Consider the following 72089-nt stretch of genomic DNA (forward strand, 5'->3'; position numbering starts at 1 on the left):
CCCTGCCGACGGCGGCGAGGCGCTCCCTGCTTGCCGCGACCCCTGTAGGCCTCCAGAGACGAGGAGCGTGCCGCCTGGCGGTAGGACGACAAGCCACCGCTGGATCCCTTGGAGGCACCCTGTCTGCCTCCGGAGCTCCGAAAGGGCTGTCGTTGCTGAAGGGCTCCTAGGGCACGGGCCGTCTCCGTTTTTATGGCTTGGAGGGATTCGTCCACCGCCTTCCCGAACAAGTTGCTGCCATCGAACGGCATGTCCAACACCCTGGTCTGGACGTCCTGACGGAAGTCAGTCGCCCGGAGCCAACCCCGTCGTCGTAGGCAAACACTGTTGCCCGGCTGGCGGAACCCGGTATCGGCAATATCGGTTGCCACCGTTATGGCGTGGTCCGACGCCACCTCGTCCTCTTGCAGTATTTCCATAGCCTCGGACCTCTTGTCGTCCGGCAGGAAGTCCAATATGGGGGCCAGCTTAAACCAGAGCTCCCTGTCGTAACGGGCCACGACCGCCAGGGCGTTGGCCGCTTTGATCGTCGTTGCCGCTGACGAAATGACCCGCCGCCCCATGGCGTCCAACTTCTTTCCCTCGCCGTCCGGCGGGGAATTCAACGTCGAGGCTCCTGACCCGGCCGCTTTCTTCTTCGCCGCCGCCGAGACGACCGAGTCTGGCGTTGGCTGGGCCCTGAGGCACAGGGGGGCGGTTTTGGGGACCCGGTACTACTTCTCGTACCGGTCCCGTTTGGCTGGTGCCGTGGAGGGGTTCTTGAGAACCGACAGGCCCTCCTCCCAGATGTCATCGATTAGGGGCACCGCGATGACCGTCTTCCTCTTGGCCTCCCGGCGCTGATAGAGGAAACCTTCCTTTCTCTGCTCCTCCGGGCAGAGCTGGAACAATTTGGACGCCCTGGCGATCATGGCGTGGAATGAGCCAATCTCGTCGGGTGGGGATGCCCGTGCGACGGGAGACCCGTTCCGTCGTCGTCGCCCTCAGAACCCGTCGTCGAGCCCAACGCACCGTCATCTCCCGACTCGTGGGAGGATGAGGTTGGAACTGTAGGCCTTACGGGGGCGAGCGGAGGAGAGAGTTGGGTCCTCCGTCATTTGTTCCGAGGACTTCCCGACGGGCCAGGTTGCGGGTCCTCTGGCCTGGGCCGTAGGAATCTCGTCCTTATCTCAGAGCATAAGGACTGGATGGCAGACAAAATGGCCGCCGAGCCATCCTGAAGCCTAGGATCTGGCTGCGCCGGAAGGGAAGGCCGCTCTTCCTCACCATCGTCGTCTTCCTCGGTTATCGCCCGAGGATCTTCCTGACGGGATCGAACCTTCTCGAATTGGACTTCAAGTTTCTCACGGCCTCGGTCAGTTCCTCCTCCGAGGCTGACTCCGAGCTTGAGGAGGGCACCGTGCCCCCCCTCGCTTCTTCCATCATGGCGGCCACGACGACGGGCTGAAAAGAGGATTCCCTCCTTGGCGGCAGGGAAACTCTAGTCCCGGAGGCGGTCTCCGCTGGCGGTGTCTCTGCCGGCTTGGCCAGAGTCGCCGCGATAGCCTCGATAGAGGCCTTCACCTGCTGGGTAGGGGCCTTGACCACCTTAGGTGCGTCCCGGGCCCTCTCCTTTGGGGGAGGGGCGACGCCTCGCTCCCCCTCTTCCGAGATCGGACGGGGCTTCTCCCGAAGCTTACCCGGGATCTCAGACTTCCTCTTCCCCAAACCGGAGCGTTGGCTCGTGGTTGACGGTGCCGGGGAAGGTGCGCCCTGCCTGGCGACCAAAGAGCCCAACCTTTCGGCGCTCCCGGAGCCAGCGGACTCGCGGCGCTTGGCCTGGTGTTGGGCCCCCGTCGCCGGGGCGCCCACACAGGACTTAGAAGCCCGCTCGGACCCTTTCTTCTTCTTCTCACCCGTCGAGCCCTTCTCCAACCAGCTTGCGAGACGGGATCGACGGTCCCTCATGGTCCGCTCCGACAAGTTCTTGCAGAACTGGCAGTCCTTCTCTACATGAGTCTTGTCCCCATGAAGACAGTAGAGGCATCGCAAATGTTCGTCTTCCTTAAACACATTCTGCAGCCCGCATCCAGGGCAGCTGCGAAACAGCTTGGGACCGGGTGACGAACTCGCATCCTGGGCCATCTCGAAGTAGGCCGCGAATCTTCTGGAATTCTCCGAGAAGTTGATTCGACGAAATCTTCACCTTTGTGGGGCGCAGGAAAATCCCGCAACGGGTAGCCGTTAACGGGAGTAGAAACGGTAGAGCTTGAGGCTCGATTAACCGAAAAAATGTGAAAATTCACCTGAAAAAGCGCGAAACACGCAGTAAAAGCTCGAGAGCTAAGCACGAGGACTCCCAACACTTGAACGTGTGGTAAAAATCTGAAGATGGCTGCCAGAGGCGGGGCTTAGGTAGAAGGCAGTCATTGGCTGTGGTCAGTATGACGCAGAGATCAGTGATTGGGTACTACTACGAAAGACAGATCAGAAACGAAACTGATACTGATTTTTGCTTTACCGAGGATTCCCAGCCTGACGACAGGGAATATTCATGAGCATGTGACTCCATGCCAGACCCCATGCTGGAGAAAGATATGTGTTGATGTACATTCTTGCCATTTGGGTTGTATCATGTAATGGGCATTTCAATGTGGGGTGGATGGGATACTTGGTTGGGTCTTTGCACAGGGGTGGCATGGGGGGGATTTGGGCGGCCATGTGGCCCATGATTGTGGATCATGACGACATGTTGGGGGGGACATGAGTCGGGGCCTGCTGGCAGGTTCTGTCAATGCTGGGTGGGTGGGGGTGCTGGGGGACATGAGTCGGGGCCTGCAGCCAGGTGCCCGTCAATGCTGGGCATGTGGGGGTGCTGGGGGACATGAGTCAGGGCCTGAGGCTCACTGCTGGGTGGGTGGGGGCGCTGGGGGACATGAGTCGGGGCCTGCTGCCAGGTGCCCGTCAATGCTGGGCAGGTGGGGGTGCTGGGGGACATGAGTCAGGGCCTGAGGCTCACTGCTGGGCGGGTGGGGGTGCTGGGGGACATGAGTCGGGGCCTGCTGGAAGGTGCCCGTCAATGCTGGGCGGGTGGGGGTGCTGGGGGACATGAGTCGGGGCCTGCTGGCAGGTGCCTGTCAATGCTGGGTGGGTGTGGGTGCTGGGGGACATGAGTCAGGGCCGGAGGCTCACTGCTGGGTGGGGGTGCTGGGGGACATGAGTCAGGGCCTGAGGCTCACTGCTGGGTGGGGGTGCTGGGGGACATGAGTCGGGGCCTGAGCCTCACTGCTGGGTGGGTGGGGGTGCTGGGGGGGACATGAGTCAGGGCCTGAGGCTCCCTGCTGGGTGGGTGGGGGTGCTGGGGGACATGAGTCGGGCCTGCTGGCAGGTGTCCGTCAATGCTGGGCTGGTCGGGGTGCTGGGGACATGAGTTGGGGCCTGCTGGCAGGTGCCTTTCAATGCTGGGTGGGTGGGGGTGCTGGCGGGACATGAGTCAGGGCCTGAGGCTCACTGCTGGGTGGGTGGGGGTGCTGGGGGACATGAGTCGGGGCCTGAGCCTCACTGCTGGGTGGGTGGGGGTGCTGGGGGGGACATGAGTCAGGGCCTGAGGCTCCCTGCTGGGTGGGTGGGGGTGCTGGGGGACATGAGTCGGGCCTGCTGGCAGGTGTCCGTCAATGCTGGGCTGGTCGGGGTGCTGGGGACATGAGTTGGGGCCTGCTGGCAGGTGCCTTTCAATGCTGGGTGGGTGGGGGTGCTGGCGGGACATGAGTCAGGGCCTGAGGCTCACTGCTGGGTGGGTGGGGGTGCTGGGGGACATGAGTCAGGGCCTGAGGCTCACTGCTGGGTGGAGGTGCTGGGGGACATGAGTCGGGGCCTGAGGCTCACTGCTGGGTGGGTGGGGGTGCTGGGGGACATGAGTCGGGGCCTGCTGGCAGGTACCCATCAATGCTGGGTGGGTGGGGGTGCTGGGGGACATGAGTCAGGGCCTGAGGCTCACTGCTGGGTGGGTGGGGGTGCTGGGGGACATGTGTCGGGGCCTGAGCCTCACTGCTGGGTGGGTGGGGGTGCTGGGGGGCATGAGTCAGGGCCTGAGCCTCACTGCTGGGTGGGTGGGGGTGCTGGGGGCATGGGTCGGGGCCTGCTGGAAGGTGCCCGTCAATGCTGGGCGGGTGGGGGTGCTGGGGGACATGAGTCGGAGCCTGCTGGCAGGTGCCCGTCAATGCTGGGTGGTTGGGGGTACTGGGGGACAGGAGTCAGGGCCTGAGGCTCACTGCTGGGTGGGGGTGCTGAGGGGCATGAGTCAGGGCCTGAGCCTCACTGCTGGGGGGTGGGGTGCTGGGGGACATGAGTCAGGGCCTGAGGCTCACTGCTGGGTGGGTGGGGGTGCTGGGGGATATGAGTCGGGGCCTGAGCCTCACTGCTGGGTGGGTGGGCGTGCTGGGGGACATGAGTCAGGGCCTGAGGCTCACTGCTGGGTGGGTGGGGGTGCTGGGGGGACATGAGTCGGGGCCTGCTGGCAGGTGCCCGTCAAAGCTGGGCAGGTGGGGGTGCTGGGGGACATGAGTCGGGGCCTGCTGGCAGGTGCCCATCAATGATGGGTGGGTGGGGGTGCGGGGGGACATGAGTCGGGGCCTGAGGCTCACTGCTGGGTGGGTGGCGGTGCTGGGGGACATGAGTCAGGGCCTGAGGCTCACTGCTGGGTGGGTGGGGGTGCGGGGGGACATGAGTCGGGCCTGAGCCTCACTGCTGGGTGGGTGGGGGTGCTGGGGGACATGAGTCAGGGCCTGAGGCTCACTGCTGGGTGGGTGGGGGTGCTGGGGGACATGAGTCAGGGCCTGCTGGCAGGTGCCCGTCAATGCTGGGCGGGTGGGGGTGCTGGGGGACATGAGTCGGGGCCTGCTGGCAGGTGCCCGTCAATGCTGGGTGGGTGGGGTTGCTGGGGGACACGAGTCAGGGCCTGAGGCTCACTGCTGGGTAGGTGGGGGTGCTGGGGGACATGAGTCGGGCCTGAGCCTTACTGCTGGGGGGTGGGGGTGCTGGGGGACATGAGTTGGTGATCGCTAGTGCAAGGTGGCATGTGGGCTGGCTGGGGGGGCATGCCCATGGTGGATGGGCTGCGTGCGGGACATGACCAGGGGTGCTGGGTAGTGCCCTGTGGTGTGGGATGCCTGCAGGGGCCGTGGAGGGGGTAGAGGGCACACCTGGGAGGACCCACACTGCCAATTCACGTGTGGGACTCCCACGCACCCCACTGGATACACGTACCCCGCTCTGACAGCAAAATCGCGTATGAAACTCCCCACGAACCCCAGTAATACACATACCCCGCTCGCACAGGGCCATTCGGGGGTGAAACTTCCTGCGCACCCCCTGAAATACACGTACCCTGCTCACACTGGGCCAATCGCGTGTGAAACTTCCCACGCACCCCCCGAAATACACGTACCCCGCTCACACAGGGCCAATTGCGTGTGAAACTTCCAGCGAACCCCCGAAATACACGTACCCCGCTCGCACAGGGCCCCTCGCGTGTGAAACTTCCCGCGAACCCCCGAAATACACATACCCCGCTCGCACAGGGCCAATCGCGTGTGAAACTCCCCGCGAACCCCAGTAATACACGTACCCCGCTCGCACAGGGCCAATCGCGTGTGAAACTCCCTGCAAACCCCAGTAACACGTACCCCGCTCGCACAGGCCCAATCGCGAGTGAAACTCCCCGCAAACCCCAATGATACACGTACCCCGCTCGCACAGGCCCAATCGCGTGTGAAACTCCCCACGAACCCCAGTGATACACGTACCCTGCTCGCACAGGCCCAATCGCGTGTGAAACTCCCCGCAAACTCCAGTGATACACGTACCCCGCTCGCACAGGCCCAATTGCGTGTGATTCTCCCCACGCAGGGGTGTACATGTATTCGGAGGGGTGCACGGGGAGTTTTACAGGCGTTTTCGTGGTTGGGGGGGCTGTATGCGGGTCCACTGGCCTGTGCACCATGTACGGGATTTGTGCGCTGTGCATGACGCATGGGGAGGGGTTGGGGGTGTAACTGGCGCTGCTGCAGGGTCGCTGCGCCACAGCGTGTTTTGGATGTTAAAATCCATGAATACGCTGTGCGCGGAAATGGATTTTGGCGCACGCGGCTGGCACAGACTGTCGCAAGGGCACACTGTGCGCCAGCCGCGTGCACCACTTGTGCGCTGAATTCTACGAATTACCCCTCCCCCCCCCAGTCACATGATGAAGCATCCTGATAGAAATGGAAGCCTTAATTGAAACCTGTTCATAAAGCAAGTATGTTTCACTTTGCCAGAAAAAAAGAATGGTTTGTGCCAGTCTCACAATTGGGTGCAGTGGCATGCAGGCCTGGCACAGATCTCAGCAACAGTCACTCATTATGCTGATATACCTTTCCAGGTGTGTACCTCCATCTCATTTACCCTATTTTACTGACTCATCACCTTCTAGTGTCCTTCCATTACATTCTCAGTACCTGCTCACACGCTTACTTGCAATTAACTATGACTTCCATGCCTATTTTGCTCCATCCCTTAACTCAATCCCCTTCCCTTGCTGACATTGTTCAGTCACCAATGTGTCTGCCACTCCCTTCCATTGCCCTGGTTCACATATAGACAGTAGGTGACCTTGATAAGCTATGCAGTTTCTACCAGACACTACAGGAGGCTGTGATTGGGTCTTGCTGTTATTATGGGGTCTTCTCTCAGATGATGCAGAGTGAAAGACCCTGAGGGGACTTGGAGGCTTTTATTGGGCTCCCAAATGCACGGTCTTGGAATGTCTGCTGCATACTTCAGTTCATGGAAGAAGAGGGGAGCCTGGCTTGGATCTGGTGATAGAGAGGAAGAGCGACCTTCCATATTTGCATTTTTATGAAAGGTGGAGTGTGTGGGTCGCTCTGTGTGTATTTAGGTTCGGTTTGTTTCCCGGTGGTGCATTTGAGTGAATTTGTGAACAGGGAAGGATTTATCTGTTCATGTCACTATGCTGTTAATATAAATGTGTGTCTTTTCTTGATCACAAGTGTTCTGGGCCAAACGAAAACATGAAACATTTAGGGGATCATTTAGGCGTGGGTGATAACAGTATTTCTGTTAATGGAAGGTAAATTCATGGTGCCCACCCAATTTAGGTTTTGATCAAATACTATCAGCAGTATTCCATGCAAACAATATTTCTGTTAAAGGAAGGTAAATTCATGGTACCTGGCAAAAACCGTAATTTCACTGTCCACCCAATTTAGGTTTTGATCAAATAAAATCAGCAATATTTCATGGGAATACCGGTGTTAGTATTTCAGGCATCCATTCTGATGAAAATCTACCTATTTTCACTTCCACCTCAAAAGGGGATGTTTAAAAATAAAAATATGCACATCTGCCCCAATATAAACATTGTATAGAAGGGTAGTGCAGGCTCTTTCAATGCTGTAATAAAGCATTTACAATTGGCCGTGCTAAGGCGGTGAAAGGTTTGGTATCTGACGAACCACACACCCACTTACCCTTCCAAGGCATGAGTCACTACTGAACATTGTTTATTTCCACCGTCACATTGAAGGTGACAATGACTATAAGAAAGTGTTTTAAAAAAACCTTTTTATGTTACCATCGGCAAAAGATTAATAGTTACTCTCTGAAGTGACTAACATACTTTGTGGACGCTGAAGGTGCGCTCTGTGAAACGAACATTTGCAAAAGTGATTCTTACATTTCCGAGGCAAGCAGCATTGCGAGCAGGAGCTCTTGCTGCTCCCTGCTTCCTGGAGGAGGCGGGGCTTATCTCGCACACGTGACATCAGGAGAGTACTAATTGCCAGCCCAATCGCCCTCGCGGCGTAAGCCCTGGTGGCAGAAGAGCTGTTAGGCTGTTTGGCGAGTGGTGTCACCACAGACAACAAATGGCCTCTCCGGTAGCTAGGACACGAGCCCAGACGAAACGTGATATAGAGGTAACTGGACCTGGAGGCTGCAGCAATTTAAATCGGTCTGGTACAAGAAAAGTAAGTCGGTTTTATACATGTACATCAACTACGGAGGAACCTTGTGAAGGCCCCAACAATAGTACCAATGTTAATATCACCATTAACAGACCCAGTAGAATTGCTCATAGCACAGTCGTATTGCATGACCAATTAACATTACGCTGTGAAGACAACGCCGAAACAGATAAGACCTCAATGTCTAATCCCAAACTGTGCAACGTTAGTTGCGAACAACTTTTGAGTCACGCCTCTCGCAACACGACTTCTGGTTCTGGTGATGGAGAGGAGACGGGCGGGAAGGGTCCCCGGCAGAGCTCCACCATATCTGATGGGAACAAGCCCAATCTTAGACATCACTTACCTGGAGTTTCGCTGGTTCGCGATGGTGCGATAACCTTGTTGGGCGTGTGTGGGCCGGCGCTGGAGGAGAGGGAAGTATTACAGCGTCCGGTGCAGTAAGGATGCTATGCTGGAGATGGAGCCGCGAGAGGGGAAGGTGCCGAAACCGGCCGATTTCCGCAAATGGAGTTGCGCACGAGTGACAAAGTGAGCGTGTGCGGTGACCTTTCTGACAGTCACACAAGCTGCTCAATCTGCGAGGGAGGCGTGTCAGTTGGCCGGAGAGGGATGGCCCCTCCCTCCGGGTCAGTGAACGTCTTGGTTGAAGATGCCGACCTCACTGGAGTAATATTGAGTGTAGCTGAGAGAGGGGGTGTGCCCCGGTGTGAAGGACCTCTTACTGGTCTCTTAGTGAGTAGCTCACAGGCAAAACTTGAATTTCTCTCTACAGGGCTTGCCGCTGGGGAGTATAACGATGAGGTATTCTGCGCCTCAACGGGTCTTCCCAATGATCCCCGAACACCAGAAGGGCAGGTAAGAATGCTTGAAACAGAGAACCCGGCGGAGTTAAGAAGGGTTGAGCGCCAAGACTCCATAGACGTAGTAAACAACATACTGCATAATGTGATAGCACTGAATAAAATATGCAACAAATTGAAAAAGGGTAACCATATGCAGGATGATATACCCCAAAAGCAGAAAGTACCCCAAAAACGGATGAACACCCAATTAACAGAACCAAATGAGGACATTTGGCCAAACATCCAGTATAAACGAGTAAAACAGGCTTCATGCGCTCTTGACAAAAGGACAAGTGAGGCCGTGCAGCAGGATTCGTCATTTAATTGAATTCTCAGAAGAGAGCTCCTATTGCAAAACGATTAAAACCAGAAAGAATACCATTGAATAGGCAAAACTCACCATCTAGTAGTTGTTGTTTGAATTCATCAGTCAACTATGACTCGTCTGACACGTCTCTTATGGAACGTCCTTTCCCCAAAATAAGGAGGGGAAGACTCTTTAAGCAAAGGAAAGTAAAGAAGCAGATCTCCAATGCTAGGAACACTGAGGGCAGTGACACCGGTCTAAAAGTAGACTTGCAAGCAGTCATAATATCTTCACTTGCAATCTCTATAGCTCCTTTTATGAAGCTCTACGAAAATTTGAACGTTTCAGTTAAGGATTCTACAACCTTGATGGCCCTATTGAATACTAAAGTTGCTCACTTGGACCCAATATGTAACCAATCTACCTGTAACCTCAAAGAAGGGCTAAAAGATCTGGATACGTCACTTAAAGCCCTATGTGAGCAAAAGAGAAACGACTCCTTGGACAAAACACTTTTGGCTGAGGTTGCCCGAGAACCTCTATTTAAATACGAAGGTTTAATCCACAAAGGACCACATTGTGATAATAACCCAAGCAGCAATGACACACGACATAGTGGTCTAACCTCACCTTTAACTGCGTTGTCCTGAGACAAAGCAATCGAACGCTGGAGCTAGTAGCGATGCAACCACAATGGAGAACAGATCTCAAGAATTGAACGGCCGAGAGTTAGTGGCTCCAACACAGGTGATAGACCTCAACAACGGCAAAGATCTGTCTCAAGCAAGCCAAGTTCACGTGACCTCAGTTGACGTCACATCAAGTCCACAAGGTCAGGATCTAACCATTACACTTGAGGGTGAAAAAATCACTGACATCTCCTTCAATACTGCCTTCGAACAGGCGAGGGCCTGCAAGAGGCAGATGGGTTTTGTAAATCAAAGACCATCAACTTCAAACACAGCGGTACAATCTAATAAGGAAGAAGCTCAACAACTGCTACTAAGGGAGCAGAGAAGCTAAACTTTTTCTCAATTTTTGGAGGTACTCAAGTGAGCTGTAAGAACTCAGATGTATCCAAAACTAAACCCACAAAGATGATAAAAAAAATCAAAGAACCTAACAATCAAAAGAACAAACAAAAACACAGGAGCAAGAACATTTTTGAGGAACGTAAACTTCGTTCAAATAGTGACGAAAGAGTTAAACAAACCCAAATTGAAAGAAAACACCTATAGACCAGAGCAAACCAAGGAAGTGGATTCTCCTGGAGGAGAGAAGGAGACTGTCAAACCAACGGTTGAGATTCCTGAAGAACTCTTGAATATGTCTACATATGATGACATGGACGAAGTGGAGGTCACAAAAGGACGAGACAAAAGCCCTCACAAAACGCCTGTAGATATACAAAAGAACTCATCTAACGACGGGCCGGCGGAACCAGAGAAGGAAATTTCCATTGGCTTAGGCCCGAAGGTCCAGGCCACTACCCCGCAGATGGCGAGTGGAAAGCTTTTAAGAACATGTCACCTTGTGTATGAGCCCGTAAATCCAGAAGGTGACCTTAAAACCCAGAGAAGTCCGCCATTTGTGACTCTACATGAAAACAGGATTAATCTATGTAACAGACTGAAAGATACACAAATAAGTGAAAGAGAAAACTCCATAACCACCACGAAATGTGGAGAGAAAAACATCGAAGGCATTCGAAGAGAGGTGGTAGGTGTGGACATATCCTTTAACGAAAAAATAAAGAATCTTTCAATCGTCGCTTATTCGGCCTCTCAAGTGGACCCCCACGGGAATCATAGAGGTAGGGCCAAAAGAAAGAATGAAAAGGAGAAAGGTTTCAAGGTGATGATTGAGAGGATTGATTCAAAGGATAGGCTGATCCTAAATTGCACAAACATCACTAGGTTATTTGACTTGATTCCCAGTCTTCGTGCTATAACGTCTAAAGACCTAAAGATTGTTGAATTTCCAAACAAAAAACGAAACGACAAAGTAACTCTCCATGTTGGCTCTTCTCTGATAGCGAACACAATCATCGAGGCAAATGTCGCACTATTTTCACTGGGTTTTCAAGTCTACATAGTGGATTCTCTTAGTCTCAGACATGACGCATCGACCTCACGGGACAATGGAGAAGCGCTAAGCTGCTTGAATCAGAGTACTGTGTTGCGCTCCTTGAATTAAAAAAAAAAGTGTGTTCACAAACCAAAACGACTGAAGGAAGGTCGCAGGTTAGCGGACAATGGCTAAACTTAACACAGGAAGGCAACATAATCGAGGATTCACATCCTAATCCTAAGACGATGAATGACCCGAGAATATCTGATGCACCAAAAACAGAAACCAGAATCACTATAAGTGATAATAATGAGTCTCAAATGCCTGTGGCTAATACGTACAACTGTATCAGTACAGGCAAGGAAAAGGATGATTGGGGTTGGCTGGCCGCTACGCTCAACACAAAAGGTCGACAATAATGCCAGGAAGAGTCAACTTTAAATTAGTGTTTAGTGGCCTCTTGGAACACGCGAGGTTTTACACATCTCTTCACCACAAATTGGCTAGAGGGTCTAGCTGTCGCATGTCTGCAGGAGACATGGATAACTGAAATGCCTCTTGTGAGCAATTTCGAAGTGGCCATAAACCCAGCAATAAAATTGATGAAAGGGCGACCTATGGCAGGGCTGCTAACATTGGTAAACAGGGCGTCGGGTTTTAGGATCTCAAAGTCCATTAACCATTCTCCGTTCATCCAGGAAACAACTTACTAAAAGGAATTTGAGTTGTGAGACCGACGATGAAATAACACTCTTAAATGTTTACTGGAACCATCTGAAAGTAGGTAAACGTGATTTTATGGAGAAAATTGCAGAAATTCTGGATACAATCCTTGAAGGGAGGGCAAGGGCAAATATCCTGATATGCGTGGACTTGAACGTTGATCTCTTTAAACTGGCAACTGAAGACAAAAAGGCCATTGCCAATGACTGGCTTGATGAGATGGAAATAAGACAATTACAAATACTGAACGGAAATACGATTGGGGATATGCCACCTGCCCCGACGTGGCAGCAGTCCGATTCCGCATCAATAATTGATTATGTCTTTGTTTCACCTGATCTGCATGCCAGAATAAAATCTTTCGAGATCAAGGTCCAAACAAACAGTGATCACAACATGTTAATAACAAAATTCCTTTCTGCATTAAAGGATGGATCTCCGAAATGGCAACATACTATCTCAGCAGTAGCAAATAGGGTAAGACTGCGTATCGATGAACAAGAGGTCACTCAGCTGTCAACAGCCTATTGTCAGGACAGTACTGAACTGCAATATGATCATCTCTTGTTCCAATTCAAAACCAAGAACACCGGTCTGAAAAAAACAAATTCGGTTCGAAAACATTGGTTTGATCCTGAAATGCAGAAACAGAAACGGAAGATGCGACTGGCAATTCGACAGGCTCGATCATCAGATTTGAATGTAAGAAAGTCGCTAATTAAAACAGCCAAGCAGTCTTATAAGAACTGGACGAAGGCCCATGTTCACATGACCATACAAAATGATGCTGAGACAATGCTATCCATTCTAAAGAACAAAAATACAAGAGACTTTTGGAGGATCACAAACAATATGCAGGCCCCGCAAAAATCGCTGCAAACATGTCCAGTGACTGAAACAGCTTGGATGTCCCATTTTGAGGAACTTTACAAGAGGACTATATCCGCAGGTGATGAAGTAAAGCCAACATTTCCACCCAGAAGTCTTATATACCGTAAAGATGAGATCGTGGATATAATAACGCGGGCCAATAATTCAAGAGCCCCCGGTCCGGATGGCTTAGCGAATTATACCATAAAACAACATCCCGAGATCTGGGCTGCGATTTGTGTTGCCTTATTCGAAAGAATAAACATCTTAGGCATCTCTCCCAAATCATGGAAAACGGCAATAGTTGTGCCAATCTTTAAAAAAGGGGACAGGTGAGATCCGAAAAACTACCGACCGGTGGCCCTGTTAGACGTTCTAGGCAAAGTCTATGCCACAACCCTTCAACAAAAACTTGTCCAATGGGCTTCGGTCTCGGATCATGTTGACGCCCGACAGGCAGCTTTTGTCAAACAAGTTGGATGTTCTTTAAACCTACTACTTTTGAACCTGGTAAAGATGGAGGCTATAAGGACCAACACTGCGGTATATTTAGCATTCATAGATTTCTCGAGCGCTTTCGATACTGTAGACCGCATCCTCTTGTGGTCGAAACTCCGGCGGTGGGGATGCCTGGAAGACCTCGTTTCTGCGATCCAAGAACTACACACGGAAACATCGATTAAGATTCGTTTGGACCAAGCTGGAAGGTTGTCAACGGCAGTCACTACGGGCATGGGGTAAAGCAGGGTTGCCCATTGGCTGCTGCCATTTTCAGCTTGTTCATATCAGACATTGGCATCTCAATAGATGCAGTAAGTTCTTTCCCGCCGAAAATAAATGGATCGCACTTAAGTTGGTTGCTTTACGCCAATGATCTCGTTGTGTTGGACCTAACGCCTATCGGACTACAAAGAAAACTAGATGCCGTCCAAAATTACGTAAATAAGAACCGGCTGGTGATCAACTGAAACAAAAGTGAAATCCTAACATTTAAGAACTTGAAGGGAGGTTCCTTGAAAACAGCTAAAAAGTTTAGATGGACCTTGAGTGGAAGTCAACTTAAGATATCGCAAAGTGTGAAATATTTGGGAATGACACTAAGCTCCTGTATCGACGACGGTCCCTGGATAGCCGACATTAAGAGGAAATGTGTCCAGCTATCCAGTCAAGCTGTTATTATGAAAAAGAAATACGGGAAGTTCTCCCTCGATCCATTAAGGTTGTTTTACCAACAGAAGGTTGTTCCAGTATTGATTTATGGGGCCGAAAATGCGCTGGGTTGCACACAATAACTGTGGTCCTCACTTGAGAATCAATTCTGGATGAAAGTCTTGGGTCTCCCAAGAGGAACAAAGACCGCTTGTATCAGATACAAACTTTCCCTCATCTCACTTCAGGCTAGAATCACCTGGAATCTGTTATCCCTGTTCCGCAAGACCAGAGCACAAGAAAACATTCCGCAGTTTGAAATCCTCCTCAATGCATCGGTTAATGGGCAAAACTTAGTGGCTATGTGGATACGGAGATGCGAAAGCTTATTGATTGAATTTAACATCAAGAATCTCACGTTACACGAAAATCCGAACATTGCAAAAACAAAAATATGGCGCATAGATTGGGAGCGAACCTGCGCTCAAAGAGCTGCTGCGAAATTGATGATTAATGTTTTTTGGGTGTCCTGACCCACGTTTGGACTATTATGCTGCAACACTTGGTGCTGTGGGCTTAGGAAACCCAAGAGGGCGGAAAAGCCCACATTTGCGCCAGAATCCTGGAGAACCGTGCAGTTTTGCGCACAGCAAAATGGTCCCCTGACCTGCCACCCATCAGTGCTAAGGAATATGGTGCTGTTCAAAATCTGTTGTTATTAATGTCAAAAATGGATGCAATACTGGTGCTCACCACTACCAGAAAGCCGGCGTTTTAAAAACACCAGACACTTGTGTAAAACTGAACAAATGAACCAAACCAGGCCAAAGAAAGACTTACTAAGAGGTGGATACAATGTAAAACTATATTCTGAAATGACTTGAAGGAAGTAATTGTCTAATGTATGTATTGAAAATAGCTGGGGATGTCAGCAGCTTAAGTGAATTTGGGTTTAAAGCCACTAAAATCGAAATGTTTAGAATAAATGAGTGACCTACTTTTGAGGGTCACATAGGTTGCAATTGTTTAAATGTCATAGTTTTGAACTTAGAATCAGTGTTCTAGCTGCATGTGTAAAAATTGCAAGTTTGGTTTGAATGTAGAAAACTGGCAACCAAAGTGACATTTAGCTGAAGCCTGGCTTAAAGAGATTGAATTCTGCCTGACAACTACCCCCGACAGGAGTTGAAACTTGATCAGCAGCTGTGTTCCCAGGCCGGGTTGCATTCTACTGCCCCTGCCAAAAGGAGATGACACCTCTCTGATTGAATTTGGGGAGTGGCACCTGGGGACTGCAGGAAACTGAACAAAGCACTGTCTCGGGCTCAGGCAAATGTTATATTGGGGGGGTCGTAAAATAGCTTCCTCTTGGGAGGAGAAGTGCCTCTGTGAGCAAGCTGAGCTTGGGGGAAGTGGACAAACCAGAAATTCCACCATGTGCTTTTGAAAACCACACCCCTTTGGGGCCAGAGCATAATTTTAAAAAGATGGATAATTCATAGTGCGGACTTGTAAAAATTATATAAATAATATCATAATTCTTGTGATTTTTCTGTGCACATTTTAAGAGGTGTCAGGACTCTGTGGTATGTTCTGGGGAGTAGTAGCGGGAAATAAGGTTGTTACTCCAAATGTATGCAAGTTAAAAATCTGACACTTTATCATCTGAAACCCATATCCCTTGTGCACATTTGTGTAAAATCTGGAAAAGTTTAGAGGTCTTTATCTGGATGAAAAGGGCAGAATTCTGTCAAAAGTGGACACAACATCTTACAAAGACAGGGATCAGATGGTTTGGTGCTACAGAAAATATGTTAACTGGACATATAATATTAGAAAAATGTTACATAGATAAATGGGTATTTGGATCAGAAATAGATTTGTGTGCAATTTGACAAGGGGAGGATCCTCTGACCAAAAACCTACCTCATCACTCTGACTCACTGTTCCCTTCTCAAATCAGGTCAAAGAGAAATCCTTGACCTATCAAATCGTGAGTAGGTTGGGCAAAGAAAGTTAGCATCCACACCCATTTTCAAAAGAGCCACTGGAAGCCAGACAGGGACATTCACTTTCCACTTTCTTGCGGGACGCTTTGCCGGGAGACTCCAGACTTCAAATCCATCAATCTCCAGAGACCAGAACTTAACTCCAGAACTTAAAGCAGAGAGGCCTGGACCACCAGCTAAATCCTTTTTCAGCAGGCCTTCAGAATCCAGCAATCCAACCAAACTATTCTACAGCCGGGCGAGCTGTTGAATTCTTTGCCAAGAACTTTTGCCAGAACCGGTAGGAGACCCAGAAAGAAGTGCCGATAGCAGAACCGCAGACCAGACCCAGACCGCTGTGAGCAGAACCGGTGCCTGACTGACCCGCCGAGCAGAGAGAACCGCAGCTAAACCTATTGACCCGATCCGTGACGAAGTTGCATTCCTGTCCAAAATATAGTGTAGTACTCAGCCAGAACTGTGCAAAACCAATCTCTTAGTTTAAAATAATCTAAGTCAAACTATTTTAACCTATTGAGAACTGCATCATAGAAATCGTGTCCCTCCTGTTGATTCAAAGCTGCAAAATTGTCATCTATCATTCTGAGCTTTACTTTTATTTTGACAATCTACCTTCACAAAATCGTCCGTATCTCTTGGACCGTTTGTGATAGAAGCGAGATTTAACTTTTATTTTAAAGCTGAGATTCTAAGCTTTCCGACTTGCTACTCCTTATAGTTCCTTCGTAATGGCGCTCGACGCACGCAACTAAATTGCTGCAATTTGACATTTTGTTTCATTTCAGCCACGTCTAAAAATATTTGTCTTTTGCTTCCATTACGGAATTCCGTTTTCAACCTGTAACCATCTCTGAATCATTGATAGGGCTGGCCTGAACTGATTTAAAGTATCGCTCACTCACCCTGAACCTCTAGAGGGAATTAAAATCATTTTTAGCATATTTTTCCCTTCTTTGCATACCACCTTTAAAGTACTTTGCCTGTGTTTAAAATCTTCCCTGTATCTCTAAGCTTACTAATGGGGAACTGAATTCGTATTGTACTGTGATTGTATTCCTGAAGACTGTGTGTTACTTCCATCTCCTTACATTGCATAAAGGGGGGGGGGTGAATTGCCAAAAGGGGAAAAGTGATTACATTATGTTTTGCTGAAATCATATCAAGTTTATTCCTGTGTTGCTTCTTTTCCACCTTGCATTTCCTTGTACCATATAACGCATTCTCAGCTATCTTATCCTCTATACTACTCCTAAGTAATTAAACCAGTGTGCTAGTATAACATCATCCATTGTTGATCACTCACTGTCATATGTCTAAGTGTGATATCAAATATTAATTTATTATAAAAGTGTGATATATATCTATTGTTTAATTTTTCCAATAAACCTTTTTAATTTGCAAAACAAACCTACTTCTTGGTTCAGTGGGGTCAGGGGGATTCTAAGAGAGGGGCGTTAAATAAGGGTTTATTATCCAGAGTATAACTTGTCATAAAAATATATAAATAAGGGCTTCCCTTGGGCATCCCAGACGAGGCACTGACTTAGTGGGATTGCTGAATTGAAGTCGCTTAACATGTTCTAGCTGAAGCTCGTGCTTTCAATAAGGCACAACACTACATCAGTCTTTTTCCAGATCCCGAGGCGCGAAGACGCTTCATGTTATTTCGCATGAACTTATTTAAAACCAAAGAGCGTTTACAGAAGTGGAAATGCAACAATTACATAAATCCTATGTGTAGATTCTGCACAAGTAAACCAGAAACACTGAAGCACTCGGTTCTTTTTTGTACAAAACTCTGTAACGAAAGAACTTTACATCTGGGCCCATGGAGTGTCAACCATCCCTCCTTGGATGCGGACGATTGGTGGGGCCACATGTTCAATGGTATTGACTATAAACTATTAATCCCTCTAATACTCTCCTTAAAAACAATTGAAGAACGTCTAAGTCTGGTTGAGGCTGTTTAAGAAACAAACAGCGGCTGTGCAAATTGAACGATGGAGAAAGGAGGATGGGTGAGGAAAATGCAAAATGGTGTAAAATGACGCATGTTACATGTTGTCTTGTTAATGTGTTTGTAAAATATTAGGTTTGTATAAACCGTATAAAATAAAAAAAAAACGTAGTCCATAGTCCCCTCTCCTCCATACTGTATGGGTGCCCCTCGCGAGGGACGGGAGACGGAACCTTTTTCACCAGAAAGCCTTTAAATTTAGAGGCGCGGCCCTAGGAGCATGTGCTTGCCTAACTCCACCCACCGGCACCACTCCTCAGTCCTCATTGACGCATCGACAATATTCAGCACTGCCTAATGACACCAATATTATTCAGGGGGGGGGATGGTGGGACGTATGGAGGAAAGGGGACTATGGACAAAGAGTACGTTAGTCATTACGGAGAGTAACTACTAATTACTCTCACGTCACGTCCCCTTTCCTCCATACTGTATGGGTGATTACAACTGAATGTAACCCCAGGGTGGATAGGAGACCCTCCTTAAGTAAACCGGTTTCTTAGAACCGCCTGTCCGAATGCCACGTCTGACCTAGCAGCGGCGTCCAAACAGTAGTGCTTACAGAAAGCCGAAGGGGAGGCCAAGGTAGCCGCCCTGCTGATGACATGCCATGGCACCGGCCATTGAAACGCGATGGCAGTGGCTTTGGCTCTGACCGCATGGGCATGTAAGTTAGCTGGCACAGGTTTGAGCTGCCCTTCCATAGGCCTCATTGCTGGCCGTTACCATCCACCTTGCTATGGAGGCCTTGGATGCCTGGTAAACGTGCCTAGACCCACTGAGAGTGTCAACAAGGCGTCAGACTAGTCCAGGTAGTATTTCAGCGCGTGTCTGACATCCAGATGGTGCCAGACCTACTGAGGCTTGTCCTTGGGGTCGGCGGAGAAAGCAGGTAAAACTATTTCCTCGTTGACATGGAAGGAGGAGGTCACCTTGGGTAAGAACGCAGGGTGCATTCGCAGGACGTCTTTGTGAAAGGTAGTGTAGGGCTCTGAAGCCACCAGAGTCTGGATCTCGCTGACGCTGCGAGCTGAGGTGAGGCCCAAGAGCAGGGCTGTCTGCATGGTGACCAGCCATTGGCTCAAAAAGTTTGTGCGCCAAGGCGCCCAACACAATGTTAAGGTACCGCACTGGGTGTTTTTTTTTTTATAGGCGGGTAAAGCCTGTGGAGGTCTGCCAGATGTCGCTTGACCCCTGGGTTGGAGGAGGAGGAGGAGAAGAAGAAGAGGCCCTCCTCCAAATTCCTGTAAGCCCCTATGGCTGCCAGATAGGTGCGGCATGTGTCCACCTGTACACCAGAGTTGGCGAGGTGTGCCGAAAAGGCGAGCATGTCGTCCAAGGTGCAGTAAAGAGGGTCGATCTCCCTAGAGTCGGCCCAATGGCAGAATCTAGACCATTCACTCTTATATTGGCACCTAGTAGCTTCTAGCACCCTGGATGACCTCTAGGTTAGCCTGAGATGGGCTCAAGTGTTTCAGCGTGACCTGCTCAGGAATAGCGCTGCAAGTACTAGATTGTGAGGAGTAGGGTGGAGTACCCTGCCCCCTGCTGGGCCAGGAGCTCGTAAATGTCCGCCCCCAGTCTGCCGAGTTGGATTCCCTCGGGAGGTGGACCGACATGAGGTAGATGTTGTTCTCCTGTCTGGATAAGAACTGTCTTGTCCTCGATAAGTGGGAGAAAGGCCTTGAGAACCAGTCACATGGCCCTCCATTCTAGTCAACTTATGTGGGACTCCTGCTGTGTCCAGACTCCATGGATGCTGTGGTTGTCCAGGGGGCTCCCAAGCCCTCTAGGGACGAGTCTGTAGTGACTGTGACCTGAGGGGCTGGCTGTCAGAAGTGCTTGCCCTGCCGCAGGGTGCAGTCCACGGACCACCGCTGGAAGTCTGAGTTGAGAAAGGGAGGAACGTTGACTGGTTCTGCTTGGGAGCCCTTCTACGGATTCCATGAGGCTGCGAAGTGCAGTGTAATTTCCTCATCCTGAGCCGCGTGTGGGGTATGACCAACAGGACCGCTACCATAAGACCCAATAGGTGTTGTACCACCAGGCCAAGGTCACTATCCTGGAGAGGAAGTGAGCTTTGGCTCTATTGATGGCCTCAATCTTGTCCTCCGAGGGAAAGACTCTGAGCGTGTGTCCCAGATGAGGCCCAAGAAGGTCAGGCTCTGCGTGGGCTGCAGCCAAGACTTCTTGAGATTGATAGTGGACCTCAGGTTGTGGTATTCATCAGTGCAGAGGCGATCTGGTGAATTGCTTCCAGAGAGGTGGCCCAAACGAGCCAGTCGTCCAGGTCCAGGTATGGGTAGACATGGTGGCCCTGAGGAGGGCTGCCACTGTATTAATTAACCTGGTAAATAGCCTGGGCTCTGAGTTGAGCCCAAAGCGTAGCACCTTGTATTGGAAATGGCAGCCCCTGATCCTGCGGAGCAGTATGGAACGATGCTGCTGCCCAATCGGGATGTGTAGATAAGCGTCCTTCAGATCCAGGGAGCACATCAAGGCTCCCCTGTCCAGTGTTTCTGCAATAAGAGCTGGCTTAACCATCTTGAATTTTTGCAGAGGGAGAGAGAGAGAGATATCGAGGGTGGAAAGGTCGAACACAACTCTCAGGCCAGCCTGGTTCTCCTTCTGTATGGCGAATATCCTTAATAGAAGCCCAATCCTCGCCTGGAGGCTGGGACTTCTTCCACTGCCTGGCTCTCGAAAAGTGACCGGATCTCCGCCAGGAGAGTTGTTGTCCCAATCTGTGGGAGAGGAGGGAGGAGAGGAAGGTACTGGTAGGCGGTACCCCGTGGAGACTATGGAGAGGATCCAGGGGTCCGAAAAAGATTCCGGCACCCAATTTTGCACGTGAAAGGCAAGCCTGCCCCCCGCCGGAGACACGTGGCCCCGAAGTGTTTGGTCATGTCTTCTTTCCCTATGCGGCTGGTGCGGAGGAGGGGGTTTGGAAATACCTCTTGCCCTCCACCGCCCCTTTTGTTGTTTCCTATGGTGCTGACTCAGGCAGTGGCCAGGTTGCCTGGATCTCTGTCCTTGAAAGCCCCAGCACCCGCCAAACACCCGCCCCTTGTCCGAGCATTGCTGCGACTGGATGTAGGCCTTGGGCGTGGCCTTCTTAAGAATAAAGACCTTGTGATTTGCGAGCTGTTCTTTTTAACCAATTCCTCATCCGTGGTGGAGTGGAGAGGTCACAACCCTCGAATGGAAGGTCCAATATGCGTTTGCTGGACATCAGGATTAACTTAATAGCCAGGAGCCAGGTCGTCCTTCTCATGTCCGTAGCAATGCAGATGGCCCGGCCAGAGGTAACGATGTGGGCGTCGGTGGACTCTATGATGCCCTGTGCTACCAGCTTGGCTTCTTCTAGGCCAGCCTTAAAGCGCACTTGGCTCTGTGCCGGAAGTTCTGGGATGCCAGGAGGCAGTGGAGTACAGCTTTTTTCTGTACGCCTCCAAGATCTTCTCCTCCTTGCCTAGCAGCATCGAGGACGACTGAGGCTTAGAATAGAGTGATGCTGCACCAATCACGGAAGAGTGCGGTTAAGGATGCGCCAAAAGCAAGAGTGTATCCCCCTCCATCTGCCTATACTTGGCGTCTATGCACCGATTGACAGGTTGGGCCGAGTGCAGCTTGAGCCACCCCTTCTTGGCCAGGGCAACTAAGTCTTTCTGCATCGGGATCCCCATTTTGGTAGGGGGTGTTAGGGTGAGGACTTCTGCCAAGACCCCCTCCACAGGGTGCCCTACCGCAAGCTGAGGAAGGCCCAAATATTCTGCCAAACCTACAAGGTGTTTGTGGAAGGCCCTGGCTGAAGATGGCATGTCGGGGTCCTCCGCCTCGTCAGTGTCCACCAGAGTGCTCGGAGGGTCTGGAACTGGTGGAGGAGTGCTAGGCACTGTGGGCTGCAGTGTGGAAACTGGAGCTGGTGGCTGCTGCAGAGGCTGGTATGGAACCACCTGTACTGTGGGAGGCAGGGAAGTCGGAATCGGCTGGAGCAGTGGTGGTCGCGCTGGGGCCCGCGGCACCGCAGTGATAGGAGGAATGACTATGGGTGCTGTTGGGGAGATCCTGGGGGAGCATGTCCCTGATGCCATACCAGAGGATGGCCCCCATCCAGGGAGTTTGCAGCAGCCCTAGCAACCTTCCAAAGAACCCATCTTCGGAGGCTGTAGAGGTGGCAGGTGATATAGACGGAGTGGCTAACGGCTGCTGTTGGTGCCGGGGCACACTCTACCTGGGGTGCAGGGGAAACCTGCCACCACTGATGGATAAACTGTAGGTCAAGCACCTGGTTGGCACCAGTCCCACCTTGTGACTCGTTCCTCCACCCGCTCTGCCAGAGGGGGTATCGGACGTGTGGCTATCTTGTCTGGCACGACGGCCATTTTGCCGAGCTGCGTGCAACGTGCCAAAGTTGTGGCACCTGGCTCACTGGAACCAGCCCTCTCCAAGACGCTTGATGTTGGAACATAAGGCCTTTCCTGCACCTCAGGCCGTGACCTGGAAGGCGTATTGCCATCGGCAGAGCTGCTGCCAGTGCTGCGTGAAGGCGCCCCCTCAGTCATGATGCCGGTACTAGGGCCTTGCCCCTTAGGAGTAATCCCGGTAAAAGAACCTTGCGGTCCCTCAGCACTGACATCGGAAGGATCTGGAGACCCCTCGGCCGTGAGGCCGGTAGCTGTACTAGCCTTGGTACGTGTGCTGGTGCTAGAACCCGAAAGGTTCCTCCTGGTCGGGCGCTTCCTTGGGAAGGAGTCGCCTTTACGGTGTGCAGTAGTAAATAGAGTCCTTAACTTCAGCCTCGAGCGAGGTTTGACGAAATCCTTCAGGTCCTCCGGAGGCTCTGGAAGAGCACCCTCCACCTAGCTAGGCTGTTCTTCAGTGCACGGGGAGTCAGCATGTCACACGCGGAACAACCTTCCCAACCGTGGTCAGGGCCAAGGCAGTGGAGGCAAAGGGCGTGGGGGTCGGACGTGGGGAAGAGACCCTTGCAGGCTGGACACCTGCTGAAGCCCACTGAAGTCAACATGCACCAGTGAGAGGAGCTTGGTGTCGGAGGAACAAGTACCTATTGAGAAAAAAAGACAAAGATAGAGGAATATCTGCAGAAGAGCGCGTGGAATTACATGGCTGAAGCCAAACCAAGGAGCGCTGGTGAATTCGGCCCGTTCCCGTTGATGCGGAAATGGGGACTGAGGAGTGGCGCCGGTGGGCAGATGTCATGATCCCTGCTTCCAAGGGGTCAGGACTTGCCTCACATCCTTGGAAGCAGGCCCATAACCTTGATCCTGGGTATCAGCCAGTCCCTATCGGGACCTTTTGGACCTTGTCCTGGCGCCAGTGGCACCAGGCTCATAAAGATGACCGGTCCCGGTGCTGGAAGCGCCGGGCTCATAATGCTTAAGAGTGCTTGGGTGGACCTACCTGCAGCAGACCATGCTGCTTACTTACCAGCTCGATGGTCTTCTGATCCTTCTCTGCCTGGAACTACTTTTCCTGTCTGGGTGGGGCAGGAGCCACTCCCTGGAATCAGAACACAGGAACTCTTTTCTTACCTGGGCGAGGCTGTGGAAGAAGACGCCTAAGCACTACAGAAGGCTATTTAAACCACACCCGATTAATGAAACGTGCTTCGCGTTATTCTGCATCAGGACGCTCACCGTGTCAGCTCCAGTCTTCCTGAGATTCTTCAGCTCCAGTTCCTGTGAAAACGAATTCTTTACCTGCGAGAGATCCGATCCTCAGCTGCATCTGCCAAGACAAAACAACAGGTTAGCAGAATTCAATTCGAGAGCAGCGCTCTTACTTACCAAATACGGCGGCATCTTCCAAAGCCTTCCGCCGCTTTCTTCGGCTCCCCATTGATATCTGCAAAGAAAAGGACTTGATTAAGCATTGCATTCTTGAATTGCTTACCTGCGCTCCGCACGTTCTGAACTTCAAGAAGCGCTGCATGCCGGCATCTGCAAAACAAAGGGAGACATTTTAAGGCGCATTCTAAACCAACCATAAACTTTCTACTTACGCGCTCGCACGTTTGCCGGCATCCATCTAGCAACGCTCTCTGCATCCACGATCTGCAAGGACAAAAGAGACATTAAGGCGTGCTTTTGAAACAAACAGCAGTCATTTTACTTACGTGCACCGCGCTTCATCTTCTTCGTACATACGCGCTTGCACGATCCTGGGCACTTATTTATCAGCGTCCATTGCACCTAAACCTGCAGGACAAAGAGAGACATTAGAAAGGTTGACAGCAACCGGTCATCTTTCCTACTCACCTGCTCGCCGCATCATTCCTCTACAATTTCAATCTTGACACCCTGAAACTGAGCAAGGGACTAAATTAAGGGTGCTCCAATAACTATCAAGAAACCGCTCGTGCGGTAAACGGCGGTATCTTCCAACATCAACCTCTGCAATCAAGAGGATTGTCAGTGAACCAGTGAAGTAACTGGTACTTGCGCCCCTGCAAAGACGCAGGATGGAGAGCCCGGCCTTAATATATCTAAGGTGAGCAAGCCACGCCCTTGGTTCGAATAAGAGGACTGAGGAAGGAGAAGTTCAGTCAATCCAGTTCCTAAATCCTTGTTCTTCCGTCTGCAGACACCTCACTCTACACGTCCGGTACATCGTGAGAAGGTGACCAGCCCTAGGAGAAGGCCGAGATCTACGAGTCACACTAGAAGACACGGCGACAGCTCAGTCCAGCCCAGCGCCTCCGTGGAAATCAGGTGAGCGTTACAGCAGAGTCAAGCGCCTCTAAATTTAAAGGGGAAGAAGATTTTTCTGGTTAAAAAGGTTCTGTCTCCCGTACAGTAAGGAGGATAGGGCACGGGACTTAAGAGTATGGTATTTCCAAAACTATCTTCAGACATTTTCCAGAAGTACCACCTTTGACAGTGGCAAACCTTGAATTGGACATATTTTCAGAAATCCCACTGTGGTGGTAACTTTCTCCAGCATTATTTCATGAACAAATTCCACCTAACTTTGAATGACTCCCTCCCACACAACCCCTAGTTTGTAGTCTATTAATGAATACCTGAAATGTACATCTTTCTGTGCATGTTTTTCAAATGTGCCCAAAAAAACAGGAGCACCACAAACAATCCAACAGCCATTCTATAAGCACCATAAAGTAACACCCATTGGTGCTGTTATACTCTTTTGGATTGAACTCAGCAGTGATCAAGGAATTCACCAGATTATAGAGGAATCCTTCTCACAGAATGAATCAGAGGCCAAACTTAAAAAATATGGTCCCCCTTGGTAAGAAGGAGTCATGAAACTGCTGAGAATGGTAACAAACCAATGGTGTTTTAGCCACAGTGGTGCCAACATTACCATCCAAGGACCCAGAAGCAGTCACTTAAAAGTGTAATTTGCTGCTGGGCAGTATGAAGATGCATCTGCTGCCTACGGTCCTCACTCATTCACTCATTCTGGAGGCCCAGGAACATCTGGAACATTGCTGAAAAGAAGACCAGTGTCTCATCCCCACCTACCCAGAAGTTCAGCAGGCCTCTCAGCACTCCGTTCCTTTGCAACTAGCTAGATTTTTGAGAATTGTTTCTTTTTCAATTATGTTCTTTACGTATTGCCTTAAAATCACTAAAGTGGTCATGGGCACAGTATAAATGCTGAACATATTGCAGCTTATGCCCAGTAAGCCTGTGGGGGCAATAGTTCCTCTAAGCACCTCCCCCTCCCAGCCCACCAGTCATCCACAAGAGGATAAACAGACTCCTTGAAGGAGGAGAGGACCAGCTACTTCTGCCATCATATTGGTAAAGAGACACAGGGCCGAGATCAGAATAAAGGAATAGTTTATATTGAAAATGGTGGGCGCCTGATGAAAAGTATAGAAAGCAATGCTGCAGCGACCAAACAGGAATGTGGAGGTATACATCTTTCAGAACTACAGCACATAACCAATCTTTATAAGGGTTGGTAGAGACGGAGTCCGGGTAGGTTACGAGTTGTGTGCAGGCTAACCAGTCTGCCCGTTTTGGATTTGGTGCCATAAAGTGAGAGGTATGATAGCCTGAACCCTTCACCAAAGCAGGAACAGGCTTGATGGGCAGCATTTGTAGAAGCTTCTCAATTACCCCAAAAGAGACAATCTGCACTAAGGGAGAGGGTAAGACGTAGCAGGGATAGAAAGTTGGAATCCCTGACCCACCACAGGAAGAACCCATAGGTCTGATGGTATGAGTTAGCTGACCTGCACTGGAGTAGCAAAGGACCAGACCTGGAAGTCACTTGGGCTAATCTCCTGAAGTGGGAGCAGAAACGGAGGATGACTGTATAATAAAGCTTCTGCTTTTTAGTGGTTTATTTTTAGGAGGCTTGGGTGTGGGAGGCCAGGACCCAAGAGGACACAAAGGCCCTGGTCAGCAATCTCAGCAACTGTGGTGTCTAGCAGGGGAGGGAGGAAGGGAAAGAAGAGGTGAAAAGGAAGGTATTGAGAAGCTTCCTGAATTTGAGGAGATCCGGTTTAAGACGAAGAGGATGGCTGTTCCATAGAAGGGAGCCAGCCAAGGAAAGACAACAGCCACGAGCACCTGTTTAGCGAAGCGCTTGACACACAGAGTTGGTGCCGGAGGAACGTAAAGATATGGAGGGTGAGTGCCAGTTGTAGGTAAAATGGTCCCAGGCCACAGACAGCCTTATGGGTGATGCAGAGTGATTTGAATTTGATCCTTGCAGCAACCGGGAGGCAGTGAAGTGATTTAGGGCTGGAGAGATGCAGTCCCTAGGCTTGAGGTCAAGGATACGTTTCCAAGCCCTATTCCGGAATAGCTGGAGCAGCCGCAGTTAAGAAAAGGGTAGATTAAGGAAGAGGCTATTGCAGTAATCTAGCCTAGAGCGAACAAGGGGTCTAGAGACATTGGGCTTCTGTGGGTAAGTGAGGAAAGGAAGAATTCCTTTGAGGAGGTGGAGTTGAAAGTGGGCCTTCTTGGCAAGGTCCTGAATGTGAGGGAGGAAGGAAAGAGAGGAGTCAAAGATGACTCCAAGGTTTCTGGCTTCATATGAAGGAGAAGGGGGAGAGCCCATAAAGGATGGCCAGAGTGAGGGGGAAGAAAGATTGAGCAGGAATCCTAATAGGAATGATCTCAGTCTTGCTGGCATTGAGGCAGAGGTCATTGGAGGTACACCAGGACTGGATGGCAGATATGCAGTCAGAATTTATGGAGGAAATAAGGCGAGGATTAGAGGGGAGTTTGAAGAGTTGTGTGGCATCTGCATAACACTGGAAGTTGGGGGAGAAGGTGGAAATGAGGTGTGCAAGCGGAGAAAGTTAGGTGTTAAAGAGCCAGGGAGAAAGGTTGGGGCCTAAAGCCATACCCCTGACCATTGTGTTGATATGAGATGCCACTGACTAACATACACTGGGCTATGACGTTATGGTCTGCCAGAACGGACTAACCACTCAAGTTTGTCTACTGGAATTAACTTTTCAAAATCACAAAGCTCCTGCAAAGAATTAAATTTACAGCTGCCAGCAAAATGTCTGCTTTTGCTTTCCTTAGGTGCACCCCTGAATGTATTCCTTATTGAGCATCACCATAGCAGACTAGTGATCAAGAAGGCTTTGAATAAAGAGTGGCCACAGCTACTACTAATGAGGAAGGCTGCAGCCATGAAGAACATTTGTTCCAAAATGGCTGGCTTATAACAAAGATTAATCTTATTGTTAGGCATAATAGAGGGAGCTTTCGTTAGCACTTTGCAACCACATCTGGGTCTACATGTGGCAGAGGAGCATTGGAGGTGCTCCTTGCAGAGGGTCCACCAGCCCCGAGTTACTTGAGGGGGGGGGGCAACAGAAGGCTAACACTGAAGAGGAATTTCTGGAGGCTGAGATGGCTAGACCTTCTTTAAAAGATATGCATACTTCATTGGTGTGAACTGCTTTAGGGCGTGAAACCAAGAGAAAAACATGGCATCTGCCACAGGCCGAGGAGCCAGTAATGATTATGGGCTCACAAAGCTACCAACCAGGCATGTGGGGACAAATTAGTGGGAAAGAGTAGATGGCAGACGCACCCTTGCTGGTACTAATCACTCTACTATGTCCAAACGCATCTCTCCCAGGATGTCCTAAGAAGGGAAGATCACCACGGATCCAAAGATCTGGTCACCAGGTTAGAAGTAAAATGGCAGACAAAGCATTGGGCAGCCACTATTTTGTCCTGCTCAGTCATCACCGCCATCACAGGAATTTACTCTTAATAGGGAGACTCAGATGAGTAGCATTACAATGCTCTGCCAGTCGAGGGCATAGTATCCAAGTGAAAGACCTTCAAGGCACATATATGAAATGCCCTCTATCCCGATAATCCACAAGAGCTGGTCATTCTGGCCTTCTTTCTATAAGGAGACATGGGCATGAGCCCAGTAGAGCCTCAGAGCCAGTGTCTACTCGGACCTTTAATCTTCTGTGAGTAAAGGGGATACCCTCAGTTTACACTACTGTGCTTTCTGGTATGTCTTCCGCTATTCCGCATTCATAAACATTTGAACTCGATTTCTTTCACCATCGATAACTGTTTGATACATACGCTTATGCTTCCAACTCCGCCGCCTCTTTGCGTTACTGCTGCCACCTCTTTAATAGTTCAGTCTTTTTCAGCCCCTAGTGCTTTATGCCCATGACTGCTATTTGCCGTGCCCTTTGTTCGCTAACTGACCACTGCAATTGTGCTGTGCCTTATGGTCGCCCAGAGACCACTGTATTATTGTGTAGTGCCTTATGGTCGCCCAGAGACTACTGTATTGTTGTGTAGTGCCTTATGGTCGCCCAGAGACTACTGTATTGTTGTGTAGTGCCTTATGGTCGCCCAGAGACTACTGTATTGTTGTGTAGTGCCTTATGGTCGCCCAGAGACTACTGTATTATTGTGTAGTGCCTTATGGTCGCCCAGAGACCACTGTATTATTGTGTAGTGCCTTATGGTCGCCCAGAGACCACTGTATTATTGTGTAGTGCCTTATAGTCGCCCAGAGACCACTGTATTATTGTGTAGTGCCTTATGGTCGCCCAGAGACCACTGTATTATTGTGTAGTGCCTTATAGTCGCCCAGAGACCACTGTATTATTGTGTAGTGCCTTATAGTCGCCCAGAGACCACTGTACTATCACTCTCAGCCCAGTATCTGACCTCGGTTTTTAGACCCACATCTGACCGTCGCACTCAGCCCAGTATCTGACTGCTATTCCTAGACTAGTACGTCATTGCTGCATTAATCTCGCTAAGTATTTGAGAACTGTACTCTGCCAACTCTGCCCCGTACCCATCCACGGCAATCAATTCCAGCCCACCTAGTTCAGCTATTAGTAACAGTATGTACTTCCACATGCCCAACCCAGTTCACCTTGCACAATTCTCCAAACTTACAATTATCCTTACCATCATCTACACGACCATGCCTACAGTTCTGCCTACAGAGGGCCTTGGTGCCCACATACAACTCATCTCTAAACCCTGCAACTTAGAACAAAGGAAGCTTAGACTCCGGGCTCGACTACCTAAAATATTCGAACCTATTACTAAATATAACATTAACCTAGAACACCTCCGACCCAAAATATGCCGACCACCGGTAATCACCGCCCCTCTCAGACACCAACCACACCATAAAATCAATAAACTTATAGCCAAACCTCCGCTCACAGCACAGCTAGAACCTGAACTAAAAGCTGCTCTAATCAATGCCAGATCTTTAGTCGCCCATGCCACCGACATAGCAGATATCATACGGGATAATAGCCTTGACTTCATTGCCATTACTGAATCTTGGCTCCACGATGCAGCAGGTCCGGCTCTCACTCTAGCAGTCCCAGAGAATTATACCATACTCAGAGCTGACAGACCAGACTCGCGCGGTGGAGGAATTGCAATTATCGCCAAATCTAATCTCTCTATGAGAATCACACCTACACCCTCCATCAAATCCTGCGAGCTTCTCTCTATCAAATTACCGACTGCAAACTCCCAAACACTAAATATCCACCTTATCTATAGACCCCCTGGCCCCGTCAGCACCTTCACTGAAGACATCACCACTGTTATCTCTGAGAAGCTAAAAGAATCCTCCCAAACACTAGTACTAGGAGACTTCAATCTAGGGCTCAACGATACCAACGACCATCATGCTACTGCCACAGGCAATACTCTGTCAGTGCTAGGCTTCACGCAGTGCGTGAATACTCCCACACATATCAAGGGAAGAACACTAGACTGGATTGCCAGTCACAACTGTTACCCCTCTATAACAGCCATCACCCCCCAAATATGGTCTGACCATTACCTTATCTCTTTCACCCTCAACACCAAAAGACCCATAGTCTTAACACCCACGCCAGCCACACCCACCTTAACGAGAAACAAGAAAAACATTACAGCCGACAATATTCTGCCCCACATCCTACCCAAACTAAATTCCCTACCTGACCACTCTGACCCAGGCATCCTAGTGGATGCATTCAACGCAGCCATGTGCTCTGCTCTTGACAGTATTGCTCCTTTTAAACTTCGGATCAGTAAACCCAAAAAGCACTTGAACTCATGGTTTACACCCCACCTAAAAAACTTAAGACTACAGAAGAGAAAATGCGAAACAGCTTGGAACCGACACCCGACCGCTGAAAATAAAACTAACCTAATTAACATCTCCTCGCAATACAAAAGAGACATCATCCTGGCCAAACAAGAAACCTATAATAATAGGATCTCCCAATCCAACTCCAGCATGAAGGAGCTATTCTCTATCCTAAAGGAATTGGAAACTCCTATCACAGTACAGGATGACTCCATTAAAGACAAAACTTGGTGCACAGACATACAACTGGCACTAACCAACAAAGTATCCAACCTCCAAACAAAAATTGCCCTAAAGAAAGCCTCTCTGCCAACTCAACCTTTGATAGTCAATACTCCCTCATCCAACAACCCAGAATCCACCCAATTCCGTTTCTCCAAGGTCTCAGTAATTGAGGTAGAGAAGACCATTTTGACTCTCAAACCTTCTAACTGCAAAGGCGACCAATGCCCCGCACAACTGATCAAGGATGCGGCTAGGGATTTAGCCCCCTTTATCACAAAACTTATCAATGCCTCCTTTACTACGGGCACCATCCCCCGCAATCTAAAGGAATCTTGGGTACTCCCCCTCCTAAAAAAGCAAACATTGGACCCCAACATTCCTACTAACTACAGGCCCATCACCACGGTTCCCTTCCTACTAAAAATATTAGACAAGGTAGCATACACCCAAATCCAGAACTTCCTTGAGATGAACCATCTCCTCGGCACCCGCCAATCCGGTTTCCGTCCGCAACACGGCACAGAGACTGCCCTTATCGACCTAAAAGCCCAAATAGATTCACTCAGAGACGAGGGAAAATTAGCTCTCCTCCTCCTTCTAGACCTCTCAGCCGCCTTTGATCTGGTGGACCATAAAGTCCTATGTAATCACTTGGACTCGGCTGCCCACTTCTCAGAGGAGGCTATAGTCTGGATTCAATCATTTCTTAGTGACAGGACTATGAGGGTGTTCTCCCCTGCAGCGGCAGCAGACCCTATCCCAATCACTTGCGGAGTGCCCCAGGGATCTTGCGTCTCGCCGACACTCTATAACATCTTCACCAAGCCACTCTTTGACGATCTTGATAATCTGGGTATCACCTACACTAACTATGCGGATGATACTCAGATTCTCTTACCACTTACTGGGGATTACGTCGAAGACCTGGCTCTGGTGAATAGAGTCTACAGCATCGTTCAGGCATGGATGGCCAACCATGGCCTATGCTTGAACGATGACAAAACAGAGCTCATCATCCTGGGCACGGCAGCCCGTATCTCCAAACTTAACCAAAACTACTCCGCCTTCATCATCGATGGCAACACTATTAAGGTCGCCAGAGAAGTAAAAACCCTAGGTTTTTACCTTGATGCGACACTATCTTTCACCAAACAGGTGAACTCACTGTCATCATCCACTGCCTATACATGCAAGTTAATACGAGCTGGGAAACCATTCCTTTCAGAGGACAGTTGTCTTATTCTAGCTAGAGCCCTCATTTTATCGAAATTAGATTATTGCAACGCCCTCTACATAGGGACTACCAAACATATCATCCACAGAATCCAAGTGCTCCAAAACAATGCACTTAGAGCGGCCCTAAGTATCCCCAGAAGTGCACACATTTCAGAAATAAGACGAAGACACAAATGGCTTTCCACCCAAGAAAAAATTAACCTTAAATCTGCGTCCCTCATCCACAAATGCCTAAACAACAAAGCTCCCCGATACCTCTCAGAACACTTCAACAGGAAAAATCCAACGAGACTCACAAGGACAGCCAGCCCCAACTGCCTCCTAGTGCCCAGATTCAAACTAGCCACCATTGGAGGTTCCAGCTTCCCAGTTAAGGCAGCACAGTTATGGAACTCCCTACCCCTTGCACTCAGATCTGACCAAACCTTCAATAACTTCAGAAAGAACACCATAAAATGGCTTATTGAGAATGCGACATAGCATATGTCACTTTATACGTAACGTCTTCTTATAATGTTTGTACTAACCTGCTTTTACTGTTTGATCGTCATAGATTTGACTGTTTAGCTACACCTATCTGCACTTGCCCTACCCTGCAGACTCGAAATGTCCACTATGCCTGTAACCTGTAACGTTAACTAATCTGTAACCTGTAAACGTTAACTAAGCTGTAAACCTCCTTGTTCTCTTGCGCCCTGCTACCCTAGGGTCTGGTGCGCACAATAAATAAATAAACAAACAAACAAACAAACTTAGCCCCTTTACTGAGATCTTAGATAGGACTGGCAGATTTAGCCCCTAAATAGGGAGCCACAGCCAAGCTACTGTGAATTTTAGCCCCTGATTAGGTGAATCTTGCCATGCTGATTATAGCCAAGTGGGGAGCCGCAGCAGGGCTGGTGGCATCTTTAGCTCAGTGACGGGAAACCACCAGCTCATGCCTGAAGCAGGGCTCCTTGAGGATTCTACCGGTTTTCAAATTAGTCTCTTAAGGAGGAGCCCTGAGAATTCCCCCGGTACTGCATAAACCACTAGTGTCCCTCCAAACACTGGCAATACCTGGGAAGAGGAAGCCAACTCATGGAGTGCCCTGAAAACAAAGTTACTTACCTTTCTCAATCTCTTCTCGTCAATGAAATCCCTAAAGTGGGAAAGCAAGCAGCAACCAAAGATCACCACGCAGGAGGCGCCGGCATAGTGTGTAATAAAATAAACCTATGTCCCAACAATGTTCTGGACTGAAATACTCCAGACTGAGTACTTGTGGGTTAGGTAGTGTGAAATGGCGCCCACACGATGAACACAGAAAAACATTTTAGACCTGCCATAGGTGGAGGGAGACAATGCCCAATAAGCAAGTGTAGCATAAAAATTATAAGTTACTCACTATAATGACTAACGTACTCTTAGTCCATAGTCCTCTTTCCTCCATACTGTATGGGTGTCCCTTCCAAGGGACGGGAGACTGAACCTTTTTCACCAGAAAAAACCTTCTTCCCCTTTAAATTTAGAGGCGCACGGGGGTGAAGCTCAGGGAGCATGTGCTGCCCTGACTCCGCCCCCGCACCTCAGTCCCCATTGGCACGTCGACAATAAATTTAACATTGCCTAATTACACCAGTATTATTAGGGGGAAGTTGGTGGGATGTATGGAGGAAAGGGGAGTATGGACTAAGAGTACGTTAGTCACTACAGTGAGTAATTATAATTACTTTTACGTCCCGTTCCCTTTCCTCCATACTGCATAGGCGATTATAACTGATTGTAGCCCCAGGGTGGAGAGGAGACCCTCCTTAAGCAAATAGGTTCCGGAGAACCACCTGTCCGAAAGCTGCATCAGATCTAGAGCCGGCATCCAAACAGTAATGCTTGCAGAAAGCTGAGGGAGAGGCCCAAGTGGCCGCCCTGCTTATGACCTGCCAAGGAACATGGCGCTCGAATGCGATGGCCATTGCCTTGGCCCCAACTACGTGGGCATGCATGTTGGCCTGGAGTGGCTTCTGCTGGCTCTCATATGCCTCCTTGATGGCAGAGACCATGCAGCGGGATATGGAATCCTTAGAGGCCCGATAGCCTGGTCTTTAGCCTCCGAAAGTGACAAACAGGGCGTCCGATTTGCGGAAGCCCTTGGTCCTGTCCAAGTAGAATTTCAGGGCACGCCTGACATCCAAGCAGTGCAGCACTCTCTGTGCTTCGTCCCTGGGATCGGGAAAAAATGTAGGAAGGACCATTTCCTCATTTAAGTGGAACGCAGACAGAACCTTGGGCAAAAATGCCAGGTATGTCTGCATGACTATCTTGTCTTTGTGAAAAGTGGTATATGGTTCTGAGGCGACCAGCGCCTGGATCTTGCCGACTCTACAAGCTGAGGTAAGGCCGACTAGCAAGGCCGTCTTGATGGTGACCAGCCCATTGGCTCGAATGGTTTGTGCGCCAGGGCACCCAAGACTATGTTAACGGTCCCACGCAGGGTGCAGTCTCTTGGCGGGCGGGTAGAGCCTAGCAAGACCCCTCAGATGTTTCTTGACGATAGGGTTGGAGGAGGAGAAAATGCCCATCTCTGAGTTCCTGTAAGCCCCAATGGCTGCAAGTGTCCACCTGCACGCCTGAATGAGCGAGGTGCACCGAAAAGGAGAGCACGTCGTCCAAAGTGCAAGCCAAGGGGTCGATAACCCTTGAAGCCTGCCCAGTGGCAGAATCTGGTCCATTTGCTTTTGTACTGGGCCCTGGTGGCTTTGCTCCTGGCACCCTATATGATCTCCATATTGGCCTGTCAGAGGCTAAGGTGCTGAAGCATTACCTGATCAGGTACCATGTTGTGAGGGCTAGTTTTCCTGGGGCAGGGGGGGATGACTCTGCCCCCCTGCTGTGCCAGAAGATGTGCTGGGCCCGTCAGAAGGTGAATCGGGGACACCTCAGAGAGGCAGAGTAGCTCTGAAAACCATGGCCTGGCCTGCCACCATGGAGCTATCAGAATAATGAGGAGTCAGCGAGACTCATACCGGTTCACTGGAGGTAAAATGTGTCGCCCAGAGAACCGGGGCCCTGACCTTGCCAGGATTGCCAGGATGCAAACTGGGGACACTTCTTGTTGTGCCAGGTAGCAAAGAGATCCACATGGGGGTGACGGCACCTGTTGAAGATCTCCTGAATAACAAGGTTGTTTAGCTACCATTCATAATTGTCCACTCCCAGCCTGCTGAGCCTGTCCACTTCCAGGTTGGTTTCCCCCAGGAGGTACACTGCCGCGAGATAAAATGTCGTTTTCCAGGGCCCACTCCCACATGCTGATCGCCAGTCTGCACAGAGGAGGGGATCTGGTGCCTCCCTGCTTGTTGACGTAGTACATGCTGGTCGAGTTGTCCATCTGGATGAGGACAACCTTGCCTCTGAAAAGCGGTAGGAATGCTCTGAGCGCTAGCCAGATGGCGTTCAGCTCCAACTAGTCGATGTGGTATTCCTGCTCCTGTCGAGACCAGGTGCCGTGGAACGAGAGGCCGTCCAGGGTGGCTGCCCAGCCCTCGAGCAAGGAGTCTGTGGTGATAGTGGCCTGTGGGGAGGGCGGCCGAAAGGGCTTGCCCATCCGTAGGTTGCAGTCCCTAGACCACCATGTGAGGTCCGGGTGAAGAGATGGAGGGACATTGATCATCTCGGATTGAGAGCCCCGTTCCTGGTTGCATGAGGCTGTGAAGTGCAGCTGAATCCTCCTCATCCTTAGTCTTGTGTGCGGCACGGCTAAAAAGACCACTGCGAGTAGACCCAGGAGATGTTGGTACCACCCTGCCGAGGTCACCTCTCTGCTGAGGAAGTGGGCAGTGGCACTCATGATGGCTGAGATTTTGTCCACCGACTGGAAGACCCTCCCGGAGCATGTGTCCCAGATGAGGCCCAGGAAAGTCAGAGTCTGCGTGGGCTGCAGTTGTGACTTCTTGAGATTGAGCAAGAAGCCCAGATTGTGCAGTGTGTTCATAAGGGCATTGTGAAGAGTGGTGAACCGCCTCCGGAGATGTAGCCAGTCGTTGAGGTATGTGTAGATGTGGAGACCCTGCGTTCTGGAGGAGGGCCGCCATGGCATTCATGAGTCTGGTAAAGATCCTGGGGGACGAAAGGAAGGACCTTGCATTGAAAATGGTAGCCCATGATCCTAAATCGTAGGAAAGAATGATGGGGCTGCCAAATCGGGACGTGAAGGTACACGTCCTTCAGATCCAGGGAGCACATCCAGTCTCCCTTGTCCAATGTCTCCACTATAAAATCTTGAATTTTTGCAGGGGTAAGGAGAGGTTGAGGTTGGGAAGGACTGGGACAACTCTCAGTCCCACCTGGTGGTTCTTCTGAATGGCGAAAATACTGGAGTAAAAGCCAAAGCCTCACTGGGAGGCTGGGACTTCCTCCACTGCTGTCCCAACCTGTGGGAGTGGAGGTGAGGAAGGAGGAGAGGCTGGGATAAGAAGGCAGTACCCCGTGGATAATAAAGATAGGATCCAGGGGTCCGCGAAATTCTGGCGCCAGAACTGTGCATGGAGAGCAAGCCTGCCCCCCACCGGAGACGCGTGGACCCGAAGGGGTGTGTCATGTTTTCTTTCCCTCGAAGGCTGACGCTGAGGAGGGGGGCAGGAAAAAGCCCTTACTCCCTCCCCCTTTTTTTGTTGCTTGCGCCGGCTCTGAGACAGCAAGTGGTCCGGCTGCCTGGATCTGCGTTCCTGGAAGCCACGGATCCCTCCATATGTACGACCCCTTTCCGAGCGCTTCTGAGATTGGGTGTACGATTTGGCCGTGGTCTTTGTAAGGATAGATAAAAACTTTGCTGTTTGTGAGCGGTTTTTCTTTTTGTCCAGCTCCTCGTCCGTAGGAGTGGAAGAGGGTCCCCCCCCCTCAAACGGTAGATCTAGAATGCGCTCCTGGACATCCGGGTTGAACTTTGTTGCCCGGAGCCAGGCTGTTCTTCTCATTTCCGTGGTAATACAGATGGCATGGCCTGTGGTATCAATATGAGCCACTGTAGATTCCATGAGGTCATGCGCCACCAGCTTGGCTTCAGCAAGCCCCGCCTTAAAGCGTGATTAGCTCTGGGTGTTTATTTCCAGGAGGAAGTCTGCAATTTCCCACCATAATCTCTGGTTGGAGGGCAGCCAGCATGGCATCGGCGTTGGCTTGACGTAGATGTAAAGAGGCGTTGGAATAGAGTTTCTTGCCATATGCCTCCAAGACCTCCTCCTTGCCTAGCAGCGTATCAAAGGAAGAGGCTGAGAACGACGGGGGGCTTGGAGTATAGTGATGCCGCAGCGATCACGGAAGAGTGTGGCTGAGGATGGGCCGAAAGCAAGAGTGTATCCCTCCCCACCTGCCTGTACTTGGCGTCCAGGTGTTGACTGACCGTCTGGGCCTAGTGGGGTTTGAGCCAGCCCTTCTTGGCCAGGGAGACATCGGTCTGCAAAGGAATCTCCGATTTGGCAGAGAGGCGTCGCATGAGGACTTCAGCCAGAACCCCCTATGCTGGCTGCTCGACCTCGGTTTGGAGGAGGCCCAGGTACTCCGCCAGACCAGCAAGACGTTCGTGGAAGGCCCTGGCTGAGGATGGTGTGTCCAGATCCTCCTCCTCCTCATCTGCATCCTGCGGATCTGGAGGATCCTGGGGGGAGGAGGAGTAGTAGTTGGTGCCAGAGGCTGGGGTACAGAGCCCGTGGCCGGAGGCTGAGGAGGTGGCGGAGGCTGCAGTGGAGCCCCCTGCGGAGTAGGCTGGGGAGCCAAAGGAGGTGGCTGCGCCAGGGCCTGGGGCGTCAGCTGAAGCATCTGTGGTGCCTCTAGCATTGCAGGGAGGACTTCCCTGATGGCGTCTTTAATGATAACCTCCGTCTGAGGTGACTTCATGAGGCTGAGGAACTTCTCGAAGAGCACCTCCTCAATGGCCAAAGAGGTGGCAGGGGGTGCCGACGGGGTAGTGGGGAGCTGCTGGAGCCGCTGCAATCCCTGTCCATACGGGCGCCAAGGAAAGCTGCTCTGTGCAGCTGAGGGGTAGACTGTAAGCCACGTACCTGGTTGAGGCCAGTCCCACCTTGACACTCGTTCTTTGCCGAATTCCTGGAATGGCGTTGGATGGTTGCCCCTTTCTGGCACGGCAGACATTTTGACAAGCTGCCTGCCATGTGATGCTCAGCCTGCTGAGCCCGGCCTCTTCCAAGAGTCTTGCATGTGGATCACAAGGCCCACCCTGCTCTTCGGGTCTAGGTCTGGTAGGTGCAACACCCTCGACCCGGGGGTCAGTAAAGCTGCGTATAGGCGCCCCCTTAGATGTATTGCTGGTATTAGGGCATAGCCCCTCAGATGAATTGCTGGTATTAGGGTGTAGCCCCTTGGCCATGGTGCCGGTAAAAAGGTGGAGCCCCTCGGGTGTAGACCCTGTAAAAGAACCTTATGGTCCCTCAACACTGCGCCCGGGAGGATACGAGGAGCCCTAGACCCAAAGGCAGGTAGCTGAAGCAGCCTCGGTGCACGTGCCAGTAGAAGGACCTGAACGGTCCCTCCCGCACAGGAGAGTCCCTGGGAAGGAGTCTCCCTTGAGGGGTGCGATGGAGAATATTTGGCCTGGTTCGAAGCTTCACAAAGTTCTTGAGATCCTCTGGAGGCGACCTCTGGAAGAGCTCCCTCCACCTGGCTAGTCTGTTCTTCAGCGCCTTTGAGGACAGCAAGTCACACGCCGAACATGATTGCCAACCGTGGTCTGGGCCAAGGCAACGTAGGCAGAGGGCATGGGGGTCTGAAGTTGGGAAGAGCCCATTGCAGGATGGACACCTGCTGAAACCTGTAGAAGTCGACATGCGACGGAGAGGAGCGTGACGCCTGAGGACCGAGTACCTGAATGATAGATAATGAGCAAGTTATTTACCTGTAACTGTTGTTCTCCAGCATGGGTCTGGCATGGATTCACATGATCATGAATATTCCCCGTTGTCAGGCTGGGAATCCTGGGTTAAAGAAAAAATCAGTTTCAGTTTCGTTTCTAAACTGTCTTTCTCCTAATAACCAATCACTGGTCTCTTGGTCATACTGCCCCTAGCAAATGACTGCCTTCTACCTAAACCCCTCCTCTGGCAGCCATCTTCAGATTTGGTAGCAAGTAAAGTGGCAGTAGGACCAAGAGAAGATCCGCTGAGGGGTAGGCATGAGGGTTCGTATTTGAATCCATGCCAGACCCATGCTGGAGAACAGTTACAGGTATGTAACTTGTTCCTTCTCCAGCATGGGGTCTGGCATGGATTCACATGCTCATGAATAAAAGAACACATAGCAGTACATGCCTCAACATTAATCATTTCAACAACTCACCATTAAGCATCTCTTACCTCCTCACCAGGCTCACCTTCAAGTGAACAGGTTGCGCGGCACTACTTGGCAGACTCTCGACTCCTCCCTGGAATCCCGGTCGACGCAGTAGAATTTCCTGAAGGCGTGCGTCGACCTTCACGTAGCAGTCCTGCAGATGTCCAGCAGGGGCACACCAGGCAGGAATGCCGTAGTTGCAGCGATCCCTCTGGTCGAATGGGCTCTCGGACGGCCAGGCAACGGCCGGTTTGCCAACCGGTGACAGTGCGTGTTGAAGCCAGAGAGCCACCTGGAAATGGAGGCCTTGGAGAGGGCCTTCCCCTGTTTCACAGGGCCAAAGTTCACAAACAGCTGTGACGTCTTCCGAAAACTCTGTGTGGTCCACGTAGAACTTCAGCGCTCTAGCCACATCCAGCGAGTGTAAAGTCCTCTCAGCTGGCGACGAAGGCGACGGGAAGAAAACAGGTAACACCAAGGGCTTGTTGAGATGGAAGTCCGATGGCACCTTGGCCATGAAGGAGGGGTGCATCCTCAGCATGACCCTTGTTGCGTGGAAAGTCAAGTATGGAGGCTTACAGGAGAGGGCCTGGATCTCTCCCACTCGTCGTGCGGAGGCGATGGCTACCAGGAACACCGTCTTCCACAACAGGAATTTCAGAGGTGCCGAATGCAGAGGCTCGAATGGGGAGGTGGGGGGTGAACCATGGGCCTAGTCAGCACCACATTTAGTTCCCACACCAGGGCCGGAGCCTTCTCCGGCAGGAACGAGCGGAAAAGTGCTTTGATGAACTCCTTAACCAGGCGATGCAATCACAGCGACGATTGCCCCGGAGTTCTGGTGTAGCAGGAGATAGCCACCAGATGGATCTTGATAGAGGCGTGTTCCAGCCCCGCCTTGGCCAAGGTTGACTTGAGGGATGGCCCAATGCAAGAACAGGACTGTGGGCTCTAAATAGATGCAAACAAGGGGAGGGGCGTCCTGCCTGTAATAGTTTGGTATTTGCAAAGTGGTTTAGTGCAAATTAATTAATTGTAATACAGAACATTAGTAGGCAATTATTACTTATACCATGTAATGTGTAAGTATGCAAAAATACAAGCATACACTCAATTGTGGTGATATAAGTCAGCGTTTCAGTGTGCTGAACTTATTTTAATTTTTTAATTAAATTGTTGGCTAATGTGGAGCAGAAGTAAATCTGTAGTCAAACAAGGGTGATGTAATTCCTCGCTGTGTGTCCGACAGCGAGTTCCTTTGACTTCGCTCGGATGAGCCAATCGTCCAGGTAGGGATAGATGTGGATCCCCTGCAGGTGCAGCTACGCCGCCACCGGTGCCAGGCACTTGGTGAAGACCCTTGGGGCCGACTTTAAACCGAAGGGGAGGGCGTTGAATTGGTAGTGCCGCCCTTGGACGACGAAGCGCAGAAACATTCAATGCCCTTTGTGAATGGGGATGTGGAAGTAGGCATCCTCCAAGTCCAGCAACAACAGGAAGTCCCCTCACGTGCTGGAGGGTGACCATCCAGAACTTCTGGGATTTTATGCATTTGCTGAAGCGGCGAAGATCTAGAATGGGCCTCCAACTGCCGGTCTTTCTTACGAGGAAATACCTTGAGTAAACTCCGGAGCCCCGGAGCCTCCTTGGGACGAGTTCTATTGCACTCTTTTTTAGCATTGCTTGCACCTCCAGCAGAACCTGCGGAATGTGGTTTTCTTTCCTGGCCACCAGTGGAAAATAGGGACACTTCCCTTGAAACTCCAGAGTGTGTCCGTGGGCCAGGGCATCCAGCACCCAACAGTCGGTGGAGATGGACTTCCACAAGCCAACGAAGTTCGCCAGCTGGCCTCCCACCAGGGTGCTCGGGTGGGGACCCAAGGTCACGGGCGGTTCAGTCCTGCTTCGCCGAGGCCTTATTACCTTGGGCCCCTTGGCAACGACAACAATGATGTCCTCGGGCCTTGTTGCGGCCTCTGTAGGCTTCCTGGGGCAAAGAACGGGCCACCTGACGGTATGAAGAAGAGCTGCCGCCGAATCCTTTGGAGGCACCTTGTGACTTGCCTCCGGAGGGCCGAAAGGACCGCTGTCGTTGATGGAGCATGCCCAAGGCACGGGCCGTCTAAGTGTCTGCTTTGATGGCCTGCAGTGACTTGTCCACTGCCTTGCCGAACAAGTTGTTCCTGTCGAAGGGCATGTCCAGTACCCTCGTCTGTACATCCTGATGGAAATCGGTGGCCCTGAGCCAGCCACGCGGGTGAAAGCAAACACTTTTGCCCATCTGGCGGAAACTGGTGTCTGCGATGTCTGTGGCCACCGTGATGGCATGATCTGAGACCACCTCACCTTCTTGCAACATCTCAAGGGCTTCTGCCCACTTGTCATCTGAGAGGAAGTCCAGGAGGGGGGCGATTTTAAACTACAGCTCCATATCGTAGCGGGCCACGATAGCAAGAGCGTTGGCCGCCTTAATGGTCATCGCCGCGATGAGATGACCCGAAGTCCCATGGTGTCCAGCTACTTCCCCTCGCCGTCTGGGTGGGAAGTGGAAGTCGATGCCGTTATCAGGCCCGGTTTGAGATGGCTCCAATTCCTGGTCACCCCGCTCCCACTCCTCCTCCTCCTCCTCCTCCTCACCTGATGCTTCAGATTCCGGTTTTGCTCCGAACCTCTTTCGCCACAAGGTTTTTTCTTTGCTGTGCAGATAAGGTCGGCCGTGAGAGGAAGCCACCCTGACCCTTTGAAAGGAGGTCCAGGAGGGACACTCCTTCCGCAGCAGACCGGTCCAGGGAAAAAGCCTTATGGCATAAAAAAAACCTTGTCTTGGTGAATTGTAGAGAAGATCCGGAGGAATTCGTGTGTTCCGATGTAGGAGTCCCCTGGTCGTTCCAGCAAACATGCACAAGGCGGTGGGAGGTAAGTAGGAGGCATACAGGTAAGCGAATACGGAGAAAAATGGGGTAGAAGGCAGAAGGAGAGAGGGGAGCACTGGGACAGAGCAGAAGCAAGGCAAAACAGGGGGGAAGGGAAAACAAGCAAGAGCAAGAGGAAAAACAGCGTGTTAACCCGAAAGCCTAAACGCGAAGGGGTGCAACGCGTCGGCTTCCGGGTTGAACGTAAGGAAAAAAGGCTTGCGACGGCGTAGCCCAAAAGGCTAGACCGTCACAATACGGTGCATGGGAACGTGGCGGCATACTCAATGGCGGCTCATACGCCAACGGGGCCACAACCGCCAGCTTCCACGGTTTGTGACAGCCGTTGCCCCAGCAGATTTATTCTTGGCTGCCGCGGAGACCACTGAATCCGGGGACGGCTGCGCGCTGAGGCACATAGGTGCAGAGTCTGGGACCCGGTACTTCTTCTCGTACCGGTCTCTCTTCGCTGGGGAAGAGGATGGGTTCTTCAGAAGGGCCAGCCCTTCGTCCCAGATGTCTTCTAACAGCGGGACCAAGAGCACGGTTTTCCTCTTGGCCTCTTGTCGCTGATAAAGGAATCCCACCTTCTTCTGCTCTTCGGGGCATAGCCGAAAGAGCTCTGAGGCCCTAGCGATCATGGCGTGAAAGGAGACAATTTCGTCGGGAGGAGAAGCCCAGGGTGGGGGCGACGGGAGATCAGTTCCGTCGTTGCTCCTGTCGTCCGTCCCCGCCGTCTGTCTCCATCTCGTCCCTCGGTGGAAGGGATGGAGGTGAAGGATGGCAGGGCGAGGGTGAATGGACCCGCCTTCGCTTGGACGGAGGGCTTCCCGACGGTCCAGGCGCTGCTGGATCATCCACCGGAGGCAAAGGCATCCTTGTCCTTATTTCTATGCAGCGTGTGTGCAAGCCTAGCAAGATGTCCTCCGACCTGTCCGTCGGTGGTGGCACCAGTTGCGACGCGAGCATCGGCAGTGGCTTATTGTCTTCAGCTCCATGTCAATCTGCCGTTCCTCGTCGTCTCCCTCGTCGCTCTCCACATGCGCCTCGTCGGGGTCCTTCCTGTAGGATCTGACCTCGACGAACTTCCTGTCAAGAACTGACTTGAGGCCCGAAAGCTCGTCCTCTGAGGAGATATCCGAGTCTGGTAGGACTATCGTGCGCCGCCCCCCCCTTCACGGGGGTCTCATCAGTGGGCCTGAAAGACGATTCCCTGTGGCTGGGCAGGGAAACTCTTGGCTTGGGGGCTGTCTCCACTTGGGCCGCCTCGCGGTCTTCACCAGGGACGCTACCACTCCCTCAATCGAAGCCTTAACCTGGTGAATCTGGGCCTTCACGACCCTAGGCGCGTCTGCGGTCCTCGGCATGGGGGGGTGAGGGCCACCGACCCGCTCCCCCTTGGCTTTCTCCGTCAGAACAGACCAGGCCTTCTCCAGAAGCTTACCCGGGTTGTCCGACTTCATTTTCGTCGAGCCGGAGCGTTGGCTCGTGTTTGACGGCGTCGGCGATGCTGCGCCTGGCCTGTAAGCCGAGGAGCCTGTACCAACGGCGCTCCCGGTGTCTGTGGACACGTGGTGCTTTGCCTTATGTTGCATCACCGGAGAGCCTTCAAAGGTCTTAGAAGACCGCTCAGATTTTCTCTTGGGAGAAGTACATTGCCGGGGCTCACCTGCCGCCCAGCCAGTCAGCGAGTCGTTTGTGACAGTCCTTCATGGTCCGGGAGGACATGGTCCTTGCAGAACGCACAGGCCTCCTTGACGTGCGATTTATTTGCGTGCAGGCAGCAGAGGCACCGGGAGTGCCCATCCTCCTAGAAGACATTCTGTAGTCCACATCCTGGGCAGATCCTAAACAGAGGCGTCGAGTCTCCTTTGACTTCAGCCATGACCACGAGGGGTAGTCCTCCAAGATATTCTGGAATCCTCCAAGAAGTGAAATTAAAAAAAAAATTGCCCTTGAGGGAGTAGAGATTTCCGAAACGGGTCCCTGTTAATCGGAAGTTGAATCAGTGGAGCTCAATTTGACCGAAAAAATAAGAGTAAACTCTTTGAAAAAATGCAATACACAGTAAAAGCTCGAGAGCTAAGCATGAGGGCTCCCAACACTTGAACGTGTGGTAAAGCATGCATTGTCCATTTGGACTGCAATAGATCCATCTTCCTACATACTTCTTATGATTCTTTGGATTTGTCGTTTCAACTGCTCCGTGTATGTCACATACTCTGGTTTCCAACATGCAGGCAATGGGGAGGAACAGGTAGAGGTGGGGGGTACTTGGCTCCTCCTCTACACCATTGGCTCGAAGGGTTTGCGCGCAACGGCGCCCAAAACCACATTGAGGTCCCACACAGGGTGTGGCTTCTTGATGGGGGGGGGTAAAGCCTGGTTAGGCTCGCCAGATGTTTGACTATCTGTTTGGAAGAGAAGACCTCTTCCTCCGAATTCCTGTAGGCCCGTACGGCTGAGAGGTGCAACATGTGTCCATCTGTACGCCTGAGTGGGCAAGGTGTGCCGAGAAGGATAGCACATCGTCGTGTGCACGTCAGGGGGTCGATCTCCTTTGAGTCTGCCCAGAGAATTTGCCCCATTTGCTCTTGTATGGACTCCTAGTGGCTTTGCTCCTAGCGCCCTGGATTATCTCCAGGTTAGCCCGGAATAGGCTCAGGTGCTTGAGGGAGATCTGCTCAGGAACCATGCTGCGAGGGCTAATTTGTGAGGAGCAGGGTGGAGCACCCTGCCCCCCTGCTGGGACAGGAGAGGTGCTGGACCCAGCAGTAGGTGAATGGGTGCTCTGACCAAGAGGTTGAGCACTTCAGAGAACCATGGTCTCGCTGGCTACCAAGGCACTATCAGAATAATGTTGAGGAGACAAGTCTCCTTGATCTTGCGGAGTACCTAGGGGATCAGGGGTGTGGGAGGAAAGGCATAGGCTGTCATGCCCTCCCATTGAATCTGCTTGGCATCGCCCAGGGAGCCAGGGCCCTGTCCCTGCCAAGACGCAAACGGAACAAGTTACTTACCTGTAACTCTTCTCCAGCATGGGTCTGGCATGGATTCACATGCTCATGAATATTCACCGTCGTCAGGCTGGGAATCCTCGGTAAAGAAAAAACCAGTATCAGTTTCGTTTCTGATCTGTCTTTCGTAGTAGTAACCAATCACTGATCTCTGCGTCATACTGACCACAGCCAATGACTGCCCTCTACCTAAGCCCCGCCTCTGGCAGCCATCTTCAGATTTGGTAGCACGTGAAGTGGCAGTATGACCAAGTGAAGAGCCGCAGAAGGGTAGGCGGGAGAGTTCACATGTGAATCCATGCCAGACCCATGCTGGAGAACAGTTACAGGTAAGTAACTTGTTCCTTCTCCAGCATGGGGTCTGGCATGGATTCAGATGCTCATGAATAAAGAATACATAGCAGTACACACATGCACAACCACGGGAGGTGGCAAAGGCTCAACATTAAGCATTACATCAAACTCAACATTAAGCAATTCTTACCACCTCACCAGTCTCACCTTAGGCGAACAGGTTGCGCAGCACTGCTTGGCCGACCCTGGACTCCTCCCTGGAATCCCGATCGACGCAGTAGAATTTCGTGAAGGTGTGCGTCGACCTCCACGTAGCAGCCCTGCAGATGTCCAGCAAAGGCACACCAGATAGGAACGCCGTGGTAGCTGCGATCGCTCTGGTGGAATGGGCTCTCGGACGGCCAGGCAGCGGTCGGTTTGCCAACCGATGACAGTACATGATACAGCCGGAGAGCCATCTGGAAATGGAAGCCTTCGAGAGAGCCTTCCCCTGATTGACAGGTCCAAAGTTCACAAAGAGTTGTGACGTCTTCCGTAAACACTTCGTGCGGTCCACATAGAACTTCAGCGCTCTAGCCACATCCAGCGAGTGCAAAGTCCTCTCAGCCGGCGACGAAGGCGACGGGAAGAAAACAGGCAACACCAAGGGTTCGTTGAGGTGGAAGTCCGACGGCACCTTGGGCATGAAGTGCATCCTGAGCACTACCCTCGTGTCGTGAAAAGTCAAATACGGGGCCTTGCAGGAAAGGGCCTGGATCTCTCCCATCCGTCGTGCGAAGGTGATGGCCAGAAGAAACGCTGTTTTCCACGACAAGAACTTCAACGGAGCCGAGTGCAGAGGCTCGAACGGAGATCCCATAAGCTTGGTCAGCACCACGTTGAGCTCCCACCCCGGGGCCGGAGCCTTCACCGGCGGGAACAATCTGAACAGTCCCTTCATGAACTCTTTCACCAGACGATGAGACCACAAAGAAGTCCGCCCCGTGGTTCTGGTGTATCGGGAGATCGCAGCAAGATGAATCTTGATGGACGCGTGGGCCAGTCCAGCTTTGGCCAGCGTCAGTAGGTACGGCAGTACTTGGGGAGCCGTAATCCGTAGAGGGTTAATCTTCTGTGCGTGGCACCAGACAGAGAACCTCTTCCATTTGTGTCCGTAGCATTTAAGAGTTGAGGACGCCCTGGCCTTTGCAAGAACCTCTCTGCAGTCGGCCGGTATGTCGTATCCTCCAAACTCTAACGCTGCAGGAGCCAGGCCTGCAAGTTCAGCGACTTTGGGTCGTGATGGAGGATGGCGCCTCCTTCCCTGGAGAGAAGATCCGCGTCCACCGGCAGCTTGATTGACGGGGACGCTGACAAGTCCAGAAGGTCCGGGAACCATATCTGCCTCGGCCACGCAGGTGCGACGAGGATCATCCTGCACCGTGACCTCTTGAGCTGGTTGATGAGCCGGATCAGCAATGGCAATGGAGGGAATGCGTATAGAAACAGGCCCTCCCAGGGGAACGAGAAAGCATCGCCCATGCTCCCGGCTGGGGAAACCTGCTGGCGAACCTCCGGCACTTGGAGTTCGTCGCCGTCGCGAACAGATCGATCTGGGGTGTGCCCCACCGTCGGAAGAGGTGGTCCACTAGATCCTGTCGAAGTTCCCACTCGTGGCACAAGCGCAGCTCCCTGCTGAGTGAGTCGGCAATGGTGTTTTTTATCCCTGCCAGATGAAACGGCACCAGAAACATCCCTTGGGCGACTGCCCAATGCCACAGATCCTGCGCCTCCCTGGACAGGGCTGGGGACCTGGTTCCGCCCTGTTTCCTGATGTAGAACATGGTGGTGGTGTTGTCGGTGAAGATCCTCACCACCTTGCCCTTGAGGGACGGAAGAAAGGACCTGAGGGCCCAAAACACTGCACGGAGCTCCAGGACGTGGATATGGAGGGACTTCTCCGTCGGGAGCCAAAGGCCTCTCGCGTGCAGATTTTCGGTGTGCGCTCCCCACCCTTCCAGGGAGGCATCCGTGGTCACTGTCTCCTGGAGGCCAGGGGTCTGGAAGTCCATGCCCACCGTCAGATGCGCGCGGGTGCCCCACCACCGGATCGCTCGTCGTAAACTCTCGTCGAGTGTGATCCTCTCCTCGAAGCTGCCCGTCGTCTGGATCCAGTGCGCGTCCAGGAACTCCTGCAACGGGCGCATCCGGAGCCTGCACAGGCGGATGAGGTAAATGCAAGAAGACATCATTCCAAGGAGGGACTTGATGGACCTCACTCTGGCCGCGTCCGCAACCAGCATCCGCTGCACCTTGCCCAAGATGGCCCTCGTCCTTTCCTCCGACGGAGAGGCCAGAAGCGACACTGTGTCGAGCTTCGCTTCCAGAAACAGTGCGTCTTGCGCGGGCACCAGGTGGGTCTTGGCGTAGTTTATGGAGAATCCCAGGTCCGTGAGAAGTTGGACGGTCCTTGCCGTGTGCTCCACGGCGAGCTCCTTCGTCTTCGCTCGGATGAGCCAGTCGTCCAGGTAGGGGTAGATGTGGATCCCCTCTCGGCGCAGCTGCGCCGCCACCGGTGCGAGGCACTTGGTGAACACCCTGGGTGCCGACCTCAGCCCAAAGGGAAGGGCTCTGAACTGATAGTGACGTCCTGAGAAACTTTCGGTGTCCCTTTAGGATGGGAATATGGAAGTAGGCATCCTCCAAATCCAACGACGACAGGAAATCGCCCTCCTCCAGCTGACCCAGGACGTGTTGGAGGGTGACCATCCGGAACTTCTGTGCCTTGATGAATTTGTTCAGTCGTCGTAGGTCCAGGATGGGACGCCATCCTCCCGTCTTCTTCTTCACGAGGAAGTATCTTGAGTAAACTCCGGAGCCCCGAAGCCTCTTTGGGACGAGCTCGATGGCGCCCTTCTTGAGCATCGCCTTTACCTCCAAGAGAAGTTGAGGGACGTGATGTTCTTTCCTGGCCACAGGGGGGACGCAGGCACCTCTTTAGAAACTCGAGCGCGTGACCCTGGGCTAGGGCGTCCAGCACCCAACGGTCGGTGGAGATGGACTCCCACACGCTGACGAAGCTCGCCAGCCGGCCTCCCACCGGGGTGCTTCGGTGGGGGCCCGACCCCACGGCCGGTTCAGTCCTGCTTTGACGAGGCTTTGCCGCCTTGTCCTCCTTGTCGACGACGGCGGGGTCCGCCTGGCTTGCCTCGTCCCCTGTAAGCTTCTTGTGACGACGAACGGGCCGCTTGACTTTAGGTGGAAAATCCGCCGCCGGAACCTTTGGAGGCACCCTGTTTGCCTCCGCCGCTCCAAAAGGGCGGCCGCCGTTGCTGGAGAACCCCAAGAGCCCGGGCCGTCTCCGTGTCTGCCTTGATGGCTTGAAGGGAATCGTCCACTGTTTTCCCAAACAGGTTGTTTCCGTCGAACGGCATGTCCAAGACACTGGTCTGCACGTCCTGACGAAAGTCAGTAGCCTTGAGCCATCCACGCCGCCTAAGGCACACGCCGTTGCCCAACTGGCGAAATCCAGTGTCAGCGATGTCCGTCGCAATCGTATTGGCATGGTCCGACGTCACCTCTCCTTCCTGCAAGATCTCTAGGGCTTCTGCCCTCTTGTCGTCCGGTAGGAAGTCCAGCAGAGGGGCCAGTTTGTACCACAACTCCCTGTCGTAGCGGGCTACGATAGCCAAGGCGTTGGCCGCCTTAATCGTCGTCGCTGCAGACGAGATGACTCTGCGTCCCATCGTATCTAATTTCTTTCCCTCGCCGTCCGGCGGGGAGGTCGACGTAGAGGCCGCGCCCCCCCACTTTCTTCCTGGCCACCGCGGAGACGACTGAGTCCGGTGTCGGCTGTGCCCGAAGGCACAAGGGGGCCGCGTCTGGGACCCGGTAGTTCTTCTCGTACTGATCCCTTCTAGCCGGCATAGTGGATGGGTTCTTGAGGAGGGCGAGGCCCTCATCCCAAATATCGTCCAGTAGAGGTACAGAGAGGACCGTCTTCCTCTTGGCCTCGCGTCGTTGATAAAGGAAACCTTCCTTCTTCTTCTCTTCCGGGCAGAGCTGGAAAAGCTCGGATGCCCTGGCGATCATGGAGTGAAACGATCCAATCTCGTCGGGCGGGGAAGCCCGGGTGGGAGGTGACAACGGCAGATCCTTGTCGTAAACCTCGTCGTCTGTACCCGTCGCGGCCGTGTCAGTCCCCGTATCATCCCCACGAGTCGTGGACGGGAGGAGGGCTGAACAGGGCACGATGGCTGAAAAGGAGGTGGAGGATGAATCCTTCTTCTCTTAGGGGGGGGCTCCCAGAAGGGCCTGGCTCCGGGTCCCCCGTCGGGAGCGGTTCCTCCGCTGGTGGTAACGGCAGTCTCGTCCTTATCTCCGAGCATAAGGAGTGTATAGCCAACAAAATGGCCGCCGAGTTGTCTTGCGGCACTGGTTGAGGGGAGTCCAACGGGCGGTTAGGGGCCCCGTCGGCACCCTCGACGTTATCGTCGTCTCCTACGTCGGGATCCTTCCCGACGGGCTGGTCTTCTTCCACGCCAATGCCGTGGCTTAAGACTTCGATCAGCTCTTCCTCAGAGGTTGAGGCCGAATCCACGACGACCTCCTGCCCCCCTTTTTCTTCTCCGTCGGAGGTTTCACGGGGGTCCTGTCGATGGGCATAAAAGAGGACTCCCTCCGCTGGTGGTAACGGCAGTCTCGTCCTTATCTCCGAGCATAAGGAGTGTATAGCCAACAAAATGGCCGCCGAGTTGTCTTGCGGCACTGGTTGAGGGGAGTCCAACGGGCGGTTAGGGGCCCCGTCGGCACCCTCGACGTTATCGTCGTCTCCTACGTCGGGATCCTTCCCGACGGGCTGGTCTTCTTCCACGCCAATGCCGTGGCTTAAGACTTCGATCAGCTCTTCCTCAGAGGTTGAGGCCGAATCCACGACGACCTCCTGCCCCCCTTTTTCTTCTCCGTCGGAGGTTTCACGGGGGTCCTGTCGATGGGCATAAAAGAGGACTCCCTCCGCGGTGGCAGGGAGACTGAGCCCCGAGGTCGCCACCACTGGTGTAGCCTCCACAGGCTGAGCCAGGGCTGCCGCGACTGTCTCGATAGAGGCCTTGGCCGGATGGATTAAGGCTTTCACCACCTTAGGTGCGCTCACCGCCTTCTCCTTGGGGGGGGAGGGTTACTACCTCGCTCCCCCTCCGATGGGGCCTTCGAGCTCGACCGGGGTCTCTCCAGGAGCTTCGCCGGGTGCTCGGCCTTCCTCTTAACCGAACCAGAGCGTTGGCTGGTGGTTGATGGCGCTGAGGAGGATGCGCCCTGCCTGGCGCCCATAGAGCCCGACCGTTCGGCGCTCCCGGTGCCAGCGGACTCGCGGTGCTTGGCCTTGTGTTGGACCCCCGTCGCCGGGGTGTCCTCAAAGGTCTTAGAAGACCGCTCGGACGACTTCTTCTCGCCTGACGGGCTCTTCCCGTCCAGCCAGTTGGCGAGACGTTGATGGCGGTTCTTCATGGTCGGCTCCGACATATTGCCGCAAAACGCACAGTCCTTCTCCACGTGCGTCTTGTCCTCATGTAGGCAGTAAAGACAAAGGGAGTGTTCGTCCTCCTTAAAGACATTCTGAAGCTGGCATCCAGGGCAGACCCTGAACAGCTTTCCGGGCGTCGAGCTTCCCTTCTCCTGGGCCATGTCCGAGATGGGCCTGAGAAACTTCTGGAGTCCTCCAAAAGGGTGGCTCGACGAAATCTTCACCCTTGAGGGGCGTAGACTAATCCGACACGGGTCCCCGTTGATCGGATGAAGAAACGGTGGAGCTTGAGGCTCTTTTGACCGAAAAATAGAAGTTTTTTGAGAAAAAAACGTGAAAAAATAGCACTAACGCTCGAGAGCAATAGCACGAGGATCCCAACACTTGAACGTGCGGTAAAAATCTGAAGATGGCTGCCAGAGGCGGGGCTTAGGTAGAGGGCAGTCATTGGCTGTGGTCAGTATGACGCAGAGATCAGTGATTGGTTACTACTACGAAAGACAGATCAGAAACGAAACTGATACTGATTTTTTCTTTACCGAGGATTCCCAGCCTGATGGGGAATATTCATGAGCATGTGAATCCATGCCAGACCCCATGCTGGAGAATGATGGCACTTCCTGTCCCGCCAGGACGCAAATAAACACACCTGAGGGTGGCCCCATGTGCTGAAGACCACCTGTAGCACCTGGCCATTCAGTTGCCATTCGTAATTGTCAGCACCCAGCATGCTGAGCCTGTCCGCTTCCAGGTTGGCCTCCCCCAGGAGGTGGACCGCCCTGAGGTAGATGTTTTCTAGGGCCCATTCCCACATGCTGACCGCTAGGTTGCACAGCAGAGGGGACCTGGTACCCCCCCTGCTTGTTAACATAGTACATGCAGGTGGAGTTGTCCGTCTGTATGAGGACGGTCCTGCCCCGGATGAGTGAGAGGAAGGCCATGAGCGCTAGCCTGATGGCTCTGAGCTCCAGCCAATTGATATGTGACTTCTGCTCTTGTCGTGTCCACACCCCATGGATGCTGTGGCTGTCCAGCGTGGCTCCCCAGCCCTCTAGGGAGGAGTCTGTAGTAATGGTGACCTGCAGAACTGGCTGCCGGAATGGCCTGCCCGTCCACAGATTGCTGTCCTTTGGACCACTATGTGAGGTCTGAATGGAGAGAAGGTGGTATGCTGACCAGCTCCGCTTGGGAGCCCTTCTCAGGATTCCATGAGGCTGCGAAGTGCAGCTGTAATCTCCTCACATGGAGCCTCGTGTGGGGCACGGTCAGGAGGACCACTGCCAATGTACCCAGTAGGTGCTGGTACCACCAAGCCGAAGTCACTGGCTTGGTAAGGAAGTGCGTGGAGTCCCTCTTGGTGGCCGTAATCTTGTCCTCCGAGGGAAAAACCTTCTCGGAGCTGGTACCCCAGATGAGGCTCAGGAAGGTGAGGTACTGCGTGGGCTGCAGCTGAGACTTCTTGAGGTTGATGGTAAACCCTAGGTGGTGGAGGGTACTCATGAGTGCGGAGGAAGTGTTGACTACCCCCTCTGGGGATCTCACCCAGATGAGCCAGTCTTCCAGGTACGGGTAGGCATGGTGGCCCTAGTCCCTCAGGAGGGCTGCCACTGCATTCATGAGTCTGGTAAATACCCTGGGGGCTGAGTTGAGGCCAAAGGGTAGCACCTTGTACTGGAAATAACCTATGATCCTGAAGCGTAGGAAGGAGAGATGGGGTTTCCAAATCGGGATGTGTAGGTAGGCATCCTTCAGATCCAGGGAGCACATTCAATCTCTCTTGTCTAGTGTCTCTGCAATGAGTGCTGGCAAAACCATCTTGAATTTTTGAAGAGGGAGGGAGAGGTTGAGGGTGGATACGTCCAACAACTCTCAGGCCAGCCTGGTGGTTCTTTTGTATGGCGAAAATCCTGGAATAGAAGGCTAAGCCTCGCTGGGAGGCTGGCACTTCTTCCACTGCCTGGATCTCTACGAGCGACCAGATCTCCGCTAACAGAGTTGCTGTCCCAATCTGTGGGAGTGGAGGAAGGAGAAGCGGGAGGTATCGGGAGGCGGTACCCTGTGGAGACCACAGAGGATCCAGGGGTCCACAAATTCTGGTGCCAAAAATGCTCATGAGAGGCTAGCCTTCCCACTGGAGGCATGTGGACCTGGAGGGACGTGTCCTGTTTTTTTGTTATGAGGCTGAGGGGTGTGGGGGTTTGGGGGGCTGGAAGAAGCCCTTGCCCCTCCCCCTTTTTTCTTGCTTGCATCAGTGCTGAATCAGCGAGCGGCCAGGTTGTCTCTACCTTCGTTCCTGGAATCCCTGGAACCGACCCAACATCCACCCCTTATTGAAGCTTTGATACAACTTGGTGTACCCCTTTGGCGTGGTGTTTTTAAGACTAGATAACGACTTTGCGGTTTGCAAGCTGTTCTTATCCAATTCTTCGTCGGTGGTAGAGTGGAAGAGGTCCCTACCCTCGAAAGGAAGGTCCAATATGCGATCCTGGATGTCAGGGTTAAACTTAGTAGCCCGCAGCCAGGCCGTCCCTCACATGTCCGTAGCGATGCAGATGGCCCGGCCAGAGGTATCAATGTGGGCCACTGTGGACTCCATGATGTCCTGCACTACCAGCCTGGCTTCTCCTAGCCCCGCCTTAAAGCATGCCTGGCTTTGCGCGGGAAGTTCCGGAAGGAAATCCGCTATCTCCCACCACAACCTTTGGTTAGCAGCTGCGAGCATGGCATTTGCGTTGGCTTTACGCAGGTACAGGGAGGTTGTTGGGAATACAGGGAGGTCGTTGGGAGTACAGCTTTTTCCTGTACGCTTCCAAGATCTGTGCCTCCTTGCCTAACAGTGCAGAGGACGAGGTGGCCGCGGACGACTGAGGCTTCAAATAGAGTTATGCCACAGCGATCACCGAACAGCGCGGTTAGGGGTGCGTTGACAGAAAGGGTGTATCCCACTCCATCTGCCTAAACTTGGCATTGCACTGCCAATTGACAGGTTGGGCCAAGTGTGGCTTGAGCCACCCCTTCTTGGCCAGAGCGATAACGTCCTTCTGCATCAGGATCGACATCCTGGTATAGGGTTCTTAGGGAGAGGACTTCTGCCAAGACCCCCCCCATCCTCAGGTTGCTCTACCTCAGGATGAGGAAGGACCAGATATTCTGCCAAACCTGCAAGCCTGTTGTGGAAGGCCTTTGCCGACAACAGTGTGTCAGGGTCCTCCTCTTCGTCTGTATCCACTTGAGTGTCCGGCTGGTCCGCAGCAGGAGGAGGGGTGCTGTGGGCTGCGGTGTGGAGACCGGAGCCGGAGGCTGCTGTGGGGGCTGACTTGGAAGCGGCAATGCTGGGGGTTGATCCAAAAGAGCTGGCAGCAGAAGCTGCACTTGAGCCTGTGGTACCAGAGCCATGGGAGGAATGACTATGGGTGCCAGTGGGGTTACCGAAGGAAGCAAGTCCCTGACTGCATCCCGTAAGATAGCACCCATTTGAGGGGTTCGCATCAGCCCCAAGAATCTTTCGAAGAACCCGTCTTCGGAGGCCAAAGAGGTGGCAGTGGATATTAACAGAGTGGCTGGGGGCTGCTCAAGCACACTCTGTCTGGGTTGCAGGGGGAACCTGCCATCCGCTACTGATAGATAAACTGTAGGCCACATACCTGGTTGACACCAGTACCACCTTGACACTCGTTCACCCACCTGCTCTGTTCCTAGGAGTGGCATTGGACGAGCAGCCCTGTTGTCTGGCGCGGCAGCCATTTTGTCGGGCTGCGTGCCATGTGCCAGAGTCGTGGTGCATGGCCCTGTTGATACAACCTCGCCCAAGACTCTTGGTGTTGGAACATGAGGTCTATCCTGCACCTCAGGCCTGGACCTGGAAGGTGTATTGCTCTCAGCGTTGCCACCGGTAGTGCTGCGTGCAGGCACCCCCTCGACCATGGAGCCGGTATTCGGGCGTAACCCCTCAGCGGTAGACCCAGCAGAAGAACCTTGCAGTCCCGCAGTACTGAAACCGGTAGGGTCAGGAGACCCCTCGGCCGTAAGGCCAGTAGCTGAATTAGTTTTGGTGCTTGTGCTGGTAACAGAACCTGAGGGGTTCCTCCCGCTTGGGCGTTTCCTCAGGAAGGAGTCACCCTTACGGGGTGCGATGGGAAATAACGGTCCTCCCTTGGGCCTCAATCTCTGCTTGACAAACATCTTTAGATCCTCTGGAGGCGACGTCTTGAAGAGCTCCGACCACCTAGCTATCCCGTTCTTCAGTGCGCGTGGAGTCAGAACATCGCACGCGGTGCAACATTCCCAGCCGTGGTCAGGGACAAGACAGCAGAGGCAAATAGCATGGGGTTCAGGTGTGGGGAAGGGTCACTCGCAGGCTGGACACCTGCTAAAACCTGCAGAAGTCAACATGCGCCGGGGAAGAGCGTGACGTCGGAGGACCAAGTACCTAGATAACAAGACAAAAGAGATGAAAGAATCCAGGCAAGAGCGCCTTTTAATTAAATGGCAGAGCCAAACCCAGGAGCGCTGTAGAAATCAGCCCGTTCCCGTCGATGCGGAAAAGGGGACGGAGGAGTGGCGCCGGTGGGCGGTGGCAGGGTAGCGCATGCTCCCAGGGCCGCGCCTCTAAATTTAAAGCAGAAGAAGGTTCTTCTGGCGAAAAAGCTTCCGTCTCCCGTCCCTAGGAAGGGACGCCCATACAGTATGGAGGAAAGGGGACGGGACGTAAAAGTACCGGCAGGTAAATAGTCTGGGACAGGTGGAACGCAGACAACTTTGGGTTAAAACCTTGGTCGTTCCTTAAGAGAAACTTTCTCCCTCAAAAAATAGATATGGTGACTTGCACGACAGGGCCTGCAGCTCACTGACCCGTCTGGCTGATGTAATGGCTACCAAAAAAAGCAGTCTTCAGAGAAAGCAAACAAATGGAGCAAAAATGCAAAGGCTCAAAGGGAGCCACCATGAGGAATGTGAGAACTAAGTTAAGGTCCCAGTCTGGGACAACAAAGGGAACAGGCAGAAACATATTCACAGGCCCTTCAGGAATTGGCCCATAACGGGATCATAATGAAAGACCCTTGATCTGGAGATCTTTTGAAAACAAAGTGGCCAAGTATCCTTTCACTTTTGCAACCTAAAGGACCAGTGACAAAAGAACTCCATCAGCAGTGGTGGAGCAAGAGATTGGGTCCATCTTGCATTCCCTGCACCACGTATCAAATCTTTACCCCCTGCACATACACAGCGATTTTGTTGACTGTCTTTCCGGATTTGGGTGGAGTACCCGACCTTCCGACTGAGATAGGAGATCTGACCAACAAGGTAACCGGAGAGGTGCTCTGAGGAACACGATCTAACTCAATCTGGGGCGATCAGGGTTGCTCTGAACCTCCTCAACCCTCCTGAGAACACATGCAATGACGAGAATCGGAAGGCATAGTGGAGGTTGAACACCCACTGCACCAAAAATGCACCCCCCCCCCAGTGTGCCTCTCACTGGGAATTCCTTCTAGCACAACCATTTACACTTCCTGTAGGACTCTGTCGAAAACAGATCCCAGGTCAGGGTACCCCAATGAGTGAAGATCTCCTCTAGGATTTCCTGGCACACTTCCCCACTTATGTGAGACTGGCTCTATCTGCTCAAAGTATCTGCCAAACCGTTCTCTGGCCCTGCCAGATGTACTGTCAAGATCGAGTGTAACGCTCACCTGATTCCCGCAGAGGCGCCGGTCTTGACTGGGTGAATGCCGTATCTTCAAAGGTGATGTGTAACACACGGTTGGCTCTTTGGGCTGGACCTCTGTGCACTGTATGTCTGACTCGAAGAGTAAGATGTCTTAGGTAAGTGAACGCCGAGCTCTCCATCTGCCTCGGGGCAGGGTGCCGTAACCAGTTTCTTCACTGGATAAGGGTGCAGGCCTCTTGACCTCAGAGGACTGCTGTCCGTCGTTAACTGCACGAACGGTAAGTTCTGGGCACTTCAAATGTCTTAAAAGTCTTTTGTAATGATATCTCTTGTTTTGCAGGGTTCCGGCGATGGCGGATGGCGGGCTGATGAGAGTTGAGGATAGAACCCGCGTGAGGAATAGAAGCGCCTGGAAGCATGTAAGTAAGCGCTTGTAGCCTGCTTCACTATGCGCACTAACTGTCCCTTTTATCTTGCAGGTACAAGTTCGGAGCTTTAGAGAAGCTGAAGGGTGCTGGAATACCCACTGGATTCGGCGTGGGAAGGAGTAATGGCACGTGAGTAATAAAGTTGCCCAATGTCTTTAAACGCACCTTCTTTTGTCTTTCAGATGCGGGATGCAGCGCCGAAGGCCTCCGAAGCGTGCGAAGAGATGGTAAGCTTTTGTCTTTCAGATGCCGGAATGCAGTGCGAGGCGTTGGTGACAGCCGATGGACCAGGTAAGAGATGCGCTGCCACTGAAGACCGTAGTGCTAACCTGTTCTTTCTTTGTCTTTACAGGTGCTGCTGAAGACTGGATTCCAGGATGGTAAGCCTTTGTTTCCTTAGGCCCAGGATCAGAAGCAGAAGACACGATGAGCGTTCTGCTGCAGAGAATGCAGAATAACGCAAAGCAAGATTCATCCATCGGGTGTGGTTTAAATAGCCTCCTGTAGTGCTTAGGTGTCTCCTTCCACAGCCTCGCCTAGGTAAGAAAAGAGTTCCTGCTTTCCAGAAGAGTTCCAGTGTTCTGAACCTAGGGAGTGGCTCCTGCCCCACCCAACAGGAAAAGTAGTCCCAAACAGAAGAGGATCAGGGGCTCAACTGGCAGGTAAGTAAGCAGCATGGTCTGCTGCAGGTAAGTCCACCCAAGCATTATGAGCCCGGCGCTTCCAGCGCTGGGACTGGGCATCTTTATGAGCCTGGTGCCACTGGCGCCAGGACAGGGTCCAAAAGGTCCCAATTGGGACTGGCTGGCACTCGGAACCGGGGTTATGGGTCTGCTTCCAAGGGAGTCGGGCAAGTCCTGATCTTTTGGAAGCAGAGATCATGACATCGAGATCCAATTCTCTAAAAGCCAAAACCACAGCTGCATCGCCTCTCTGCAAAGGAGAAGGCAGCACTGTTGATGTGCCATTGGGCTTCCATCGAGGAACAAAGGCTGCTCACCTGCAAATCCTTGCAGCGAGAGCCCCAAACACGGAAGCCAGAAAGGTTCCACTGCCAAAATGTTCTCGATGCTGGCACATAAAGGACACTTTTAGGATGTCCTTTAAAAAAATATACTGGGACCATTGACCCCTGCAGGAGCCATTGCAGAGACCATGTTTGCAGTTTGGCCTATGGCACTAGAAAAGCGCTGAAAGCCATGAGACGGAGGAAGTAAACTGCTGGCATGGTGGTGTGGCTCTGGAACAGTTAAATCATCTGTGTGACACTGGCAAGACTCTCCCCAGGAATTGGGGGTGGAAGACTTGCCCACCGAGTGTACAGGACTGCTCTGATGAACTGGAGCCTTTGTGTTGGTGTTGTGTGAAACTTCTGTATGTTCAGGGAGAAGTCCAGCCTTTGGAGTAGCATGCAAGTGTCCTCGAGATGGGACAAACCCCTGTTCTGTCGACTTCTCTCGGATCAACCAGTCGTCCAGGTATGGGAACATATGGATACCAGATCTCCTGAGGTGGGCCAAGATTACCACCATTAGCTTGGTGAAAACTCTTGGAGTGGAGGTCAACCCAAAGGGGAGCATCTTGAACTGGAAGTGCTTGTACCCTATGAGGAATCTCAGGAATTTCCTGTGCTTTTGGTGGATCGTCACATGGAAATATGCATCCTGGAGATTTATTGACACCAGCCAGTCCTGAAGGGTTTTGTACGATTGGACCGAAAAAAAAGGTCAGACCATACAAAACAACCGAAAAATGCTACCACCAAAGGTACGAACACCAACAGTTTGAACCTTTGGTGGTAGCATTGCAGGTAAGTAAAAAAAAAAAAAAAGACTGCGGGGGTTTCCACCGCAACACCCCGCTCACTATACTTTATAGTATAGTGAGCGGGGGGGGGGGGGGTTGCGGGGGAAGCCCCTGTAGTATGTAAGTGTGTTCGCATGAGAAAGGTGCAAACTTTTGGTAGTTTGCACCTTTCTCATGCGAACATTCCGGCCGTGGCAAAATCAGCCGCGGCCGGATCACTTAGAATCGTCCTGAAGTCTGGGGACATGGAGAATTTCTCTCAACGTCACCATGTTGAACTTGTTTTCTCTAAGTAACTTGTTGAAGGCCCTGAGGTCCAAGATGGGATGGACCCCCCCCTTTCTTGGGCACCAGAAAATACCAGGAATACCAGCCTGATCCTCGCTGCTCGGGAGTAACCTCTTCCACATCACCCTCCAAAAGCAGGGCTTGCAGCTCTTCCTGGAGCATCTGTCGCTGAAGAGGAGAGGGCGGTCTGTCTGGTAGCCTTTTAAGAAAGGCAGACAGTAACCCCATTGGAGGAGCTGGATCGCCCAGGCATCACAGGTATTCCCGCCATTGGGCCAGTGCCCGCCAACCCGTTGTCCAACTGGGGAGAATGCAGAGGAAGAAATCAAAGCGGCTTTGAGGGCGGTGCTGCTCCAGCAGCTGCTGCCACTGTCTGCTGGCCTCTGGGAGCCACCCCATGCCCCTTTTGGAGCACAGGAAACAAGCCTTTGTGCCAAAGGGGACATATCATCTGTTTAGTTTTCCCCATGAGGGGAAGCCTAAGGCAGGTTTTGCCAGCTGTACAGCTATGCCCAGAGACTTGGCAGCAAACTGAGTCAGTCCTTAAACGTCTCCAAGGACTTTCTGGTCTTCAAGTAACTTGTTCTGGACATTGGGCAAGAATTCGGACGTGCGCTGATACGCCTGTGTCCTCAAGACAGTCACCAACCCCCATAGACCTTCTGTCGCAGTCTGCAACGTCCAGGCCCATCAGCAACAACGGCTTGGCCACCTCTTGACGATCATCCATAATTCTCTGGAAGCCCTCATGCCTCTCGCCTTGGGAAATGTACTGAGAGGCTTCCCCCATAACCGTCCACAAGATAAATGTGTACTTCGCAAACACACAGGACGCATGCTTTAAGGGTCATACTGCCCGACGAGGACACCTTCTTGGCTAGGGCATAGACTTTTTTCCATATCCTTAGGAAGTATAGATGTGGAAGTGGCTGGCCTAGCGTTAACAGTAGCCATCTGTACCACTAACCCTTCTGGCGTTGGATGAGTGGTGAGATTAACTGGGCATCCCCTTGCTGGGCTATATTTTTGTGTGAATTCAGAGGGGCGAGAGCAGTGCATGACCAGGGTCTGGCTGGGGCACTCCAACTTAGGGTATCCACCACCCTATCCACTGTTGCACAGTATTTTGCATTTGAATGCCCATAAGGATGAGCATGCTGCGTCTCTAAATCGGGAGAGCTGTCCAGGCCACTGTCATCATGAACGCCCTCAGTCAAAGCAGCTAAATCCACCTGGTCAGTGTAATAAATCTCTGCCGGCATAGCCTACACAAGCAGGGTCAAAGCCAAAAGACATATGGTCATCAGTGTTGTCGGAGATTGTCGCCATAGTGTCGAAAAACCTGGTTCACGACGGCGGGACGAACTAACGGTCTCAGTTCGGCACCAATAGACTGTCGCGTGCCAATCAGCACCGATGCTGGGGGCACACTGGCAACAATCAATGCAGGCAGGTGGACTGGCAACAATTGGCACTGGGGAGAACTAGCAACAAATGGTGCTAAGCCAGAGGGCTTCGACAACGAGGTGGTCCGCTTGGGGCCGGGATTACCAGGCACCACTGGAGCCACCAGAGCCTGCTGCTTTGAGGGATCACCCATATCTGCTTTCTGAAACATGTCGAGCATCTGCTCTTTGAAACCCTCACACTTGGCCCTGGATGTACGCCCAGCCGATGACTTACCGGGTTCAAACGATGAGCCGGATCCGTGGCTTTTTTTTAATGTAGAAGTATGAGGTATAGCTCCGAGTGTGTGACCTTTTTCTCTGCCTATCCTCCTTTTCAAGGAGGCCCCTCAGAATCAGGCTCTGATGACCGGACGGTCGAGCGGGGCCTGCCTACTTTTGAGTTTCGCAGCCCTCTGCCACAGCAATTTATGGTTCATTTTTCTACAAGAACCACAGTCCTCAGTGATGTGATCGACACAAAGGCAACACACAGACGCTGTGTGGGTCCATGATGGACATTGTGGAAGTGAAGTCCTTGAAGCCTGACACCTTGGGAGTGGACTTACTGTCTAGCAAAACAACAAATTCGTCAGTTGAAAATTCTCATGAGTGGTTTCCGTGAGCAGTGTGCAGTAAAATGGAACAGAGGTACAGGGGCGTAGTGACTCAGTTCATGTACAACGACCAATGTCACGTCCAGAGTCGACAACGGCTGTATCGAGTCAAGAGGGTTCAACAGCTAAGTTGAGGTGCACTATGCCCCCTGTCGAAAAGTTTTCTGAGCAGCTGATGCTGGAAGGGATATCAATCTGATGAGGAATCTTCAGGAGAAAGGCAATTTATTGAAGTGACAAATAAGCAAAATCATCTGAACGGTGAGCAACCTAATAGAGCACAAATTCAAGGGCTTAAACGGAGCACAAATAAGAAATGTTAATACTAAATTAAAATCCCATGCCAGAACCACAAACTGGCACGGTGGAAATGCATTACAAAATCCCAGCAAAAACTACATAGTAATGGGAATTGTGAGTGAAGAAAGAGCCCTGCTTAAAGGTCATTTTAAAAACAGATAACGGCCAGATACCCCTTAACAGTGCTGACCTGGATGCCCATCCGTGCCAAAGAGCAAGCTATCTAAAAAGTACGATAAAGGTTCCAGATCCCTCTTCCAGCAGCAAGTTGAGTATTTACACCACCGCAGGCATAATTGGACTTTGTGGCAGGCCTCCAAGCTGAAACAAGGACATCATCTGACAAGTCCCACTCCTTGTATCTCAGCAGCCAGGTATGAAGCAGTCGGTCCACCTACCGCCAAATGCATCTGGGAAGGCACATGGAAATATCCACCAACTCGGTGGACTACATTTTCCAAGACCAGTCTGCAGCTGTCAAGATTAACATGGACACGAACAAGGGCAGTCGTTGGATAACCGGTGGAATGAGAGGGAAGGGAAGAAATGCCTTGTGGAGATTGAATGCCAAGACTACTGTCAAAGCATCAAACAGTGCTCCCGATGAGGAAATTCCTTGGCAAAGAACAATTTGTACTTTCTGTTCACAATGGAAGCAAGTGTCACAATGGTAGCAAGGAGGTCCAACTGAGCACTCCCTCCCCCCGGTCGCCCCTCATCAGGAAAAAATCTCTCCCAGGACTTAACTGTCAGCCCAAGGCATCTGCTGTGACTCTCTTTCTGGCAAGGTGAGCAGCAGTCAGCCAGAACCACTATCACATTGCTTCTCTACATAGCAGAAAGAAGCACCCTGCACCACCTCTATTTGTGAGGTAATACATGGCCACTTGTCGGTTAAACGCCAGAAAGCTGATGTGCTCTCAAGATAGAGTACAAACCACTCATTGTCAGATCTGACAGAGGAGTGCTCCCCAACTCTTCCAAGACGCACTAGTGACCACTGTTACCCGAGGCCCGTGTCGTTTTAGCAACGCACCTCTGAAGAAGTTGTCTCGTAGGGACCACCATGCAACGTCTCGAGAAACATGACTCGATACCTGCAAAACATCTGATATGTTCCCCTGAAACTGAGACCATCGGCACAAGAGTAGTCAATGAAGTGATCTCATGCATAACCGGGCCTCTGGAACTACCAGAATGCAGGAGGCAATGATACCCAGCAGGGTAGAAAAGTTGAGGCGTGACATGTCCCTGGGATTAGAGTACCTGAACCATAAGAGATTGACGCCACACTGTCCTCAGGTGGAAAGGCTCTTCCCAGGTTAGTGCCGAAGACCACACCAATTAACCAAAGGGACTGAGACGGTGAAACCTGAGACTTGATGTTCAGAAAAAAACAGCATGTGTGGAACAGATGTTCCGATGCCTAGTCTGAGGAGCGAGCTAAAATGAGGCAGTAGGCAACGTAAGACTTGAATGCCGCCTTCTCCTGAGGTGAGTCGTCACCACTGCCAGCAGCTTGGTGAAATCCCTGGGTGTTGAAGAAAGACTGACCGGGAAGCCCTTGAACTGGTAATGACATTGGCCCACAACAAATCTCAGGTTTAGCCTGAGTTTTGCATGAATTGGCACATGGAAGTAGGCATCCTGAAGATCCTGTGGCACCAACCAATCCTGCATCCTTGAGGGCTTGGACTATCTATTTATCTATTGGACATTTGTATGGCACCTATACACAAATGTTTCTAGGCGTCACAAGACAAACTTGGGGGGGTGGAAGGGGCATGGAAATCAATACAGTAGAGCAAGAAAAAATAACAGTTATATTGGCCATGTGACAATCCTACCGTTAAACTGCTTGAGAAGTGGTAAGTGCAGGGGGTGGGGGTTACGGGGAGAAGTGCAAGAATGGGGTGCCCCCAGGGGAGGTGGGCAGGGAATTGTTGGTTGGGCCAAGGTGGTAAGTGCCAGGGGAAAATGGAGGACGAGTGCAGGGACATGGAGGACCAAGTTGGGCTAGTCAGAGAAAGGGAGCCAGAGAGCAAGTGCTGGCAAAGGATGCAGGGGGGACGGGTAGGGGTTGGACTGGCCCCTGTATGACACGGAGGTGGCCAGTCACAGCAGCAGAGGGAGAGTTAGCACGGGAGGTAGAAGAGGAGAAAATGAAAGTATTGAGAAGTTTCCGGAACTTTAGAAGATCCGGCTCAAATCTGAGGGGTGAGGGAGGCTATCCCAGAGGGAGGAGCCAGCTGAGGAAAGGGATCTACCTCCCACTCTTTGCTTGGAAAAACGTTTGACCTGCAGAGAGCTGGAGTCAGAGGACCAGACAGCCTTGTGGATGATGCAAAGGGTCTTGAATTTGATCGTTGCGGTCACTGGGAGCCAGTGGAGAGATTTTAGGCCTGGAGAGATGCGGTCGCTGGGCTGAGGCCAATGATAAGTCTTGCAGTCCTATTTTGGATTAGGTGAAGGGGGCGAAGGGCGGAAAGAGGTAGATGGAGGAAGAGGCTGTTGCAGTAGTCAAGCATAGAGAGAACCAGGTCTCTGGAGACATTGAGCTTCTGGGGGAAGGTGGGGAAAGGTAGAATGCCCCTGAGGCGGTGGTGCAGAGAGTTGGACTTCTTCGCAAGGTCTGTGATATGTGGAGAGAAAGCGAAGAGTCGAAGATGATCCCAAGGTTTTTGAAATCGTAGATGGGTGAGGGGAAGCAAGGAGCAGGTGTCCAAATGAGTAGGATCTCAGTCTTACTGACATTAAGGCGGAGATCATTGGCAGAGCACCATGTCTGAATAGGGGTCCGGAATGAAGGAGGTCGAGGATGGCAGCTTGAAGGAGAATTGTGTCGTCGTCTGCATAACACTGCAAATGAGAGAAATTGGATATAAGGTAGGCCCAGAGGGGCCAGGTAGATATTGAAAAGCGAAGGCAAAAAAGATGGAGCCCTGAGGGACGCCACAGGTAGAGTGAGTGGTAAAGGAGAGAAAAGGACCCATTTGCACTTGGGAGGGACTGTTAGAAAGGAAGGAGGTAAACCACACCAGTGCTCTGTCCATGATGCCGAGGGTATCATGGAGATGGTTTAGGAGGATGGAGTGGTTGACAGTGTCAAAAGCAGAAGAGAGATTGAGGAGGATTAGAACAGATGGAGAGTTGGAGTCCAGGCTGGAAAGTAGGTCTTCACGGGTGTTCAGGAGAGCAGTTTCGGTGTCTCTGGCAGCCCTTAAACCGGACTGGTGGTCATGGAGGCAGACATTGTGAGTTTGTCCTTGCATAGGTAGAGATTCAGAATACTCAGATCAAGGATGGGACACAAACACCAGCCCTCCATTGGAACCAGAAAATAGAGTACCAACCCATTCTTTGATCAGAACTAGGAACTAGTTTGATTGCACCCCTTGACGGAAGTTGAAAGATTTCCACATACAGTAGGGCATCTGGAAAATGCTGAATGAAAAGAAGACAGTAACACTGTTGAATAAACTGTAAGGCTCAATCGTTAGATGTGGTGCATAACTATTCAGAGCTAAACTGGAAAATCCGCCCTCCCACTGGCAGCTCAGAGAAAGTAAGTTCCTCTCACAGGGGGCTTTGCACTTGGGGCGGCTGAAGGGACTGGAGGAGGCACTATCGTCTCTGGGTACCTCTGCCTCTACCCCTAAGGAAACAGCAAATGTGTTGCAGGTTTCTCCCCAGGCCTTTAGCACTTCAGCCTTTATTACCACATTGACAAGCAGCAAGTTTTTTTTCCTTTGGCCATTCATCCAGGATGTCAGTAAGTTGGTACTGAACTGTAGTTCTGGATGGAGCCAACAACCCTAAAGTGTCAACCTCTTTGGCCATCAAGAGTTGGAAAGATGCTTGGGACATTCCTGGAGTTGGAGCTGAAGTATATCCAGCTCCGGGGAGGTATCTAGGCCACTGGCTTCCTGGAGATCTGTTGCCAGTCCCATCAAATCCTCCCCCCTCAACAGAGAACCCCCCTCTGCCCAGGGAGCCCCTCTCCTCTCCATTGCACAGGGATTCCATCGCAAAGGCAATGAGGTCCCCTTCCTCAAAGATGCAACCCATCTATAACAAAGGTCCTCCTCGGCAGCGGAGCAAGTTACTTAACTAACTATTGTTCTCCAGCATTTTCACATGGATTCACATGCTCATGAATAATAAATACATAGCAGTACAACATTACACAACCACAGCAGGTGGCAAGGCTCAACAGAAGCAATTGCTCTTACCTCTGTAACCTACTCACCTCAAGCGAAATGGTTATGTAGCACTGCTTGGCCGACTCTGGACTCCATGTCGATGCAGTAGAACTTTGTGAAGATATGTGTGGACCTCCACACAGCAGCTCTGCAGATGTCCAGCAGGGGCACACCAGACAGGAATGTCGTCGCAGCGATCGGTCTGGTGGAGTGGGCTCTTGGATGGTCCGGCAGCGGTTGGTTCACAAACCGATGACAGTGCGTGATGCAGCCGGAGAGCCACCTCGGGATGGAGGCCTTGGACAAGGTCGTCCCATGGTTCACAGGACCAAAGTTTACTAACAGTTGAGAAGTCTTCCAAAAACTCTTTGTGCGTGTCACGTATAACTTCAGGGCACAAGCAACGTCCAGCGAGTGCAAGACCATTTTAGCCGATGATGAATGCTTCGAGAAAAACACGGGTAACGCCAAAGACTTGTTGAGGTGGAATTCCAACGGAACCTTCGGCATTCAAGAGGGGTGCGTCTGCAGCACCACCCTCGACTCGTGAAAAGTAAGATATGCCAGTTTGCAGGATAGGGCCTGGATCTCACACACCCTCCTGGCGAAGGTGATTGCCACAAGGAAAAGCCATCTTCCAAATGAGGAACTTGAGAGGGGCCTGATCCATAGGCTCGAAGGGGGCCCCCCCCCCATGAGCCTCGTCAGCACCACATTGAGTTCCCACGCCAGGGCAGAAGCCTTCACCCGTAGGAAATATCAAAACAGTCCTTTGAGGAACTCCTTGACGAGATGGTGAGTCCTGGTCTAGCGGGAGATAGCCGTCAGATGCACCTTGATAAAGGTGTGCGCCAAGCCGGCCCTGGCCAAGGTTAACAAGTATGGAAGAAGCTGCAAGACCGTGACCCTCAGAGGGGTGATCTTCTGAAACCGGCACCATGTAGCAAAATGCTTCCACTTGTGACCATAGCACTTCAAAGTCAACGATGCTGTGGCCTTGGAAAAGACCTCCCTGCAGTCCACAGGCAACTTGTATCCTCCAAACTCTAGGGCTGCAGGAGCCAAGACCTCAGGTTCAGCGATCCTGGATTGTGATGCAGGATTGCACCTCCTTCCTCCTTCTATGGTGAGACGATCCCGGACTACTGGCAGTTTGACCGGAGGCGACGGAGACAGGCTGAGAAGGTCCGGGTACCAAATCTGCCTCGGCCATGCTGGGGCAATGAGTATCACCTTGCATCAGCACTGTTTCGAGTGTGCTGATGACTCACAGCAGGAGAGGCAACAATGGGAACGTGTACAGAAACAGGCCTTCCCACGGGAAGGAGAATGTGTCCCCCATGCTCCTCGGTTGGTGGAATCTGCTGGCAAACCTTTGGCATTTGGAGTTCACCGCCGTCGCAAACAGATCGATCTGGGCCTGCCCCACTTGATGAAGAGCGGCCCACCTGGTCCTGCTGAAGTTCCCACTCGGCTGAGGGAGTCTGAGATGGGGCTCTTCACTCCTGCCAGATGAAGAGTAACGAGGAACATCTTTTGTCTGACGGCCCAGTGCCACAAGTCCTGCGCCTCTTTGGAGAACACTGGGGACGGAGTGCCCCCCCGCTTCCTGATGTAGATCATCATGTGGGGTTGTCTGAAGAAATCTCTTTGCCCTTCAGAGATGGAAGGAATGACTTGAGGGCCCAGAACACAGCCTGCAGCTCCAGGATATTGATGTGGAGATCCTTCTCTGGCAGACACAGGTCTCTGATGTGCAGACGTCCGGTGTGGACTCCCCAGCCATCCAGGGAAGTGTCTGTGGGGACAGTTTCCTGGTATTGGGGGGAGGGGGGTTTGAAACCCTGTTCCCCGGGCGATGTTGGAGCAAACACCCCCACCACCTTATCGCCCGACGGAACCCCTCATCGGGCAGGACCTTGTCCGCAAAGCTTGCAAACACCTGTATCCATCAGGTGTCCAGGAACTCCTGAAGAGGTTGCATCTGTAACCGGCAGAGCTGGATAAGGTAGATGCAAAATTAAATCATGCCGAGCAGCGACTTGTTGTCCGCACCGTGGCAGTCTTCATCGACAACAGTCATTGCACTTTCCCCAGCATTGCCGCTACCCTGCCCTCCAAGGGCGAGGGTAGGTAGGAGACTGTATTAAGTCTGGCTCCTAGGAACAGAGCGTTCTGCGATGGTGTCAAGCAAGACTTCGGATAATTGATGGGGAATCTCAGATCCGTCAGCAGATGAACGGTAGTCTCTGTGTGTCCGATGGCTAACTCTTGCGAACTGGCCTGGAGGAGCCAGTCTAGGTACGGGTACACGTGTATCCCTCTTAGTCGCAGATGGGCCGGTGCTGGGCACTTCGTGAACACCCTGGTCGCCGACCAAAGGGGAGGGCTTTGCACTGGTAGTGCCGTCCCTACCCTACAAAGCACAGGTACTTTCAGTGCTTCTAGTGGATGGGGACATGGAAGTAGGCGTCATCCAGATCCAGCGACGTCAAGAAGTCTCCTTCTAATTGGCTGAGCACGTGCTGCAACGTAACCATCCTCAATTTTTGGGACTTGAGGTACTTGTTCAGACGTCTCAGATCTAGAATGGGCCTCCAGCCTCCTATTTTCTTTTTGACTAAAAAGTATCTGGAATAGACTCGGAGTCGTTGGGGAAACAGCTCAATCGCTCCTTTTCGTAGCATGTCCCATACCAACTCCAAGATTTGAGGGAAGTGCTGCTCCTGCCAGGCCATCAGAGAGTTCCACGGACATCTTTGGTGAAACTCCAGGGTATGTCTGTGGGCGAGAGCATCCAGCACCCATCTGTCGGTGGTGATCTTCCCCCACTCTGACTAATCCCGTAAGCCGGCCTCCAACTGAGATGCACGGGTTGGGGCCCGACGTTCTGGCCGGTTCTGGGCTGCTTTGGCACAGGCGTGCATCCTTGCAGTCAACAGCGGCACTGATTTCTTAAACCCTAGGCCTGGGAATGGCCTCTGTAGGCTTCCTGGGTCGTGGACCTGAAGGGCTGGCGGCACGACGAGGAAAAACCTTCCGATGATCTGCTCGACTTCGCTCTGGAGGATCGAAAGGAAGAGCGTTGCTGCTGGAGTGTGTCCAGGGAACAGGCGGTCTCTGTATCCGCCTTGATGGCCCGAAGGGACTCGACAACCTTCCCAAAAAGGATCTCTTTCGAATGGCATGTCCAGTACCCTCGCCTGGACCTCCTGGTAGAAATTTGTGGCTTTCAGCCAGCCTTGACGATCAAGGCAGACACCGTTCCCCATCTGCTGGAACCGTGTGTCTGATGTCCAGCTCCACCATGATGGCATGGTCTGAAGCCACCCCTCCTTCCTGGGAGGGGGCGATCGCCTCCATCCTCTTGTCAGGGAGGAACTCCAGAATCAGCTCCCTGTCGTACCTGGTTAGGATCGCCAGTGCGTTGGCCGCCTTGATGGTGCATGCCGCAGTGTAAATAACCTTCCTTCCCATGGCGTCCATCTTCTTTCCTTCGCTGCCCAGGGACCGAAGACGACGATCTCACGGAGCAAAACACGAGGACACCCAACACTGAAGCATGCAGTAAAAATCTGAAGATGGCTGCCAGAGGAGGGGCTTAGGGAGAAGACTGTCATTGGCTGGGGGCAGTATGACCCAGAAGACAGCGATTGGTTTAGAGGAGAAATACAGTTTGTAAGTGAACGTGAAGCTGCGTTTCTTTTACTGAGGATTCCCGGAATGGCAGGGAATATTCAGGAGCATGTGAATCCATACCAGATCCCATGCTGGAGAATCAAGGGTAGCGTCTGCGCCTCCTGCGCATAGTGGGGTAGATGACATTGAAGGGGGTCATAGAAGTTGTCACAGAAGACTTAACACCCGACGGCAAAGTTTGTCGGTGCCCAGATGGGTCTTTGCCCACAGGCTGGCCGCTGACCATTATTGCATAGTTCTGGTCTCACGAGGTGTTTAGGCGCACCTAATACTGCAGCCTTAGTGAAGATATTACCCCTCTTCAGCCTGAAAACACATTCTTCCGTGTTGGAGGATTGGGGCAGAAACTGTATCTGTTGTGCTTCCACCAAGAAGTCCTTGGATCTGACACTCCTCTTCTTCAAAGAGAAAGAAGAGTGGTGCCGAGAGGAACCGCTCGGTGAGCGGAACCTCAAGGTGCTGATTCTACTCCCTGTAGGCTGGGGATCTGTCTTCTGCGCCCTGCAACCTCGATAGTTTTGTGCAAAAAGGTAAAAGGTTTTGCCACCCACTCCCAAAGGGCTGCAGGGTGCAGGTATTGGCATGACCCACCGTTTTTGATTGGTGTGGTGATCCTCCCCAAGGCAGTATAAACAGATCCTAAGGGGTTGGACACCGCAATTAGTCGGCGGGAATCAGCACAGGGCTTGAAGACCAAGGCCTTTGCAGAGTTGGGCATGTCGCCGAAACGAACTAAGTACCATATTCCCAAAATAAAGACAGAGTGCATAAAAAAGGAACAAAGGTCATGGGGCACAGCACCTCAATTTATACTGTCGCCACCGTCATGTCCGGCAGAGGGTGTGTAGATGAGTCAGGCAGAGCCAAGCTGAACCCCCCCTTCTTTCCCCCCAAGGTGGCAGAAAGGTTAGAAGATCAAAACCACTGGGATATTCCTCATCCACGATAATCGGTGGGAGGAAGTAATCTATCAGAAATCTACGAGTATTGTGTATTTATTTCACTGGTTACATTTTAACTGGTCATTGCATTGTTATCTTATTTTAATGTCCATTCTTTTAGTTGGTTTCGCTTTTAGTACAGTGTTACTCTGTACCCTAGATGCTCTACAGAGAATCAGCTACTAGTGACAATGCTTTTCGCTCACATTTAAATGAAACCTCTGTGGCTGAGGAGCAATGCCTGATCTCTGTCGGAGCACATTACTCTACAATGTGCACTGTGTGGAGGGCAAGAGGAAGGGGTTTCAAGGGCCTGATTTGGCCCATGGGCCTCACCCTTGAATTATCCCCCATCACCCAAAAAAAGTAAACACTCCAACACAATGATGGTATTATTGCCCACACTAGTTCCTCCCTCTGTTCAGGTAAGAGACTGAAGATCCATAAATTGTCCCTCCATAGGCGGTAGAAGGAGGCACCCTCTTTCTTGTCATCCTGCAATGCATCCAGAGATTTCGCAACATTTCCCCTATGGATGGCAGCAATGATGAGGAATTCGCCAAGTTCTGCTTTTTATTTAGTATGTCAGAGGTTCCAACAGTCAGCTAATTTCAGAATACTTCACTTCTCTGTGTTGGTTATAGGCACTTGTTGGCAGTGCTGTCCTGCTGTAAAGCTCCCATTCCGTGGTTACATCCGTGGGGTATCTTAACATCCCTGCTCCTCCTTGCCTCACTGTGGGCTGGGGTCCAATTTCAAAATAACTAATGCAAACCTTTCCACTTATGGCAAAATCTATGCTGCCCTGGTATCTATGCAGTGACATCCAAAGAGAGGCAAGAGTCATCAACTGGCACCCCTCTTTGTGCCATTTTGTCCACAAGGCCCTATCCTGGGGCTTCCTCCAGGACTTCAAGTGCAGACCAATGCAGATGGAGTGGGGGGGAGCCTCTGGAGCCCTCCAGCTTCCCCTCACACCACTCCCCAGGCCCTCAAGTGCCCTCACCAGCTTCCGGCTTTACAAACTCCAAAAAGTGTCTTTGGAATGTGCCGCCCCAAAATGGAGGAGAGATTGGTTCTCAGCAACCTTGGCATAGAACTGAAAGGAATTTACTGGATGAAAATTCTATAAAACAGCACATGCAGACTGAGTGTTGGCGACAGAGGACTGCCTACAGCACCAAACGCATAGCTTATGCCCTGTGGTCAACAGCATGCGATTAATAGGGAGGCAATGTTTGGAAAATGTAAGTCCATCAAAATTGAAAATTCTGCAATAATAATTAGATTCAAGCAAAAGGAGAAATATAATATTTGGTGTTTTATACAGTGCTGCATACCTGAAATTCTTATTGGAGTGCTTGGCAAAGGTGTTACTAATGATCATACACATTTGTGGTACGAAATGCATGACCTCGGAAGGATGAAGCCATGAGTAGGCCTGGAGTAGCATCAACCCCTTTTCTGAGCAGCAGCACCATATCAGAACTATCAAAGCCAAAAAGGGGTGAACGTTAGTACAAAGACGAAATACACCCTACTAACATGCGGAAATAAGGGGAGCAGTGCAGTGATTGTTGCATACT

The sequence above is a fragment of the Ambystoma mexicanum genome, chromosome 6p, assembly GCF_040938575.1.
Source record: "Ambystoma mexicanum isolate Mex_15411 chromosome 6p, UKY_AmexF1_1, whole genome shotgun sequence".
Classification (NCBI taxonomy): Eukaryota; Metazoa; Chordata; class Amphibia; order Caudata; family Ambystomatidae; genus Ambystoma; species Ambystoma mexicanum.